At 35.9% G+C, this 72,089-nt stretch overlaps 2 long non-coding RNA genes across 3 annotated transcripts; both read right to left on the bottom strand.

Annotated features, from left to right (window-relative positions):
• Positions 1 to 25,431: 25,431 nt before the first annotated feature.
• On the bottom strand, positions 25,432 to 38,236 carry LOC126865299 (uncharacterized). Of its 2 annotated transcripts, XR_007689482.1 has the most exons (3): positions 32,762 to 38,236; positions 32,553 to 32,686; positions 25,432 to 32,192 (listed from the first exon to the last, which is right to left on the bottom strand). It is a non-coding gene; the product is annotated as an uncharacterized LOC126865299 (long non-coding RNA). The 2 variants fall into 2 exon arrangements; XR_007689481.1 differs by having other exon boundaries at positions 32,553 to 38,236.
• Positions 38,237 to 55,031: 16,795 nt separating this feature from the next.
• LOC126865302 (uncharacterized) lies at positions 55,032 to 63,672 on the bottom strand. Its single transcript, XR_007689485.1, has 2 exons — positions 59,979 to 63,672; positions 55,032 to 59,657 (listed from the first exon to the last, which is right to left on the bottom strand). It is a non-coding gene; the product is annotated as an uncharacterized LOC126865302 (long non-coding RNA).
• Positions 63,673 to 72,089: the final 8,417 nt, after the last annotated feature.

Here is a 72,089-nt window from a genome sequence, read left to right as displayed (position 1 = left end):
AAGTATTATGAGTAACCTTAAAGTGCTGATGATATTATTTGACTTGCATCAAATATATTGTCATCTATTAAACGTGTGATCGTTCAAGTAATAAAAATCAAACCAAGAAACACTAAACTATTGTAAATTCATAACGTAATCACTTTTTATTGATATTTTTATATCCTGAAATCTAATACACAAATATCATATCCAACTTACGCGTTTCACACGCGTAAAGAATCAATTTTCAATTTTTTTTATTATAGAAAAGCGTGAACACATTTGGTTTATATTCGACGATTTTTTCCAAGCGAAATGAACAAATACTGTAAAACGCAGTTTATTGCTCCTTTAGTAGATACTACGAAATACAACTAATGTTTATGTCAATTATATTAACAGTAATTACGATATGTGCTGTAATTGAGAATTACACGAACATGCTGTATCAGGATGCCGGAATAAAATATCCCTAGTGTATGTACAGCGTACATGGGTATCCGCCTATCGTTATCTAAATCCATGGAAATCGAATTTATGGTTTGGCTACCAGCCATTAAGTAATAATAATTTGTTTCAACAAACATTTGTTTATTGATTTTACGCAGTCTGTCATGAACGCTGTAATGAGCGGAAGTTTTAAATGTTGTTCATTTATTATTTGTATATTACCTGCGCTTCCAGTATCAGAATTGGTACGAATAAACGTATCATATATTATCTGCTTTTACAAACACTTTCTATTTGAAACGCTTTTACAATGAAAATTTATAAATATGGCAATTAAAAATTATAGATGTTGTCAGTTTGAAAAATGTCAATAATTTTTAACACTGTAATTTAAAATAGATCATTTAAAGCCTCAACCATGTTATTTTATACGTTTACGAGATAATTGAGCAAACCTAAATATCTAGGTAATAATAATTTTACATATTTTGCTTTAAGAACACTTTTTAAATTATTAAATTTGAAAGTTTCACATATTAATAAGAAAATTCTAATGAATAAAAATGAATACTCTAACTAATTATTACTGTATTATATTATTATGTTTATCGTATAAAAAAACTAAGTAAACCATTAAAAAGGAAATATATTAATTTTCATAATTTATTTCATTTTTTATTATTTTTATACGTAATACCTTATTATTTTCCATATTTATTTTCTCGGAAATGAATCTTCTAAGGTTAAAACAAAATAATTTAATTCTTTACGTAGTCGTGCCACATTTAATGAAAATTTATAGTAGTTAAGCGAAAAAGAAGGGAGATCGATAAATTTAAAAGTAAACCTGAGAAAAAGAGTATATATACATATATATGTGATCCGGCTACAATAGGTGTTAGTTGTGGATAAAGTATGCGTGTCGATAACCTTGATGCAGTTAATTACTATTTCTTCCTAGGTGAAGCAGCGTCTGAGTACGTAATAATGAATCAGTGAATTATAAAATGAAATGGCTCTATCGTCAATCATAAATTTTCTGCTTGTTAATTAATTTTATATGTTATGTGGGATATTTATGCAAGTGTGACAATTTTGAAAGTGGAAATAGCAACAACTCGGCAACGTTGTGTCAGCGTTTATATCGTCATCGATCCTAAAATTTATACGTTCCATAAAATTCCGGAGCGAGAGAAAGGCTATCGAAATTCATAAAGTTATAATAATAAAATTTAAAAGCAGCTTCGATTTCGCAGCATGTTGGGTTTCGCGGTTATCGCGATAAACATGCGAATTGTGCAAAAAATTTATAGCGGCATAACACTCGGCTTCATTAGTTTCCATTCGATTAAAACGACGGCCAAGAGGAATGTATGCGCTGTTCTGCAGGTTAGGTAGTCACACGTATTCGTACACGCGCATGCACGCACCGTAGAAGGCGGGCAGAGCTCGTTACCATTCATAACGTTATCTCAAATTATAAAGTATCTTGCATTTCATATCTTTGGCTCTTTCTCGTATCTCCTTAACGGCTGCCCGACAGGCTTAATCGACCGTTAATCGAACGAGCAACAGGCAAGTAACCTTAGTGGAAACGAGAATTACAGCCTGACAGTTATACGTTACTGTGTTATGTATATTTCTAGGATATTAGAAAGGCACGCATACACCGATCGACATTCGCGACTGATCCGTAAAATACCTTAGACAGCTCTTGATAACTCTGCAATGACGCTGAAATACGTGAATACATTCGGTAGAAGATATATTCCAGAAGACTAACTCAGACTCAGCGTATTACATATGTAAATTGCAGGGATAGAAATGTTTTGGAAATTTGCAACTTACCACGAAAAGAAAAAGACAAAGTCAATTAACAACAAAAGGTATGCGAACAGATAATAGATTTCTGTAACTACTAAGATTAAACGGTATGAATACAAGTACTAGTGCATTTTCTTAATTTACACTCGGACATGTTGAACATTTTTTTAACACATTTCAAATCTTACTTTTATCGTTTGACCGAAAAGTGGAAAGTATCGAGAGATCCTTTTGAAAGTTACGTCATCGATATTTTAAAGTTAATGGCTGGCATCGCAGGTTGAACGATCAAAAGTCCTGTTATAACGTGCTACGTAATCAATGTTGATGGTTGGAAGATGCGATCTTCCTGGAGAGTTTACCTAAAAGTGTGAAATTTATAATGATTATATTCTTCGGAAGAGAGAAAGAAAGGCGTGTGAAATATTTCGTATCAGTGGTTGTTGGAATCTCCTTAACGGCTGTCACATGAACCTAATTGATCGCTAATCGAGTGGATAACGGGCAACTAGTTTTAACAGAAACGAGACTTACGAGCTGACAGCTATACATACCGTAATTCTTCGCGATAATGGTGAAAAGGAGGGGTTCCAGCAAACCTTAAAGGCAGTGACAGTGGCGCTAATTGACGGGTTGCCAGTTGCAGCCGGGAACGTGAAAGTCCCCGCCGGAACCGCTGTCGCCTTTGGACTTTCTGTCTTTCGCCTCGACACTATAATTAATCTGCTGCATGTTACGATAACCACAAGAATCATTGACTGCGGGTGATTAACGTTGAAGCGTAGTAATCGAATCGATGATTGCGAACCCTTAAAACTTATTACATTCACGTACTCGTAATTAAAAGGAAGGCATTTTAACGACCAAAAAGAAATCGATGACTAATAGAACCGATATGATATTAAAATATATATAATATACGAGTTTTTTAACCTCTCGATACCAAAACGTAAAAAATAATTGTAAGACGAAATACTAACAATAAACATTAACAATTAACTTTATTATATCTTTACAATATAGGTATAGTCGGTGAAAGAGATACATATAGCGAAATATTGTAAATTCGATCAACTATCGAAGTTGAAAAAAACCTGTGAAGCTAAAGACTAAAAAATTTGATTAGAATCGCGTAATGTATGCATCCTATGTAAAGATGCATAATATTGTATACGGCGATAAATGTCATTGTATCATATGTGAAGCTTTGATTTCAAACTTTCTTATATTTCTTTTCTCAAAGTAGTTTTCAGGGCAGACTCCGTATATGTACAGTGACTTAGTGTTTTAGAATATAGATTAGTATTCGGACATCCTTTCGAACGGAATAATTTTTTTAAGATTGGACGAAACGACTTGTGTTTTCCTGGGAAGTTAGAAGAACTATTTTACTAGATGACGCGTAAAAAAATTTTGAAAATATAGCAATTGCAATTCAATGACCAAGCGCAACTTGCTACAACTTGTTTAACTGAACCTGCAATGAAAATGTAAAAAATACATTTTGCAGATTTATGTCAATTAGATATACATGCCGGAAATTTCATCGAAATCAGTTGATGCAGAAATAAGCGACAGATATGGAAAGATATTATAGCAGCTATAAGCCGCAAGTCACGATAATCTGCGATTTTTACCATTTTTAACAGTTTATAGCTCGTAAGAACGTACTGGCAAGGCTCATAATCTATTTCGATGAAATTTTCAGTATGTATATATAATAATTCTCATAAATCAACAGAACGTATCGTACAAATTTTCATCACAGGTTCAGATAAGAAATCGTAAAAATCTATTCCACGAATCCCTCGAATTTGTCATAAAACGTAAAGTCCAATTTTGGTCCAATATTACAAAGGTTATTCCATTTTAAAAGGTGTCCGAATATTAATGTGAGCGACTGTATATGTGTGCACGTATATACGTATATGTATACAGGCATGCATAAAAGTGTAAAATGCGACTGATTTATACCAAAGTTGAGTGTAATGATAATCATGCATAAAATAATAGAAACAGGGTGACGTCTCTATAACTTACGTTTCATAAAATCGTAGTCCGGGCTCGTATCTTAAACCGGACAAGGAACGAACTACGAATCTCAAAGCGTGTCTACTGTCTACATTTACTGAAATATTATCTAGATATTTGTTGAACGTCTAGACAGCGATTACATATTCGGCCGATATCACAGTGCAAGAATTAACTCTTTGGCTCATATGTAAATCCCTGGGTGATTCAGCACGAATTACGAGAATTTCGGAGAATGTACATGCGAGTTGGATCGTAGATCGTAGGCATACAAAGTTTTCTGCATACTGGTCGCTATTTTCGTACGTCGACCGAGAGAACCGAGATGGTCGACGACTCGCTTTGAGCGAGATATCGCGTTGTTGACCGCATAAATCGACGGTAGATATGGCGGTTAGTCTTGCATATACGTAGACACGAGTGAGTACAAACGGATACACCCACACGGTAGGATTTTAACACGAGTCGGCTGCCGGACAAGCGAGCATACGTATGTAGTATGTATGTATTGAAAGTAATCTACTGTCGGATTACTTTGATGGCGCAGTCAGCCTAAGCGGATCAAAGAGACTCTCTCTATCTCTCTTCCTCTCTTTCTCTCTCTCTCTCTCTCTCCTTCGTTCCTCCTTCTCTTTCCTTCTCTTTCTCTCTATTTCGCACAGAGTACCAATGCTCTGCTATAGTTCTTCTCAGTTCCTCTTGCCCACTTTATCTTTGTTAGATACTTCACGGAGACGTGTCTAATGTGCTGTCCGCATTAATACTAACCGATCCTACACGCTCTACCCTGCCTTTCATCTCATGCTGATTTAACCGTGTTGTAAAAAGAATTTACTGGATCGCGTGTATATCTAAATGTAATGTCTTCGGTAGGGGTAGCAACGAACGGAGAACGGGAAAATCCACACAACACACAACCCATCGACGAAACTAACAAAAATAGATACCGCTTCTCTGTGCCTGTCCCCTTCGTTTTATCGTTCACCGTTTCCCTTCTCGTTCCTGCTTCTCTTTACTTCTCCTTACTTCTTTTCGACAGAGACGAAGAAGAAGACGAGGACATTGAGAATTGAGAACGAAGCGACGCATTGATAGTTTGTCGAGTGAGTCACGTAGAGTGTCGTAGAACGCTGCGCGGGGTGGAACGCACGGTACGTTTATCCGGGCCCCTTTAAAGCCTCCGGCTTCCGTAGCTGATTCGACTTAGTCATTTCTCTTTTCGAAACATCTTTTATGTTTTACCCACGCGCGATTTCGAGCAGTTTTATGTGCCACAGGTGCGGATACTTACGGTGAAATTGTTTTCAGAAAATATTTTATATCGTTACTCAATGGCATTTACGTATTTATAACCCGCATGCGAACAGGGGACATCTTTCTCGAATTTACTTTATGTACGATTATACATCCCTGCGATTTGTTTGAAAAGCTTGGATTTTCCGAAACTAACCTGTATTTTTCTTACTTCCTTCGCTGCATAATCTATGTAAGATATTAAAGTCTAAAGTACTTTTTTTAAAAGCATAAACAGTGTATAATATGCTTTATAAAATCAACAATGGGCTGTAGTGACTTTTAGGAATTTTTCTTTGCGTAAATTGGTAATATTACAAGAAAGAATGAATTCCCTAATATTCCGCGTAAGTTCTTAGTTATCTTCGTTGATCGTTTCCTTCAAAGAAATTGTTCGATGTATTAATAAACAATTTACCGAATTCTATGAGAAATATTACTATGAAAAAACGGATATTTATAATCGATGAATTATATGTTACATTATTCTGTACTGTTCACTGTATCATATGCCGTAAATTACAATATACTGTCACCAGTGAATTGATATCAAATTGGTCAGGTATGACATATATCAGATTTTGTTCTCTTTTTTTAATGACATTTTTGTTACGCTATAAAATCACAGTACCTTAACTTATTCGCGTACGTATTCTGAATACGTATGTACGATCTCTGTAAGAAATCGTTTCTCTCAAATACGTTTCACTTGGTTGGTTCCTTTCGTATTAAAATTTTCATGTTAAGTACGTTGAAAGGAATTATTGCGTATGCAAGGAACCTTATAAAATGTAGATATATTAGCAAATTGTGTGAAGTATCTTGTTGAAAGTAATTATGTGAAATGCCTCGCTGTAACAAAATTCTTTAACACATTATTATACGCTATCTATGGAAAACGATGTTAGATACCTAATACGTTTTGTATAAATGAATATTTTACGCATTTACGGCGTTGGTGTCACAATGCGGCGGTTTCTTAAGAAACGTGGGAGAACGTTTAACGAATAATCAACATCGAATACAATAATACTGCGAAGAAAAATGTTTTCAGGTGACAAAGAAGAGATAATGATCATCGTTCCCACAATGACTAACGCGATTATAGGATTGTGCAAGAGTTTTATTAGTTTTGACGTGTCGCAACGAGTACATGGCTGGTTGCATAGCGTATAACGTATTCATTATCTGTGATTGTGCAGACGCGCGAAGAAATTGATTTAACCTTGTTGTTAAACGATAGTGTCTTAAATCAATTCAATTTATTGGCGATTATGGATTCAGTTATTGGTATGCAAATGCGGAGTAGATACAAGTAAAAGATTAACACGCTTGCATCTAGCCCAACTAGCTTTTGATTTATGCTTGTAATAAAGTATAAAACGTTTTCACGCCGGAAGTTTTATATACAGGCGAATATGAACACTTTTTAAATAATTACCTATCAACGTTAAATAATTGATAATTGGTGTGGATGAAACTCGGTTCGCGCTTAACGCATAAACGTTTATCATCGATGAGAGATCGAGAGATCGCTAACGTAAATCGTATAGCGAAGGACGAGTACGGACGTGTCAGGCTACGTAACGCTGGAACGTGTCCGGTTGAGCGGAAAATTAAAACGTAAAGGCTCGCGAGGAAGGAACGAGAATACAATCCTAACGTGAGCTCCATGTACATTTCGTTATCTGCATCCGGCCCATCGAATATCCGGAGGACGTCTTCCATCTCGAAGGAATATTTATCGCGCGAGGGAAGGGCGCTCTGGTAAGCTGGAAGCGCGAAGGTGAACGTGCGACGCGACGTATCGGGAGCGCGAAGAAGACAGCTGTGTGGCTGCGGTTGTGGAGAGGTTAAAAGCGGTTGTAGCATAATTGTACTCGTGCTATGAAGCGCAGTCCAGGGGTGAGATGCAACATATTGCCCCGTAGCCGACTCTTATCGACTGGGAGCAGACAGGCGGGCTGGTAGGAAGGCTGGCTGGCTGGATGGCGGGCAGATTTACGAGGACCGCTCGGATAGCGAATGATAAACGCGAGTCGAGATAGCTTTATTTATTCGCGCCGTGCCTACCATCCCTTTGCCTCACGTTCCCCTTCTTGGTCTGCTCGCCAGTTTGGCCGCTTCTCTACATTCTACACTCTACACGACGATTGTCAGAGTCGTGTCCGCGCGACGGGATTCTGCTAGGTCAAGATGCCTCTTTGACATAACGACTTTGTTTTACATGCGTTGCCAGCCGACCGTGCAACGTCGATATAATTTATGTATCTCAAGACGCGACCACCGCTCGCTGCCACACCACGCCGTACCACATCGCGCCGAGCTTTCCATCGTAGTTAAATTTTTTTCGTGTGTCATTTACTCGCCATTCGCTCGTTACCTGCAAATCCTGTAATTACCGCGTGCTGCGGCACACCGCGTTATAATGCTACGCGAGAAATCTGTGTGATCCTTTATAACGCAAAACAACCAACTGCTTTTTGATTTTCGTAGAATCTCGAGATTCCGTTGCTAATAAACCGGTAATTACTATCTTCGCCGCGATACATACTACGTATTTTCACCACTCAGGAATTTGAAACTATTATCGGGCATTGAACCACGCGTATCGTGCCAATCTACGGGCTACTATCTTATCATCAATTTTTACGTGATATTTTATAGCTCGATATGCACTTGATTTTCTAAGCAATTACCAACTTTCGCAATACTTTATTTTAATTATAAATGCCAACATTATCATCTTACTCCACATTAGAATTTTATTCCATTCCGTTCTGCATCGAGAAAATTGAAAGCGATAAGGAATAATTATAAGGAGATTTTCAGAGTCTTAAAGTATTTAACGTTTGGAACATGAATATGTACAAATACTAATAGATTATAATCTTCATATTATAATAATTGTATTAATTATAATTATAATATCAGCGGTTCATAATATATACATATAACGTATGAATAGTAATAATTAATGGTAGTGAATATAATGTACGAATAAGAGAATAATACATACGTGTGAACACATACTGTTGTATATGTACAAGATATACAACTTTTCAGCTGGGCACAATATTTTATTTCAAACTAAAGATTATCGTCTTTATACGTTCTACCTATTAATCAATTTCGTTTAACTCAATCATGACACGTAACTATTTGACATTTCTAATCGTAGGAGTATCTACTTTTCAAATCTATAAATTTTGTTCGCCGAAATCATATTAGCCCAGGTGTGTTTAGCTTCTACACGAACCTTCACGTTTCAATCCAACGAACTATTTTTTTTACACGCGACGTAATATGCGTTTTATCGAAAATACTTCCTTGAGCATAGGTTCTCCAGCAATTCTATTTGCCACCAAGCTTTGTTATTCCACGTGAACGAAATTCGCTTGGTAAATCACGACGAAGGTTGAAAATCGGATCAACTATACATACACACTGCCAGATAAAATTGCCAGCTCACTATCTCTTTACTGTTATTTTGTTCAATAAATAACTGTAAACACTGGTGAATGTGAGAAATTTAAAAAAAAGAGAAATGTTGTTTCAAAATTTACCCCCACTACTCATAAGTTCTGAAATTTTATCTTGTGTTATCACACCATATATGGTCTTTGAAGAGCTTTTTACGAATACATAAATGATTTGAAACAAAAAAATTTTTGAACACAGAAAATCGAAGGACGTAACATAGAATACCGACCGTAAGATCTTGCTTAGCCGTGGCAACTCATGAAAATTATGTATATTAATTATATTATACTAATTATATTAAATTACTCACATAATTTCTCACACATACAAGCATAGGGATTTGTAGCAATGTTTATGTCTTAATATCTTTTTATAAACTGTTTATTTACATATTAAAATTCCTTTGATTAAAATCGTACAAACATTACATAAACTGGATCACGGTTACATTGCTCTATTGTATACAACGCATTTCCTCATCCTTTGTTCAAGCGATACAATAGTTGGATATTAGAGAGTTGGATGCTATTGCAACGATAACATCTACTTATGTCCGGTTTATTTCACTATAAAAAAGATAGAAGAAATTATGTACATATATTTAATATAATTAGTATATAATTTTCATGAGCCACAACTAAGCAAGATCACACAGTCGGTATTCTATGTTACATCCTTCGATTTCGTGTGTTGAAAAATGTTGTTTCAAGTCATTTATATATTTGTAAAGAATAATATCTTTTTTTTTAATTTTTCACATCCACAATGTATGTTAGAGTCTTTGCGTATAGCTTTCATGTTAATTTTATTTTTATAATTCTTTTTTAAAAAAAAATTTTTTAATTATCAAAGTTTTACATTTTTTTAGTATTTCATATTTTATTACCTGAAATCTTCTAAACAATCATCGTTAGATCAGCCAGAGCAGATTACAGTAATTCATACTTTGTTAAAGATTTCTCATTCCTTCCTCTTTTTCCTGCTTTCAGGAAAGTACCTAATGGTAATCAGTTCTCTGATATTCCAAAAGCCAAGAATGTAAATAACCTCGTAATGTGCATTTCATTTAATTCCACTTCTGGTGTTTTACGTTAATTATTATTAATTAAAAAATAGAGTGCGAACGTAAATTTGTCCGTAAGTTTAAACTTCTTATTCTCTTGAATTATTATCACTAAAATTGTACGTTTGATACAAATCAATCTCCCATAGAAAATAAAAGCCGAAGAACCACAAACATGTCAGTCTTTAGTTGTTTCAAAGTTTCCAATTAATTAACACAGTCTTTAAGAATAAATTATAATATTCTATGCCTCGTTATCTCGTTAGATTTCTTCCACTTATTCCTTTGGATTCGATGATTCCTGCTTGATGCCGAGCTGTATGTTGACATCCCCTGAGCCACAACATCATCAATGACAACAAGTTTTCGCATCTCATAAAATAGTTGTATGCATTTTTGCTCCTCTGGTCACTCAATCATGTCGTAAAATGAAAGGTTTAAATCGACACAGGTGACTGGTTGTATTACGTGAAACTTTTGAGCACAGTGCATAAAACATAGTTATTTATTAGTGCAGAATATGTTTTTGTTACACGTCACATTTTTAAATGTTAATAACACTTCATTAATGACTAATATACGTATACAGAGTGGAGCACTTAAAACAGGCAACATAAATAAATCTCTTGCTTTTGCAAATTTTTTTGATTTTGATGCATAATCTGTTGTTAATGATCTTTTTTATAGATGGGGATATAGAGGAAATGTCAAAGTCAGCTTCATTTTTTTAACTTTCCTTGTTTACTTATTTTTTACTTATTTTCTGATGCAGCATGTTGATATAAATACAGTGACTTATGACCTGTAGTACACTCCTTGTATAAAAATATAATATATGAATATAGGTACAATTGTTAAATTATCAAAATATTACAATATAAAGAACTGATATGAATAACGCAATGTTGATAATTAGTATATGTATCCGTGAATGGAATTACAGAGTGTGTTCATTATAATTATTTATAAGATCAAAGTATATTCAAGATGATCTTTATAGCTCATGATTTTCAGGCTTATTTTTTCTGTATTCATTATGTATGTATCGTATGGTTACGTTGGTTAGCTGGTATGGTTAGGCTGTGGAATTGCATCGTTCTTTGCTATTATATTCCAAGCAACATAGTTTTGAAATATTAATAAACTTCGTAATTACTATCGATACGTTCGCAATTTACGATGTTAAAAACAACAAATTGAATAATAGTACAATTATTAATCTTAATAAATGATATGATAATGAAAAGTATACAATAACGGTAACAAATTTCGTGTTACTTATTTCAATAATATCATTTATTCAGATGACGTATATACACATGATTATGAATATTTATATAATGCGATCGACGACGAATATTGAATTAAAATTGAAATTGAAATATATCTAATTAAAATCGAATATTTATGTATAAGTTTTATCATTTTATTTTACGCAATAGTAGCTAGTCTTCGTCAGCCAACTTCAAGAAAATAGTACGAAAATTAGAATGTGAAAGTATTCGATTGTCCCGAGCGTCTTGAGACGTCTTTCTGCTGTAGGCTTTAGCGCCCGAGTTATGTATAAATACCATGAAGTGAATGTGTTGATACGCTTATATTGCCATCTTTGTAATGTAGAATTAGATAGGATAAATAGTATACTTCCTGGCGCGTTTGTTGTAATTGTAAGTGTGTAAGTAGAACTGAGTAGATTAGCGCAGTTTCTGGTCGGATAGGCTTATCCTTTCGCTTGTCCAACCTGTCTCGCGAAATGCAATCTGAAAAATCAACGGCGACGCTGGCACAAATGAAGCATGCCAGTCTTCTCTAGCTGCGCCCTTCGATTTTTTGAATTTTGCGATTGCGGTCGCGACAAACATATCTCGAAACAAACTCCGTATATGTACGAGTACTGTAATTGCTCGAGCATGTATATGTGAACGGACAGCAATCACTATGATCAATAGTCGTCCACGTGAAATTGAATTAGCTTACGTGATCTATCTTTTTATTCCTTCTCTATAAGTAGTTTTTTGTTTTACGACTAGAAAGACTTGGGTCTGGATTTAAGTTTTAGCGATGTACCGTCCGGAGAAAGAAGAGACTTTAAGCAAATTGCCATACAACAAGGCAACTACCAATGGCTTCTCAATGGTTTCAATGGATAAGATGTGCTTCATAAAATGTTGTTTGAATACACTGTTACTCGCTTGAGAAGCGTAATATAAATTGATTTCTTTTTAAATATCGTGTATGGCATAGGTCTACATATTTCATTTTGTTAGTCATAAGTTTATTTTTCTGTTTCTCTTGATCTAACAGAGACAATATCGAAGGTAGCTTTTAAATAGACGATCTTTCATTCCCTCCCTCCATAATCAATTTCGTCGTTGTAATTTTTTAAGCTTTACAATCAAGGTCCGGTCGGCTGGTCTGCTTGCATTTCCATTTTTATATTACACGTAAATACACATGTAATTTCGACCAATCGCGGGGAGACGTACTCGCGAGGAGAGTCGTCAACGGGGGTCGTAAATCCCCGTTACGATTATAACAATCGACACCACGAATTGATCGATCCCCTGATTTCCGGTGGGATAATAAGGGGTGATTGATTTGGTATAACACTGGGATTCACAGTATTATAAAGTATATATTTCCAAGCACTTAGTTACAAAAGGATTTGCGTGAAGTATGCGACTCTCGCGCTATGTGTAGATTGCCGCGTTAGGCGTTAGTTGGTAGACTGTCTCGTTAGGCGTTAGCTGGTAGACCGTCGCGTTAGGCGTTAGTTGGTAGACCGTCGCGTTAGGCGTTAGGTGATAGACAGTCGCGTTAGGCGTTAGTTAGCAGACCGTCGCGTTAGGCGTTAGGTGGTAGACTGTCTCGTTAGGCGTTAGTTAGCAGACCGTCGCGTTAGGCGTTAGTTAGCAGACTGTTTGTCGCTCTTTTGTTTAATACGGAAGAAAGCTCGGTGTGGGTGTGCCCCTGTGCCTAAAGAACGCGGATTCGTTGGTCCCACTTTCGTTAGGAAAAGTGAGGGTAACGAACCGCGGTGTCGATTGGTCATGCTGCACTACTGCTCGAAGGGATGAGCAGGGCGTCTTCTACCATCGTGGTGCGTAAATGACGGTGTGTATGAGAAAACCTAGCCTGTTTTATTACAGGGCTATTCGGGTTTTCCTAATGGGTGCATACCCGCTTTCTCCGTGTTTTAAAGGCGACTAATAAACCCAAGGACACCTATAAAACCGACTGTGTTTCGAGCATATTTTTAGGTTTTAGCAATTCTTCAAGACAATCGGATTGAAGACATATGGCTAAACAATGCAGGGAAGTGAAAGTTATGGTGGGTCCTTAGGTTTATTGAGGGTCGAAGTGCCGTTACGCAGGTCGGATGTTGTCCGGTCGCGCGGGCTGGCGTGCAGATGTTTTAGGCGTCGTAACATCCTCCCCCCGTTGAGAGGGCACCGATCAAATTTTCATTAAAGGTGGAGTTAATTGATGCAGCCGCCCGACTCCTTGTTGATTGCTGATTGTCCTTATTCTGCTTGATCGGGTTGGTTCGATGATAGGACGAGCTGTGTGGGACGTCGTTCCAAGATGCTCGCTGCCGTATGACTTGTGGTAGGCTGGCTGAGGCCGTGGTCGCCAGGATGACTTCGAAGATGCAGTCGAAAGTCCGGTGCGTTGAGGATATGTTGTCTTCCTTGCGTTCTGGATCGCCGTGGTCATCTGCATTGCCTGGCGATTTTCTATTGCGGTTCGCGAACCAGGAAGTGTCGTGAAACAGCTCGGCCCATGAAGTATCGTGAGACACCTCGTCCCAGGAGGTGTCGTTGTACAACTCGCCGATTTCACAAAGGCACGTGAAATTCATGTGTGGTGGCACAATGAAGACGTGAAGGAGGTCTACGGTGGATTGGGGGACAGGGCTCCCCCCGCTGACCCATTCGTATCGCGCCTTCTTGATGATGCTTGGTGGTTGGACCGGTGTGGTCCAGTTTTCTGCGAAAGACAGAATTAGGGACATCTTACCTTCCGTTTGGTTAGGTTTGGATCTGGAGTGGGAAGGTTTTGCATCTCGGTCCAAGATGCTCGGCTCCGTATGAGTCGTTGCCGTCCGTAGGTGCCGTAGCTGCCAGGGAAAATGGATGGCCAGGCCTAAGGGTTGTTGCGTTGAGAGCAAGTGGTCCACCTTGTAGGCTGCACTGACATCGACGAGTATGGTGTTTTGTTTCAGCCCATTCGTCGGTGTGCTCCATTTCGGCGATAATGTAGTAGGAGACGGCATGTCGGCTGGTAAGGTTTCATCCGTCTGTTGATCCAGAGACTCTTGAGCGGCTGTCTGATTCAAGGCGTCTGATGGCGTGTAATCAGATTGTTGCGATGCTGATGATGTGAGCGAGGTTGTCGTTGGGTCTCGGGTGGGTGACACGTTGTGAGTGTCACGCGATGAGGTCCGCATGTCATGCGACAAGATCGGCGTCCGAGTCGATGCGATATTCTCCGTCGGCTCGGGTTTCACGCATGAATCGCGTGTTTTTGTTGTCGACGGGGTTGGTGCTGAGATTTGTTCAAAGAGACCGAGGAACCGCATGTCAAGCTCCCGATGCTCTTGCAATAACGAAGTTAAAACCTCAGCTTCCCCCTCATCTAACCCAGCTAGCTCTTCTTGAACCGCGAGTATCCTCCTCCAAATTTCATCGAACGAGCTGCGGCAAGATATTAGGAAGATTCTGTTTGCCTTCCCAGACGCTTCGTATTCATCGAGTTCGCGCCTTATGGTTGCAAGTCGACGGACTCGGACGTCTCGTCTCCGCCGTAACGTGTTGATTGGTTCAGCTTGGGCCATATTTGATTTTGATAACAGGAACGATCTTCCTTGATCAAATGGACGTTGATCTGGGATTCGGATGATGATCGTTACGATGCGGCGTGGGCTCGTGTAGAGGCTGCGCGACGGAGGTGCTTCTCACCGATGGCGGTTCCCTTGCTCAGTTGACTAAGTGGTTGGAACTTGGATCTCACACGACACTGTATAGTCACTGGTCAGTGCACTTTTTGGTGGCACGAGATCCGGCTCGAAGGACCATGTAATTTCGACCAATCGCGGGGAGACGTACTCGCGAGGAGAGTCGTCAACGGGGGTCGTAAATCCCCGTTACGATTATAACAATCGACACCACGAATTGATCGATCCCCTGATTTCCGGTGGGATAATAAGGGGTGATTGATTTGGTATAACACTGGGATTCACAGTATTATAAAGTATATATTTCCAAGCACTTAGTTACAAAAGGATTTGCGTGAAGTATGCGACTCTCGCGCTATGTGTAGATTGCCGCGTTAGGCGTTAGTTGGTAGACTGTCTCGTTAGGCGTTAGCTGGTAGACCGTCGCGTTAGGCGTTAGTTGGTAGACCGTCGCGTTAGGCGTTAGGTGATAGACAGTCGCGTTAGGCGTTAGTTAGCAGACCGTCGCGTTAGGCGTTAGGTGGTAGACTGTCTCGTTAGGCGTTAGTTAGCAGACCGTCGCGTTAGGCGTTAGTTAGCAGACTGTTTGTCGCTCTTTTGTTTAATACGGAAGAAAGCTCGGTGTGGGTGTGCCCCTGTGCCTAAAGAACGCGGATTCGTTGGTCCCACTTTCGTTAGGAAAAGTGAGGGTAACGAACCGCGGTGTCGATTGGTCATGCTGCACTACTGCTCGAAGGGATGAGCAGGGCGTCTTCTACCATCGTGGTGCGTAAATGACGGTGTGTATGAGAAAACCTAGCCTGTTTTATTACAGGGCTATTCGGGTTTTCCTAATGGGTGCATACCCGCTTTCTCCGTGTTTTAAAGGCGACTAATAAACCCAAGGACACCTATAAAACCGACTGTGTTTCGAGCATATTTTTAGGTTTTAGCAATTCTTCAAGACAATCGGATTGAAGACATATGGCTAAACAATGCAGGGAAGTGAAAGTTATGGTGGGTCCTTAGGTTTATTGAGGGTCGAAGTGCCGTTACGCAGGTCGGATGTTGTCCGGTCGCGCGGGCTGGCGTGCAGATGTTTTAGGCGTCGTAACAACACATTATATCGATATATATTCATAACGGAGTATGATGTATTATGTACGATATGGTAAAAATGGTAAAATTAGATACTAAACGAAGAATTGATAACAGAACTGACTCATAGTATAATATTTAAAGAGTAAGAAATATTGAAAATATAACCATTAAAAGCTCTCTAAAATGCTAACTTGGTTGGTTAAGAAATACTTAACGAAGAAAATATTAATACGGTTATTGAGAAAGATAAGTTCGCAATCTATGCCGAGCAAGTCGTTACGAACAAGCCGAAAGTTTATAACGGCGTTAAGTAATTGCGGTAGGCGGAGTACGAACGCTTGGCCGTTAGTGTAAAATATCAATTCATTTATCCCCTGTTCGGCGGCGCGGTTGTTCGCAAGCAACGGTCTCTCTTATGAGAGTATAATTGCACGTAGACGCGCAAAGTGGCGTGAGCTGCGGGCCAAAGACAATCAAGATTATTATTATACCGCACACAACAGATGTGCTCCGTTTCTCAGTAATAATGCTGGTAATGGTCGTGGTAATGATAACGATAATAAACCATGGACCGTTTCTCTATATATAAGTACGGTGACGTGGAAAGATACGGGGCAAGTGATCGTTGGAAATAATTATCAATGTACCAGGTTCTCTTTTCGCTCGGTATCGGATATCGATTTATGTAAAACAGGTTTGGTATTAATCGATCAGATGTACCTCTCTGATCTATCTTTAGTTTATAAATGAAAGAGAACTGGTTCGACTGACGTATGATCATTTGCTATTTCTTCGACTAATAGTCGATGAAATTCAATTTCTCAGTACCGAGCGCTTTCATTGATCGCCCCCTATGAAGCACCATCAGATCGGTAATGTTGTTCTATCGGCGTTAAATCGTATAATTCTTGCTTCATGTACTTATTATTTCATGTTCTTACATATTATTTCTTTTTTTCTGGTTAAACATTTGGTTTAGTTAAAAAATGTTTTTTCGTATTGTCATTTATCTTTAAATTATATTTAGAAATACGATTACATTCTAATACGTATTTACTATCTTTCCTTTTAAAAACTTTTATCGGTAGCAATAAAAATGACAACATATAATATTTTTGAGACAGTCATTTAAATAACTGTTTGTTAAACGAGGGTCATGTTTAAAACATACTGTTTCGTTCCATTGTTAATTAGTGCTATAGTTTAAGGTTATTGTCGAAAGGTCGTTTACCAAGTACCTAAGTCATAGAGATATTTGTAGAATATGTAATACGTAAGTATGCATAAATATGTTATCCTGTTTGGACACGATTACAAATGATTGATATTATTTATGATAACCACCAATGATAAAAATGACTTGAGTTACTGAACTAAAATTTGCTAAAATTTATTTTACATATATGATTATACATTATGCAACGGAGTATCGGCAGCATTTTAAATTATTTAAATTTGTAAAGTTTATTCTTTGAGGACTAAAAATAAAATTATGACGAAACAACTTATTTTAATATAAGAATTTATCATTATTTAATATAAGATATAGCAAATTTAAAACATGTCCAAAATTACGTGTAAAAGTAAAATAATATCTTAGATGTCAAACAGCATGTTAACTTCAATTTATACAATTACGTATGTATTTATTTTTTAAAATAGCGATTCAATTCTTAGGATTTCAAAGTTGTTTGAAGAAGAGAATATAAAATGAGAATAAAAATTACTTTTGAATCGTTTCTGTTAAAACTCAATTTTCGCTCATAAAATAACTTCATTTATTCAAGATGTCTACTCTATAACTATTTTATCTCTGTAACTCTATAACTATAACTATTCTAAAAATATTTGTTGTTCTTTCAGAAACAGATCTAAGGATAAAAATGTGCATCATAATTCTAGTTGAAATATTTTTTACAGTCCTCGGCATAATCGATGCTAACTTGTAATTAATATAAAAGGAAATTAAATTGTTGGGATTTATTCATCTGACACAGAATATTTATACCAACAGCTACATGTGTACATCTAATTGTCGGATAAAACAAAACGGTAATCAGCGGCACTCCGATTGCATAAAATGCTGTTTCTAATCCAAAGTATAAATCTTTTAATTGAACAAAAAACGTACGGCATGTAATGAGTACTTTCAAACTACTTTAACACACCTTCAAACCAGTATACGTTGTTGATTGTTGGCGGAAATTTATGCGCTCTATTCGCCTGAGTTACGAGTAGAAAGTCGATAAGGCACATCGTGCTCACGGTACAAGAATAACCCAGCATATTTATGATATTCGTTTCAATTTTATCTAATCGGCTCCAGGGCCATTAATTATTAGTAGCTGTGAACAATTACGCTTTGCGCGCGTCTTCCTGTAACTTTCTACGATATCTCGCGCGTTCCTTCTGCTATTTCACTTAAAACATAAAACATCTTGTTGCGTAGGCCCTACTATAGGTATACATACATACGTTGTAACGTTTCGTAATTGATCAATTCAATAATCATTATCCCACTTTGTAAAATATCTATTGTGCATTTTAGCATTTCAGATTTCACTGAAATGGTTTACGTTTTTTTTACACATGCAGATATTAATTATATAATTAATCTTTCATTAAACATCTTTGTTAGGCATGGTAAAATATAATTCTTACACATATTATTCATAATTTTAACATTACATTAATTTTTAAAACAAACTCGAGAGAATTGTATTTTTAACATCATTTTCTACTTTCCATTAAACTTTTTCAAATATACATAAACAAATGAATTCCAATGAAAATATTTTTCTAATTAAATAAATAACCTATATATAATACTTTCGAGTGATTAACGATCATAAAGTTTCTTCGAAATGTTTTTACAATGAAGGTCTGCCTATGTAGGTAATCTCAAAATACAAAGCAGTTCAGCCTTTCTAATTTTCGATCTAGTCTCTCATATTTGGCACGTACTGCTTTGGAAATTTCTAAAAGATTTCCAAAACGCGGGAACGTGTTTCACGAAAACAAAATATGAATGTTGAAATACTCGCCTTGTTAATTAACCTATCGTTTCATATTTCCGCTCGCCATCTTTGTATAGTTTAAAAATGTACAACTCGATACGTGTTCAGTTTATGAACGTATCGACGGTTCCATTAATTAGACGCGATATCAGAGAAAAAGGTAAAACGTTGATTTCCCTATTTTACAAATTTTTCGTAAGAGTAAAACGGCGATAAATGTTTCAAACGTCCTATGTATTGTGTTCGGTATGAAACTTAGACATCGGATCGCGTGAATTCACAGATGTTTGGCAAACGGCTTGTAAATAATTATGACCTAATAACGCGTTCGGTGTATCACGTGAACGCGCAGTTTCGCTTTCGCGCCATTTTGACGAAAATCGACCATTGTAGTTGCCGTTGGTAACGCAAGATCATAGCCAAGTAGAAAGAGCTGACGATGAGAACGAAGGTAACAGCTTGTATAAATTTGAGAGTGTGTACCAAGCTGTATACAGACGGTAACCATTTTCTGCGGAAGCAGCCTTTCTTTGAAACGATCCTCATAAGCTCGACATAAAATAACTCCATTTTCACGGTGCCATTGCGATGCTTAGCACCTGGAGTGGAAGTCACGGCGTAAGCGCGGCAGCTCCACGTACCTTGAAAAATACACAGACGACGCTCCGTTTATGGAAATGCGTTTGGCTTATCTCATATACGCTAAACAAACTAAAAGTTGGGTGTTTCGGCTTTTTCGCTTGCCGAGGAATTCCGGAAAACGAACGTTTATATTCGACCGTCGCGTCCGTTAGATCGGCCAATTTACACAATAAAAGGCTTGCGTCCCCATTTTCATTGACCGAATTCGTTACGCTGCAACAACTTTCTAACTGATAACAAAATACTATGTTAAATTATTCGTCGTATTATTCTTGCTTAATTGGCCTCTTGTACATTCAATGAACGTTTAACATTCCCCTTTAATTATTCGCCTAACGTTACAAAGACTGGTTGTCTCTGTGGCTATGTAAAGTACAATAAAATTTTGCGTTTTTCTTTAAACTTAATGCTACATTATCATTTAAGAGATGCAGATACATGCACGAAAGATATGGGATGATTCCACCAAACTATCGCGAAAACATCAACTTAATTATCAACATCTGACACTTTGACAGCGCTTTACGCATAAGCACGTATATTGCATATTTATATGAATAGAAACTTGTAAATTTAAACAGATTTTACTTGAATTATGCATACATATACTATAGAAGACTAATATTTTGGTTAATCACATGTTTATAATTAACTGGTTCTGTGCCCTTTGGTTGGATTTCCATGAGTCACACAGAGACAAATCGGCAATTGAGAAAGGAGCGAAGGATTAGAGACGAAAGAATGAGAGCCACTGATCTTTCACGAGTTCTTTCGCAGCAAGCAAATGAAAAGTTAAGAAGGCGCGCGCGGTGCCTTGTCGTACCGCTTCGCCCGGCATAATGATTAGCAGGGGACCCGACGTGGATACACACGTAGGCCAACACAGGCACACACGTCCGATGAGAAGATCGACGAAGACGTGTTCAGTTGGTCGGGAAAGAGACGAAGCAACGTGGAACACGATCGGAAAACGACAGGGGAAGTCGGCCGGTGAAAGAGAAAGAGAGAAGAAATGAAAGGGCCAACAGAACCAAACCTATATACTGGTGTGTAGGGAAGAGAAAGAACAAATGAATAAGAGGAGAAGGAGAAAGAAAAAGAGGAAGTGAAAGAGAGGGAGAGAAAGAAAAGGAAGGGAAAGAGGGAGAGACAGATTCGCCTATCCTGTGTGCCTGTCCCGTTTGTCCGTGCACTGTCGGCGGCATGCTTCATGTCGAGCTGACAGCTCGTATCTACATTCTGCCCGCGAGAATCTTTATAAGCGTTCGTGGGCGAGTGACGAGCTCGATGACTGGCGGGCGTGACGCCTGCTGCCTTGCCTGACTCTGCCTGACTGCCTTCCTTCGTACCTCGTTACGACGTGCCACGGGGGCTGACACGAAGGGCACGGGGTAAGGAGTTACGATGCCTAGCTATTGCACGGGACAAGCCTTCGATCTGACAGTCATGAATTTCCGTCGGCTTTCATCGTCCTTTCCGTCAGCTCTCTGTTAGGAACTGCTCCACTATACCTTGATCGGCTTGTTCTACACGCTCATTTGTTTCAACTCACCCTTGTCCTCATACACGATCTCCCCAATCCTTCTCAACCTCTTTCTCCCACCCTTTTACATTCCACAGTACGTTCTACTTGCGTGCGTCCATTTTAATTAGCCATCTAAGCCTGTGCCGCTTGTTTCAAACTTCTTCGATCGTTTCCTATAATAATTATTGATACTTAACCGATAACATATTTTTAAATCTTACCAGGTAATGGAGAATATTTTGACTTACGTAAACGTTAAAATTATCAATGTGTAGTACAGTTTTTATTGGAGCAGACTACTAGTTGGATTAAGAGACGATCGATTGATCGGCAAACATTTCTCAAACTAGGTATTATTTATGTACAATATAAATATAATATATTATAATAAATGATTTATTTAAGCGGATAAATAACGAGATAAAACTAGTAATTTTCATTTACTTTCTTACAATTGTTTTTTTAGAATTGATTTGTTATATGTGTTCCTTTTCCATTTTTATCTTCTATATAGCTTTCGGATTTTTAAGGTCTTCATTTTCTGCTATTTCTTTTTAACTATATAAACATGTATATCGATACAGAATGCTGATAAATTCTTGTGAAACTTTAATTATAATTGCTTATTGTACATGCGATTTAGAAGTTTTATAACAAAACAAGTGATATTTTATGAGGCTGTAAAATGGGTAATATTTGCCTATAATATCTTTCAAATAACTAATACATTTACACTGATAAACAGTAAACTTACACGTATGTTTTTAACGCGAAACATAATCTTTTTCCTGTTCTTTATTAACAGCTGCTACGCAGACGCAAACGTAGACAATATAAATGGTGGGAAATGAGGAATTATACTGCTTAAGCAGTTCAGTCATAATTTCCAACTGATTTTCATTATCCTTGGTGTTAATTCTTTAACTGGAACCAAGACAATGTTAGATATCTTATCGCACGTAAATGTTCTTTAAGCAGTACGCAGTTATGTACGCATGTACATGAGCGAGAATACAAAGTAATCTTTCTTTGGATTATTGGAAAAGTGTTTCTAGAAATATTATAACTTGGCGGAAATGTTAATAAAACGCATAAAAATGTATATACTCCGAGAGGAAAATTTAATAACGGCGAAACACGCTCTAATAGAATACTGTCATTGAAAATTTAATCTTCTCGATCTTAGAAAAGAATTAAAGCATTTATATATTAATAATACATTTCAGTAAAAATATATTTAATCGTGAATGGAATATTTTCGATTTTTTAAATAATTCTCAGTTACTTTGATATCGTTTGCTAAATATTTTCATATATTGTGTGTGCTTTTTGTTCAATATTTGAATATTAAACTGAAATGCTTTATTTATCCGTTATATTATAAAACGTTGTAATAGGTGTAAGCCTCGGTACAATAAACGAATAAAATAGAAATACCAGATATTGGATTTTATTAGTAGATTGTTAGATATTAAATTATTTCTTAGTCTTATCCCTTTTCAACCATGACCATTTTAACGATACTAATCTATAAATAATAATAATTATTATATATATATTATATATATATAATTTGTAAATAAATTTCTATTTTTTGTTCAAGGTGTGCTTTATATTTTATTGCAGCTAAGTATTTATTTTTATATTTATATATATCTTATCTTAACTGATTTATATGCATTTGTAATGTTGCCTTAACAAAATGTATCTACAGAAAACAAGGAAAGATACATTGTTGGAAAATGTTAAAAGAATTAATTTTTTTAAATATATAACAGCGTTTTCTATAAAGGGATGTCTGATATGTATTGGTATAACAATTCCGTTATTAATTTGTTACTATTTTATATTTGAAATGTACCTATCTAATAACATTTTCGTATATAGTCTGATGTTAACTTAATATTTAACAAAATTATAATTTATTATTTTTCCTGATATAAATAATCCAAAAAGGAGTTCAATTATGCCATTAGACTATAAATGTTTGATTAACAATTGTGTTCTAGATAAACTACTCTGGAGTTGAATATCAGAGTAAACTATCCTATAAATTAAAACAAGAAGTATATATACGATATAATTATTAAAAAATTAAAGTACTTTAAAATTAAAGTTAACTATATACACGTATTACATCACATTAATTGTACACGACTAATCTTTAAGTTATTGATTTTTAATAACGCTTTTATCAAAGTTTTAGCACATGTAAATTTATAGGGGGAATTAGAAAAATGATACGTTTGGAACATATAAAAGTTAATCTACTATAAATCGCTGATCGCCGAACTGAAAAGATTTGTCCTTTATCAAGTTGGAATCGAGATTTCTCGGATTTGTATCCAACGGTTAACTGAACCGTTTATCTCGCTAACACGTGACACGATCACACTGTTCGTTTCGGGTGAATGGGGGTTTTACTGGAATCCGAACTTATTTACGAACCATTGTAACGTTACAGAACGTGACTCCACTTCCGCCAGTACAGACTTACGTGAAATTCACGTTAGTAGAACGTATTATGATAATCGACTGGTTTTTTGTTCGAACGAATAGGATTCCAATGTTCGCTCTATTGCCTCACTTTGATTGTTCTTTTGGTTTTCGAAACTTTATGACTCTCATTCACCAAGTTACCTTAAAAAATTATCTGCCACGTGTACATATGTGCTTTATTTTTATAATTCGAATTCCAAAAGCTTTAACCTCTGCTAGTTCGAGTTTGATCACTACTGCCTCTACTAGAACACGAAATACTATGTAATGTACATGTTACATGTACAATGTTTATAGGAAAACTGCAATAAGAAAAACAACTTGTGTTTCAACTTGTACCCACCATAGTGTTGACCCTTATGCCAGAATATATGTACAATGTACATACGTGCACGTACATACATGTGTACGTTATTTTCATTTGTAAAACTTCTCTTACTCGAAAAGCTCGATAAAACAAAAAAATTTAACAGCTTGAAAATTTTAGCTTTTCCTTTGAAATTCGAGTTATTGAAATTCCACTGCGTTATATTTTTGTATTCTGCGTTCAGATTCTTTACTCGATGCTTTGTAAAAAGAATATATTTTCCATTCTTTTCGCTTATATTCTTTATTTAATTTTCCCATGTGTTGCAAATACGATTATCTACGTTCGTCAAAAAAGATTTCCTCGAAATTACTGTGCAAGAAATTCAAGAAGTAAATACAATTTACTATTCTAATTTATTACTGCCAGCTATTTTCGTACGATACGTTAAACTGGTTTTTATATAAGCAACTGACGGTTTCGTCAAAAGACTCAATACAAGTTCATACAACTTTATAATTGGGGAGAGAATGTGTATAATAGTACGATATACGTATAATAGTGACATACTTATTGAATATTCGTGAGAATTGGAACTCGTTTCGTTCGAGCCAAACGTCAAAGAAGTCCTTGTGCATTAACATTCTACGGTGTGTCTTTGGACTATTAAGAGGAGCCAAAAACCAGTCTTCTGATGCATTATTCCGTTAAGTGGTTGTCACAAATTCGACCTTAATTGTAGGAATGACAAATGGCACGCCTGTGTTCGGCGTGTTTTGTGTCTTCTCGGACGTCAGCGACATTACAAAGCGTTTCACGACGTTGCCAACAGACGTTCTATATTTGAGGACTAAGAGACTTAATTAAGAGGGACGGTAGTGCATACCTTCGATTTTTAAACGTGTCCATTAGCTTTATTCGATGTCGTTTATATTTACTTTCTTGTTACGAGAACCATCCAAATTATATACAACGAACATAATTCACATCAACGATAGATAGAAATATCTCTTTTGTATTGAGTACAATTTCTGTTGTAGAAAGCAAACACTCTACGACAATATGTCGTTATTATCATTAATATTATCATTATTTTCGTTGTTCAAATTATTAGTTTAGATTATATAAATAAATTTAAAAATAATTTTTCAATATTTTTTAATTAAAGAAAAGAAATTTAAATAAATAATAAAAAGTTAATAAAGGGAATAGAGAAATTCAACACGAAAGGAAGAGAGAAAGAGAGGAAGAATAAATGTTATATACGACAAGTAAAAATACAAGTTACGAAAAGTTTATTCCAACCTAAAGTAGATTTAATATACGTACATATAGTCGTAATAGACTATAGACTATGTCTACATACATATAACAAATTTATTTCATTTTTATTTTTATTTTCGTTTTCCTTTCTATATCTATCTTACATTTTCTGAAATACTCGTAACTACCGTTAAACATTACATGCACGGTAAAGTTTGTAATAAACCTTGAAAAGCCTTAATTAGAGGAGAAATGAAAGTGTAACGTAAGCCGTAGTGGTTCGCCTTTGTCATCGAGCAAACGAGATGGGATGAATTCCGAAATCTCAGTGTCTTTGACATTCTGCCGCAACGGAAACAAACTGCAACTGAGAGCAGTGTTAGGCGTGCAACCGAGTTGAAATTAAGTTAGAAAACGCGCCTAAGTGCGGGGTAGACGCGTGGAAGATCAAAGGAACCGCATGAGTGACGGAAACCAGCTGCTAGACTATGTTCCCGACTCTCCAGATTTATACACCCATTTTCTTCCTTTCTGATGCTTCTCAAAGCACCGTTTTTCTGGCTTCTATCCTCCTTTCTATTACAGCTTACTTAGCGTCATTAAGATTATCTGTTGCTCGTTTTGCTGCATTTTTTATATGACTAAATGTGCGACTATTAAGAAAATAAAATATTACCCATTTCACACCAGGAAAGTGATGTTTTTATACCATTATGAAAGAACGAAATCAACTAGCAGTCCGACTTAATATTTATATTCACTATTTTTCTTTCTAATAACTACAAACAGTACCATGCAATTATAACGTATCTTCTTACAGCGGACATTAACGGGTATCCCTTTTCCGGATAAATTCCACAAAACTTATTAAATAGTGATTAATGAGCTGTAGTGATTAATGCAACATATATTAACTCACACCAAAGTTATAATAAGGAATATGATTTTTTCCCGAATTATATTCGCAATATTAGAAGCCTTAAATTTAAGACAAAAGTTATGTAAAAAGTACCTTTCCTCTGTCGAAGTATTCATTTAGTTCATTCTTTTGCTCAGCATCGAGTATAAGCTTGAATCTGTCCAGTTGTTTTATGGTAACATTTATAACACGGCCATTTAGATTTGAATCTTTTAAACTATCATACAATTGGGCACTATACATTATACATATTAATCTGCAGCCGCGTTTTTCGTTTTATCGCTCCTTTGTCCTATGACTGGTAATTTACCTTTTTTCATGACTTTTAACATGAAAGGAAATAATCCTAAAAGTCAAAAGACATGAATGTAAATAAATATAGCGAACGCTTTTATTTTAGGGTCGGTAAAGCTTGGTACACTTTGGTACACTTTCGCAAATATTTACCGAAAGTATAACATTTATATAAATTCTAATATTATAAAAAATACGAATACTTTTTATATCTGCCTTATATCTCACTTCGAAATGAAGAATTTAATTCTATAGACAAAATCTAATACGCTCTAGTAAATATTTCTCCATATAAAATTTATTATTCGAAACTTATCAAGGAATAACTCGAGTGACTTCGTCAATAGTGTCAATATTCGGTAGAATAGTGAGTAAATAATTCTAAAAAATGATTTGGGCCATCTATAAGTGAATCACACTGTTGTTAGAACTGTAGCTACCATATGAAGTGCGTGTATAGATGGTTGTTTAGGATTACAACACACAGAGATAACCACGGGCATGAGATACATAATGCAGCAGGTATTGTAAACCATACCACGCCCTCCTGCATACAATACGCTCTACCGATGCATTCTATTGTTGTCTTTTGGAATAAACTCAGTCAGCCACCACCTCCCTGAGGCTCTATATTATCTTCATGCGCGTAATACATATTGCATTCACGAGTCTCTCTTAGCCTGCCATTTTACTTGGTATGTTTGACAGAAGAATTTTCGAAATGACTGTGTTAACTTTGTTCTGATGTGTTCTCTTCCAAATTCACTGCTATAAATATAATATCACCTTAAAAATATTTTCGGAATTATGCACAGAAAATTCTCTTGATGCGAAGGATCATTCGCTGTTTGTTGTTGATATAGGATCTACAACATTCCTTAAAGATATTACTAATTTTACAATGCAATGTATTTGCTCGATATCAATCCTACGAAAATAACGTCCCCTTTATTCTAGCAAAGGAGCTTTCCCATTAGGGAACAGGTTGTGTCTTTCTACTTGACAGGTAAAGAAAAGACAGGATGACATAAGCCATGACAGCGGGAAGTGGCAGGCAAGGTATAATATTCGAAATCCGGCATCCAAGTATAGATCCTAGTTTCGTCGTAGGAAGTAAGAGCCCCTCGGGGAGATGTAATCCGTGATAAGCCTCGATTTGGTTGGTAGTTGCTAACAACTGCGGCATCTGTTAATCACTGGCACGTTTGGCAATGCATCTTGAACGTACTTTAAATGCTGATGAGTGGGATGATTCTTTGGCAGTTTTCCAGCAATATGTCATGTCAGTTTAAATAGAAAATTTTAGACACGTCAATTTTCCTTGTCATTTACTCGATTTAAATGTTAAAATACTTTAAAGTATGAAAATATGTAGCTACACGTATATTTTTAGATACGTTTCAAAGACTCGTAAATATCGGGTGGAGGAAATATAACAAAGATCGATCTAGAATGGCGGTCATGTTAAAGTCAGTTTGAAAAAGGAATAAATTCACCTGCTCGAAGCGGCAGGCGTGCGATGATACCATCGTCGAATGCCTGAATCACGGTATCGCGTCCGATAAAGTCGACGAAGCGGAGTGTACGAGTGGACTGTCACGCGATGTCGTATTCACGTCGCATATACGACGTTCCGCGCTAACTGGAACGAACGTTCCGGACGTCCCTGTTCGAAAGCCGCTGCGTCGTTTTCCAGTTCGTCGGCGCGTTTATGCATCCGCGTCCCACTGCGCGTGTCAGTACCAGTATTTCAAGCCGAACCATGTCCCCAAGACTTATAATTTACGAACGAGTTGAGTGAAGCGCACAGAAGTGCACAGCGCTCAACCTCTGGCGTTGATTTTGGCTTTGGCGTGTTCGCTCGTTTGCCAGAGCGTATAACGAAGCGAAATGGACGTTCCACGTGCTTCGAGCTACACATAGGAAAGGTGTTAGGATCTTGTAGAAAGATTGTGATTGTATGCGCGTTCGAAATCCAGCTATAGTCCAGCAACAGGAACAGCAACAGCAGCGGCGGCAGCAGCAGCAGTTCTGAAAGCGATGGTGGTACACCGGTACACGTCCGTGTCCGCGTGCTGGCCGCAGCCGCGGTAGTGGCACGGCGCGGCGCGGCGTGGCTACGGTGCGGCTTACCATGGCGTGGCCGTGACTCGAGAAGTGCCGCGACGTGGAATCAGGGCCATGCTTATGCAGCCCGCCGCTTCTCGGCCTGCGTAACGTTATTTATCACGGCCGCCGTAGGCGCGCAGGCGGCAACTTTGTGCCGACCTCGCCGCTCGCAGCCAGAATCGCGATACAGCCGACCAGATATAATTTTATTATACCTGCGAAGTGAGCGCAGAGGGTAGTTTATCAGCAGTCGAGTGTACCGGTTTTCTATCTCCCTCCAATTCTTCCGCGTCTCTTTCTCCCTTTTTCTCTCCCCGCTCCTCTCCTTCTTACTCTTGTTTTCTCTTTTCGTATTCTCTCGCCTTTCACCCTTCCTACCCCAACCGTTCTGTTGTATCCCTGTCCTCTTTGCGCCTCCTTCTTCCACTTCTATCTTTCTCTCTTTCTTTCTCTCTCTCTCTTTCTCTCCCCCTCTTTCTCTCCTTCCCCTTCCCGAACTTCTCTCTTTCACTTTCTCCATTTCTCTTCTGCTCACGCCGCGTCGTTTTACAGTACGCCATGCCATACCACACCGCACCATACTACGCCACGCCACGCCACGCCGTGTCAGGGAATAATATAGTGCTGGCGGGCTCTAACGGCGGTAATGTATGGCCGACACTCCGGGCAAAAGGGTACGCCAACTCGGAGGACGCCAAGGGTGAACAGGCCGAGCCACTCTGTCACGCAGTTTTCACTGAGCGCCTCTTCTTCTTCCTTCTCCTCATCCTCCACTTCCACGTCGAGAGATTACCGCCTCCGATAATTACGACGTTTGCACCCACCGGGGCCGATTTGTCTTCCACGTTTGTGGAGGGGCTGCGATTCGATGTCGAGCGCCACGCTTACTGACATTCTTCGCTGTTTCTTCTTTCCTTTAACGAATCTCCGTTTACGAGTACAAACAGGACACGCGTCATTTCCAATATTTTTTCCACGACTTATTTGCATAAAAAGTATAATTTTTTAGCGATAACGATATTTATGAAAATTTATCTTGATCTAACTTTGCGACGCAATATTCTCAATATTACTTTTTTTTACTAATACTTACGGTAACAGGAATTAGGAGAAAGTGTCGACATGTAATTTGTAAATAATATGCAAACGCAGGTGAAAGATATTAAAGATATTAAAAAGAATCGTGCATGGAACTCAAAATAATTAACTTAGCAAGTACAAAATATAAAATGCTTATCTGCATGTGTGGTTGTAAAAGCTGCTGCTGCAGCATACAGTCGAAGCAGTAATAAAATCAATGTTTATCGTAAATGCGATATCCGCACAGCCTAAGATACATCAGGAATGTGTCAATTTAAATGCTTATCTACACCTTGCACGCCAGCTCGCGACTCCAATATCACGATATAATTAATTTCATAATACATATTCCTTGGCTTTGCTCCGCTTAATTGCTCACTGTTAGCGGCGAAGCGAGAGAGTCGACGAGGCGGTACCTAGATTCAAGGGAGTAAAGGGAGAAAAAGCGAGCGGAATAACGATGATGAGGACGGAAAGAGCAAAGAGAAAGAAAGAGGGAAAATAGGTGTAGAGAAGGGAAGAAGCGAAGCGGTGTTGCGTAGGTGGAAAGCAGTTAGCAGCCTCTCGGGTTCCGCTAAGCGTTTAGCGGTAAAACTAATTACCGCAGAAGTTTCAAGGAATGCGTCTAGTATAAAATGAACGCGATTGATATCAAGCGCGCTTCTGTGTAAGTATAATTCATTAGGATTTTCGAACGTGTAGTAACACATATAGATGCACTGGTCCCGAATGAAGTTCCCGATCCTCATGAAGAGGTAGCTGTAACGTCTGTACGTTTCCTCTAGGAAAAAGAGAAGGAGGAAAAAGAGAAAGAATCACAGCGGATCTTATTCGTAATTAAACTGACGCGAATGGGGCTAATAAATTTGTGCGAGAGCATAAAACAAGTCTTGTAACTCTATCGAGGTAATTGCGGCGACCACGCCTCGTTGCCGTGGGCTGCGGTTGGCTCTCTTACACCTTTTCGCATACCGCAATTTGATATGCTATACTACAAACCGCTGTAATATCTACGGTGTACCTTGTCAAAGCGTCAGGCCACGCCAGTATCGGCGTCAGCAGTTAGACAAGGAACAGGAACAAACAATTAACGAGACACCCGTTAACCCATAACGTGTCTATTCAATGCAAATGACTTACTAATGAAAGATAAATCTTACACAGCTATCGAGACGTGCACGAAGGTGAATATTAAAGCGTGTTATCTCCCGGTTCACGCGTTTCGCGAGAAACAATCCGTGGTTTTTCTTCTTTTGTAATATCTTTAAAATTTCCCCAGCTCAACGCAACGATAACCGCGGTTGCGCTTTGATCCTTCAAACGAGCATGGAGAACAACTATCGACAACTAACGCATCTGTGCATCGATGTTTCAAAGCATCGACAAAGGCAAGCGAATCGGGGCGGTACTTTGAAACGAGTGGATTTAAAAATCAATTCTGCCGGACGACCGTGCTTGGTAATATAACGACGTTATTAAACAGTACAAAGGAACTCGCGCCACACGAGCCATTAACGTCGAGTAGACTCGGATGGACTTCCGAGGGCGCCACAGTCGCTGATGTCGCCGAACACTGTTCATTCGGTGTTTATGTGTGTCCGTAAAACTCACCGTGTGGAATATACCAAGTCGGAGGAGCTAACCGGTTCCTGGAGTCAAGATGGCCGCTGTGAAAGTAGAAGGGTGAAGAAGAAGAGGGCAGTTAGGGAAGCAAGGAGGTAGGCAGCCAAGCAGCCAGCCGAGCAGCCAGGGTGGGCACAGAGCGATCATAACTCAGGTGGCCGCGGACAAGCAGCGCTTGTTCCGTGCATTCGGAACACGGAACACACACGAGTTCGCCGACGTTCTGCACGACGTGCCTTCCATGGACGCCTGCAACACTGTTCTCTTCCCTTGTCTTCTCTTCTCTTCTCTTCTCTTCTCGTCCCTTCTGTTCCCTTCTTTTCCCTTCTTTTCCTTTCTCTTCTCTTCTCTCTTCTTCCTTTTCTATTTAGCTTTTCGTCTTTATTTCTTTCTTGACCGATCGGTTTCTCTCCTACTTCTCTGTTTCCCTTTCTTCTTCTCTGGAGCATTTGGACGTTCGTGGCGCGGACGGTGGCAGCCGCGGCACGCCACACAATCCGGCAATCTTTCTTGCGTATACTCACGTGCAAAAGTTCACCGACAACCAGAAATTGAACACATTTTTTTCGTTCACGATCAAATATTCAATAAATTTTTTGTAATAATTTACTATATTACAATAATTCATACATTCCGTGGTTTATTTTCTATTGTTTCATCTCCTACCGTGGACTATCACCTTTGTGTAAGACGCTTACATCTTGAAAATGCAACAACAATAACTCCGAACCGAAACGAAGCGAACTGAAAACTACAAGAAGATACGATCAAGTTAAATTCTTGTAAATGTAAGTAGAAGTAATTCGAATGATTCTAACTTAGTGATATATTTCCTAGTGTATATTATCATGACCGTGAAGGATGAAAATATCATCAAGGAGATAAGCACTTATACCTATAGTAGAATTAATATTTTGTGTTATGCCGATAGCGATATCATAAGATCATTACAAATAATGTCGCTAGAAACCAGGTTTTAATATAAGAAATACCAACTATCGAGCGTGTTAAAACTTTCATGTCACGATCGACCGCCTTATCACGAAAACTGTGTTACACATTCGATTTAACGCGGAGAAAGAGAAAAGTGAACGTCCGCTTTATGACATACCATTGTATATACGTGCATCAACGGGGCTTTGGTCGAGGTCGAAGATATAATGAACTTTTGTCAGCGATTGTACCAGGTCGCCCGAAGAAGAACTGGATACGTGGTCGCCAGGTCGTGTCCGTCCATCCGTCGCGCTACAAATGAAGACTTTAAATAATTTAGTCACCGGCTGTAAATCCCGTCGGGAAGCGACGTTAATCGATACATACCGCTGTGTACCGTGCCGTTATACAGCTTGGGAACATTTATGAATGCGCGCTATGAATCACGAGATAATAATATCGTACGTGTGTAAGCGTGTCTATGAATGCGTGTAAGTACGCTCGCGGATGCGCATCACCTTAAATCGCAGTCTTGCTTTGGTGTACGCCTTGAACAATTGTTGTGATATATATATATATTTCTTCAAACCGTCTAAAAATCGCCTATCCATTTTGAAAATATTTAAAAAATACTGTTTGTTCATTTCTGATTAATTGCGCCAGTAAAAATATTTTTGTAATATTATTTATAATTTGAAATTATAAATTGTAAAACTAAATGCATTTGAACAAGATGAATAGTTCGATAATTGGATCGTTTAAAAATTTTAAGACTTGCCAGTCTTTTGTGTAATTAAGCTTTCAATCAATGTCGAGGAAATGATTTATTACGACGCAGATTGTTAGCGACAATGCAGAGATCAAATAATACCATCACTAAATTTGTACGGTTGATTATAAATCCTGAGTGTGAGAATGAGGACTTCAATTGGCACAATGTTTCTTCCACAAAGTTGTCATTCTTACTTATATTTTCTTCGAAATACGAAACACTACATTATTTAAATGTCTTTTGCGCAGTCTCCGTTTTTTGTCCTTGTGGATATATTTGATGAACATCTTTCTTCCATAGTTTAAGTTGCCAAGACGGATATTTCGTTTTATAAAAACAGCTAGTAACAGTTATTAATGAGTTCTATTAAGTTAACAGTTTTATTAATTCTATATATAGATCTTCGTATACTACTTTGCTAAATGTTGGCTTATTATAGATCCCCGTTCTGCTTAAGCATTTTGAATCTTAAATATTAATTTGATCTCGTGTATTTATTAATTAATCGATAAGTGATAAATTGCGTAACTAAGGTGACTAAAACGACCGGGAGAAGATTCTATAATTAGAGATAATGAAAATACGTTATTTGTTTTTGTATTATATTTCATGTGGTTCTGTATTGCATTCTACGTGGTTGATAATAATCATCCTTCCTTACAAAAATACGATATTCGAATAGTACACTTAAACGGATGTGAACTAATTTGAGTTGGTATCGCTTTTATTTAATAGTCTCATTACGATCGTGATCGTCTTAGATTATCCGTGATCCGTTTTTGGGGCGGCTACGATGGATCGATTCATTCTCCGGGAACTCCACTAATAAATTACGATAATAGCATTAAGATAGATCGACGGATAGACGCGTAGGCGTGGAGACGTGGCGGCGGACAATATTTTAGCGTGCAGTAGCTTTATGACCAGAGGTTACGAGCCAGGAAGAGCCATAACGCCTCGTATCTCGTTGCTTCGTACCCCTACGTTCCTTACATTTGCGGGAAAGCTCAGCACGGGTGCCAATTCCTAGGAGCGTATCGGACCATAAACTGGGAACGTGATGTATGTTACCTTATACCCTCTTCTCCTGCAATCCTTCCAACATTGCTTTCACCCTAACGTTCCTCTTCTACGCTTATACTCGTCCAGCGCGTCCGCACTCTACACTCGTTACTCTTGACACGTGGTGCCATGAAATTCGTTGTATTTGCATTGATTTCTCGACAGGGACAAACCTACCTACAGAGTATCTCATGAATGCGGTTTCAATTATTTCAACGTTCCCAGTTCTTTAGCCGTAGTTTCTAGTTTTCCGTACAGACATTAGAATTCATATCCGCGTGACCAGGCACACTTTTAAAGGAATTTCTGGTCGCGAGGCACGGACGATAAATTCAAAAGTAATTAAATTCAAATATTAAATATTGAATACGTTTCACTTTATGGAAGTCGATAGATCCTCGTGAAAAGAGTGTCATTCGTTGGAGCATCAATAGAGGAACGTAACGACGCTAGTATTATTGCACGGAAACCGCAGAAAATTGGAGAAAAATAACCATTTTGGTGAATTTGTCGAAAATCTTGCTTTGTATGATTTTAAAATATGTCGTAAAGCTCAACATTTTGTACAATTTTTTCCTATACATATAATGGCAGTTGGCTTTAACTTCGGAGTTATACGTAAAAATATCTCGCTGCTCGGCCTTAGCAGTTAGTATGTAGTAATATTAATCCGGCTCCATGAGGCCTTGCGAATCCCCTTATCTTTATTAATATAAATAATGTTGGCTGGCTGTCTCACGACGCGGTGCGCAGCCGGATTAACATTATGTACTACCAATCTTATAGTTATATTTTGCATATAACTTGAAACTTATATGTATAGGAAGAAGCTGTTGAAAATGTTGAGCTTTATAGCATATTTCGAAATCATTGTAGCTCAAGAGAAAACAGTTTTTTAACAAATTCGCAAAAATGGTGTTTGTTTTTTTTTCAAATTTCTAGCGGTTTCCGTATAAAACCGCAAGTGTCGTTATACTTTTCTATCGATGCTTCAACCAATAATACCTATTGTTTCAACATAACAGATTATTGTGAGACGTGTTACGAGCTATTAGATGCCATCCAAACGGTTCTTTCTGTTTTTGTTTTATAATTGCTACATGTTTCTATTAAGATGACACTTCGATTGGGTGAATTCATAAAATCTGACGTTCAATTAGTAAGGTGTTTCGGACGGAGCAACGATACGTCTCATTATTGTCACGCGTGTGTCGTCGGACAACTTTTGTACGACCAGTAAAGTGGAACATGGCACGACAGAAAAGCGCGGACCTAAATGAATAAATTAAACTATCCGGACGGTTGTGTATCGTAAGCACAAGTCGTAACACTCAAAGGCCCAGTAATGAGAGTAAATCACGGATTTATAGCCGTCCGTCGGAGATTATACGGTAAACACGTATGCAGTTTATCGTCGGTAACTGCATTCAGCCGTCGCGAAAGCGCGCGCGCGGGCACACACACGCGTGACGCTCATATTTTTCGTCACCTAAATGCCGAAGGGAGACGTTTCAACACCGATATAATATTACCGGCCTATTCACTTTCAGCAACCTTCGCTCTGATGCAACCCCTCCAGTGCCGTAACTAACGAATCCTGCTACAAGTTTCTCAAGAACCGCAAGTTTTTCCTTTGAATAATTTAAGCAAGCGATAATTTAATCAACGTTTCATCTCAATATAACGTTGAATAAAGTTTTAAAATATTGATGACACTTTTTAATCTAATCAAGTATCCTGATATACTTTGGTTATTATTATACCTTTTATTATTCATAGCTTTTATTTATACTGCCGATAAAAATTATGAAATTGGAATATGTTGAAACGTATAAGAAAGAAAAATTTTTTTACCAATGTATTATAAATTGTAAAGGTTTTTCATTGTAGCGTATAATCGAAAATTCAGTTCGCGGTAAAAACAATGTAAAATTACGGCATGAAAAATTCTAAGAGCGACGATATTGTTTCTGATGAAGTAAAGTTTGTGGAGTTGCTACCTTGAGAATTACGGCACTGTCTCTGTCAGAGCTCTTCCTATTCCCGACGGCCGTTCGTACACGCCTATAGACTTGGATGCGGCTATAAATTAGGTTTTATGAGGGAGATAAAATGCGCGTTATTATCTAAACGGCGACGCTTTTACAGAGATCGTGGCCCACGCTATTTTTCGTGCACGTAAATGTGTATGTGCATACAGACATTTTCTTATATATATCGTGCATTCGCGCACGGAAAGGCATTCACCCTCGAATACATCGTCTACGACGAACCCTTCGTAATACGCATAGATTGACTGTCAAGTTCAGGGAATGAATAGGAAATTGGATGGAAAGGATGATAGCTCAAGACACGAAATAACATTTATCACGTAATGTTTCAGTATAAATGCAATTTTTTTTAACAAGTCGCATTTATTATAGGTATACCTACATATTTTCTTATTTTTGTCTGCATCAGAAATTAAGCGAATGTAACAAGCACATGGAAAATGGAATATTTAAAAATTTTCTATAACAATTTTTAATCTTTCGCAAGCGAGGGATTTGTACTTTTTCAACGTACAATCGTGATATAAACATTGATTTTTATGATATAACGTCATAGGTTTGCCTATTGTATGTAAAAGTAGCTTTGCACTTTGTGTATGCTGCTGAATCGTTTGATATTTAAATTGCGAAAAATGTCATGCAATCATGTAGACTATAAATAGCGATGTAACCAGTTGAATTTGACAGTGATTAATTTTCTCATTAAGATGCCTTTTGAATAAATTAACCGTTTAACGTTTTGTCACGCTGACGTCTCGCTTCGAACGCGCTTCAATGTATCTACACACACGTAAACGCTTCTCTTACCTTCGACTCGTAAATAGCGTTTTTAAATTCTATGCTAACTACGAAACTTGAGATCCTTCTATTTATATCTAAAAATTAAATGTTGCGCTTGGTCGTTTTCCACATGACGTCAGTACGTAATATTTTATAAAAACGACGTATTTGCCGATATTTTATCTTTGCCACTTAAATGCGAAGCCATCGATCGTGCTTTTTATCGATAACAGATTAACGCGAGCGGCACAGACTATAATTTGCATCAATTTTTCACGGCGTCATTTTTCCTAGATGTATTATCGGAGACAGATTACGAGTATCGATGCACGGGAGAAAAATAGAAAACAACCGTCGTGCAATTTATCTCTCCGAAACAACGATCGAAATCGATATGAAGCCGTTACGAGGATGCAAATTAATCTTCGATCGCAGCACCATGAAGGGACGCTGTCTGTTTATGCACCCAGAAAGACGAAACGCGCGACTTACGAACGCGGGACCGACATTCCCTATAATTTATAACAGTGGGTTTCGCAATAAGAGCAGTCAGAAATGACCACCCAGTGGCAGGGTAAAGGATGTTCAGTCATAACATCTGATGAAGCGAAACATTAACGAGGCGATATATCAGCCGGCTCTTATAGACGTAGCGTGGGCGGTATCTTGGACATCACCCAGAAGAACGAGCACGAAATGAAATGTGAAAGAAGTAATTTCTCGGGACTGCCATGTCTGTTCATCGAAGTGGTAAGAGACTCTTTGGCTTATTCACGACTGCCATTAAACTCTTCAAATGATGAAGGACCGCTGAAAGTATGAAATCAATAGTTCTCTGTGAGATAGCCAACGTTGACAAAATGCTGTCTAAATAATATTCTGTGTGTGTTACGCGATGCTTTGCTTCGTAATGCAATGTACACAACGATGTATGCTATTAATATTGTTTCGCAATATTTTGCAAACGATGTCCGATTTTAAACGTAATTGAAATATACATACTATTTTATACATACTGTATACGTATACATACTAACATACATACTGAAATATACTATTTGAAATTTCATCGACGTCTGTAATTAATATTAACACAGCTATTCCAGTGAAACGTCTAAAATTGATTATCGTAAGGTTGAGTAATGCGTTAAACAGTGAGATATAATTCAGAACGTTCCTGATCTATCGTTTAGAGTCTAGACCTAGATTCCTCTTCCGAGAAATATCGTGAGAACGTTTATTTGCTAATGTACTTTCAAGCACATTGGAGTGCGATTTATGTGTTTCGAACGCACATTCCTAAAGTATTAAGGAAAGACCGTAACAGACTACCCGTGAAAACATAATTCACAGATGTTACACGGACGTTTATCAATGCCTAAGAAAAATTCACATCCTCTATTCCATGAAACGAACTACTCAATACTTTACGTCCGTTATATGTCTGTCGGAACCTACCTCATCTATCATGTATAGCTATTCATAAATAATATTACCTTTCGTCGTAGATTGATGCTCAACTACTATACGCGAACTATTAACGAGCATTTGTAGTTATGCGAATTGCATATTTGATTATTAATAATTTCAAAATGTGGATAACTTGAATAGCAAATCTGGAAATGGGACGCTTCAAGTTTTCTTTGGAAGCTATTAATGATTAATGTATTTTCTAGGATTCATGTACCATGAATAAAATAACTCTTTCGTGCCTGATATACTCCATTACAGTTATATTAATAGCCCACGCATTTATCATTTTTCTAGATAATGATTCAAAAAATTTGTTACACTCATTTTTAAGACACCATTTATTCTCTGAGTCAAACAATCGTGTAAGCTTTTATACACTGCATAATATACGAGTGTATTAAAATAGAAAAGTGAAAATAAAATATCATTTATTAAATAAACATTTACATAAAATATCGCACCGAGTGCTATTCGATTCTTCAAAATTTTTTAATGTTTTTTATCAGTTACTCTACACGATGTAAACATAATCGCGATGGAATATCATAAAGGGCGATCGTATTGATAGACTTGGAGAATAACGGGATTCCGTATTAAAAATAAAAAAAGTTTGTTCGTGGCTCCATCATCCACCGCAACGAGCAGTTTCCCTTAAACACGATGCGTTACGGGAATCTAAGGCTTCCTGGGCCTTGATGTATGCTACCTATTTCGCTGACAAAAAGCAAGAAAGCTGTTCTTGAACCGGCAGTATAAATAATCGTGACTTGGCGGGTTAGCGCAATAAGTCCGCGCAGAAAAATACGAGCAGCAGCGGCGGCAGCATTGGGACGAAGCCCATTATTCATTGGCTTAAGCCAGGTTCCGAACAGCTAATGAGGCCGGAATACCGGCATGACCGTGATCATCGTAACCGGTATACCTTTCTTGACAATTGGTGACGTGCAATAAGATCGCGACTGTTGGAAGAATGCAATAAACCTTCTGTGAATGTGTTATACGATATTACAGCTACACGAAAAAGTGCAGTAATAGCATCGTGCACCAGTTTACCGATATGAAACACGCAACTAGCGATGAAAAATTTTCAGCAATTGTTATTTATTACATAAGTTCAATTCAGTAAAATTTACGAGTTTCTAAGGCAAAATGATATTTCCTTAGTTTCAACTAACTAAGATAATTTAACAACAAATTGCGAATGATTAAAGTATAATCTGGCAAATAAATAATATAAATAATCTCATTAGATATAGTGTAACATATTGTTATGTCGTACTGTTAATGTTTTGTTTTTTTAGTGCTGCTTTCTATGTCCTTACTTTATATCTCGATGCTATAACTATTGCAACTTTATGACTTTTCGATTGGTAAAATGGCAATTTGAAATTGAAATTTTTAATAATACTCAAAAATTCGTGCTTCTTAATAATCCTCAACAATAATATTTCATTATAATTTCGTACTTTATTTTATATAGATAGATATATCTACCGTTTTTCGTTGAATCGAAGAATTTAAATCGAGTACCTATATTATATTGATATATCGACATGTAATTTGCATATGAATGGTATTCATTTTTTGTTATCCTTATTTCGATTTTCTTTTCACTTATAGCTATTTTAAATGTTTCATATTTAGTTGAATGATATTTGAGCAATCAAAATTTTGGTTGCGTTATGAATATCATTAATTTTATATATAGGTATTATTGTTGCAAAGAGATTCTAAACAAATCAACCATCCGATTAACTGCAATACGTACAGCTTAAACTGAATAATCTAATCTATGATTTATGTGGTTCGAGGTTAATGAGAATTGTAATCTAGTATAATCTCAAATGACTTTGCTATCGATTCAGAATATGTAATATATACTATAAGCATACGAGTTCATGATCACATCTGTTATACAAGTATTGCAAGAAACGTTACTGTTGAAATAACGTAGAATTCCAATATAATATCGCAAATGTAATGCTGAGTTGCATTCGAAAGAAACAACAGTAGATCAATCACGAAACGAATGCTTGAATGATTGTACTATCGTAAAAACAAGCCAATTTGTTCAATTCGATCAAAGTCTATAGACTCTCTGTATGTATCTAATACTTATAAACGATTATAATTAACATATTAAAATTTATTTTTCAGTCTTTATTTTTATCATCGATTATTAATATAGATTCATTAGATTAAAAGATTCGCTATTTTTTAAAAGAGTTACACTTTGTAGAAACACTTTCTGACTGCGATCTGCAGTACTTTAATTTACTTTACTTTACTTCCTATACTTTACTTTAATTCCTTGTACTTTAATTCCTATAACTAATTTCTACAATCAAAATAAGCATTATAAAAAAATCATAAGGAGATATTTGTACTTTTTCATGAAAATATTTTGTATGTTATTTATTATATGCTGTCACGTCGTGGTTTATAAATACGTATTTTACGCGTGTATACACCAAATTTTGTAAACAACTGTGTACGTAATAATTCGTATTATGTATGTAATAATAAATGTGTGCATGTATTTCGCTGGCCATTTAGGTAGAGCAGAATATGGGATTCTGAAAATGAAAGCGACATCTCGGTAAAAATTTAACGGCTGACAGCATGGATTATATAGCGTGCTTAGCGAACGGCCAATAAAGGAAGACAATAAATCCTTCGAGAAAGATATGAGCAAGCATGACAGCGGCACTGTGTCGAGGCCCATTATTCATTGGCTTAAGCCGGACTCGAAGCAGCTAATGAGGTCGGCATACCGGCGTGTTCGCGGTGATCATAGCCGATGGACAGGCATAATAATCCGGCAGAGATTGCCGATCGGCGAAACGTCCGTCGGCGTGGCACGGTAGCCACAGATGGAACTTCGATATGGTCGTTGAGTGCGTGTCGAGACCGAGCGAGAAACCATTCCTGGAAGTAGTTAACTACGTTGTCGCGTCCTGACGCGTGTACCGATTCGTGTACGTTCTACCAGTTAAGGTCTCGGTACGCGCTTTTCATCTATCGACGTTCGATCACAGCCGCACGTCTACATATACGTCCGTCCAATTTCCTGATTCTTTTTGTCATCGTTGCGATAATTTTTAATTGTGTTGCTCACGTCGTTTACTTGCACGTACATATTTGGATCATGTTACATATGTGGAAAAAGCATTGTAATTTTTTCGTTTCCCAACTGTTATTGTTAAAAGATTAAACAGTTATCTATGGACCGTCATTTAGATTATAATTGTCTATACGTATATATTGGTTTTACTCGTACAATTATGTCGTAGTATATATGCATATAAACTTTTGTTTACAACTAACGAAAGTGTATCTGACGATGAAGATGATTGGCAACAATCGCGAAAATAAACCTTAATTACATACTAGTATTCCTTAATTACTAAGTATTATTAGTGCATCTTTTCATGCAATGTATCTATTGATTATGGAAACGATACAGACGTATTTTCGAAATTGGTCAAAAATAAGATCAAAGCATTTATAAGCAGAACAAATTCGATAATTTACTAAAGCATAAATCACATTAATCTATTACAAAAATCTACTAACTTTGTGTTGCAAAACTTTCATATTTTATAGGATATTTCAACATAAAAAGCGAATGTCTTTTATACAATTAGATACTATCTTGAAACAATTGATAAATATTGGAATTTTCTTAGAATTTGACTCAACTAGATAATATGAAGCAATACACGAATGACTGGTCTAGAAAGTTACACTAAAGAGTGTAACGAACTTTGTTTATAGTTGTCAAAAAACAGTACAAGTAAATAAGTGTAGCTTGCAGCAAGTTTTCCTTCATGAGATATAGGTACAAAAGATTTAAAAATGTTAATATTTGCGTATGTTACAAAAACATACTAGATATCTAAGTGCAGACAAACTAAGGTACATAATAATAATTTTATGCATGATCTTTTTTATTTGTTTACGAGTGCAACAGATGTACTACATTTTTTGTCGATAGCGCAGGCCTTTAGCTGTATGAATACAGGTGTGGTCAAGGACATATTATAAAATGGGTATGTAGGTAATTTTACGTTCTTGCGCAAGTTTCTAGAGAGCAAACCAGTTCGTATAAAACTGCCGGAACCAATTGCAATCTTTGAGGCAAGCTCCGATTAATTTCGATGAAACTAGTCAATATACCATAATTGCGATACAAAAGAAACTATTGGAATTGGCGGTAATAACACGATAGATAGGGACATCGTCAATTTGCATGGTTAACTAAATGCAGTAATCAATCGTTGTTCACTTTCTTTTTCTCTAGTCGGATCAACGATAAAAATCCACATTTCGATGATTATAGCTTCTTGGACTGGAAGGTGGCGTAATGAAATAAATAATGAAGTAACGCAACAACTTTACCCAATCCATCGTTATGATGTTATCTACACTTTTCCACGTAGCTCGTAAAAGTCCGTTGACTGAAATCTTTGACAAGCGATGTTTAAATCCATATGTATATGTCTAAAAATCACTGTGTAAGTAACATACAGCAACATACAAATATACATATAAGATGAAATAAATTTTAATTATACCAAAAATATGTACTGTATGTATTTAAGAAAGAGAATAATAATTACCTTACTGTACATTTTGTAAATACGTTTCAGAGGAAAGTTGTTTCCCTTTCGAACGAATCTTCGTTTTGTGTATTCGGCTGAACAGTTTTATTTTCGATGTATATACATCTTATTGTTAGTAGTACCGAATATAGAGTGGCATTCTTGATGCCAGGAAGTGTTCGGTTTCATGCATAGACTCCCGTCGCGTCGTTACGGCTTTCTGTAAGTACAACCTATAGGAAACGGAATGTAATGGAATATCAGGTTGCTTACCTTGTTACCCCCACCTTACTATTATTTGATGTCAGTTTTATGAAAATATGAAACCCATAGTTTTTCGATATCGGATTTCTGCCATTTCTACGGCATTCTCATGATATGCTATTAAATTTTCTGAAAGTATACCTAACAGTAACTTTTTATATACGCTCCTAAATATATTTTTAAATATATTTCTTCAGTTTCTTTTTAAATATATCTCTTTTAATAAACGATATTTTCGAATATGCACGTAGTGCCATAATAAGTATTCGATATACATAAATTACTGTGATTTACTAATCATTATGTTATTAGTTACGTTTTTCAAAATACTTGAATGATTAGGTGGTTTTAGACTAATACTTAAATTCATTATCTATACCAATGTTATAAAGAGAGAAGAGGTAATCGTACATATCCGAGGTAATCTCAGAAACTGCTTAACCGATTTGGACGATCCTCTCACCGTTGGAAAGTACATTTCCATCAGATGGACATAGGTAATATTATATATTATTACCCTCACTCTTTAGGAAACCAAGCAGTGAGTATAAATGCAACGTAAGTTGGAATAACGCAGCTCGATTTCCACCACTACACAATTGCGGTAAATGGTAACTTTCTAGAAATGATGCGCTCAGTGGAAAACAGCCACATGCCACATATGTGTAAATTTTCGTCTTTTGTATCATTAATTCGTTCCTGCAATGTGGTATATATCCGTCAATCTTCTAATATAATAGCATGCACGTTTCACCGAACAAAATCATATTATACTTTTTTCACGCTGAGAAGAAACAAATACGTAATGGTACCATGACACTCGGCTCTTTAGCTTTGGAGATACGTGACAGATCTTGACAGCAGCTGTCATTTACCATGTTATTCCAGTCCCGGTTAAGATAATTACGATTTCATACCGCATTTCCCGTGAAAATAATTTTTCCTTCAACTTGTTCTCCGCTAAAATTATAAAACGGTCGCTGCCTGTTTTCCACTGAGTCCCCCAAATATCTCTCAAATACCATGCAAATACCATTTAATTTCTACGGTTAACGATATTGAATCTTGAAGCACGAAGAAAAATTCTGGAGAATAGATACGAAGCATCCAAATGTCAATCAGTATAATAGATAGATTAAAAGACAATTTTCCTGCAGTATTTGAGAAAAAGAAAACAACGTTGCCGTGCAAATTGGTTTTTGGAATACATACTACCTTTTTTATAATATTAATGTACATATATCATACGTATAGACAGTATAGATTATTTAATTCATAATTATTTCGTTATGTACCTAATCAGAATTGATTCTTAATTTCGTTTTGTAAATAAAATGTTTAAAAGAAAATTTCAGTCATTCCGAAACACCTCTGCCTCAAGGTAAAAATGTTGTCAGGCCTAGCGAGGCAAAAGAAGAACGGAAGGATCGTGTGTGAAGAAACGATGTAAGCACTTCAGCGGCTCGAGTTAAAAAAGCTATGTAATATCGCCTTGAGCGACTTACTAATAAGAGATTACGAACTTCTCAGGCTTGAGCTACAGAAACAAGAATGTTTTTACGTCGGTTTATCCGAATTCGGAAATTCAGCAAACCAATACGTATTAATTCCTGTCAGTAATAAGGCTAAAAATGTAGGTTATGCAGAGGTATTATAATATCAAAAATTGAGTAGAAAGAAATATCACCTGCTTTCAATTGTACGCGGTCTGAGTCGCGGACAAGAATAAAAACGCTGATTGTTTAAAAGATATTTCAAGGTTATTATGTTTGAAACTCATCAGATGGATACATTTTGGTTCAATAATAATCTAATTTTTTAATTAATAATCTAAAATTTTATATTTGAAATTGTTCCTTTGATAAAGTTGAAAAGAATTATGTAGCTAGAATATTTGTCCGATTAATATAAAAAGTGTTATATCCATAATTGCTTAATTTTAATTCGATAGCGTTAGCTGAGATAAATATTACAATCATTAAAATATGTATCTATCTATATTATAAATACATATATGTAAATATAGCTACATATACGTAAATATATTTACATTAACGATATGTATTAACATTGAATAGTTCGAGAAAATTATCTTGACATTTGAAAAATACTTTGACAGCACAGTATTTGCATAGGTATTTAATTGCGTAATTTCGTATGTACATACCCTTCGATCGAGCGAGAGACGTATTAGCGTAGACTTGATCGCTCGACACCTCACAGTTTATGATACGATCGCATTACATATCGTCGTTTTGTTGTATTGTACGAGTCGCGTCAATTTATTTTACGTTCTCATGTAGGTTGAACAAGTTGAATGATATAAAATGACAGTGGTACATGTTTCTTCCACCTTTTACACGACGCACACATTGATCGTGTCGCCAGATATGCTCAGCTACTTTAGGAAAGCAGCTCGACTTTCTCATAACTTAATCCAGCGACGAGAGAGCATTTTTATGAACGAACAAGTTGAACGGCCGATAAGATATTGACGAAAATGTTATTAATACGCTAATATAGATTTGTGTTTATCTCCTCAAGCATTTAACGGTTTATTACAAATTATTGCCTACAATTATTCGTATGAAGAAATTTGCAAAGTAGGTATAAAAATAAATTTGCAGTGTACTTGTATCTGTGCCTGTAATAAATGTAGAGAATTTCCAGACGATACTAGTATATTTATTGCATTCTTTTCGTAGCTCTAATAAAACGTTTTGTCGTATACATATAAATAGAACATAACAATAAGCGTAATTGAAATGAGATAATTTAGTAAAGACATAAATTTACTCGAATGGCAGGTGTATAATCGTGGCGCGGTATGCGGACTATCATGGTATAAAATATAAATGAACCGCTTCGGAAACGAATAAGCAGTGACCGTCTGACCGTCTTGGCCAGTTTTCACTAAGGGGCTGAAACGTGTCAACGTGTCTAGGATAAAAGACGAATGTCCCAGGAAGGTTCTCATTAGTAGACCACAGTGGGGCGCCACGGATCTTCCTTGCTATTTCCAGTTTTCCACTTTTCCGCTCACCGTTCATCACCGATTCTACATAAATTCTGGGGAAGAGGATTCTCCAGGTGCTCGGTCGTGTCAAGGGACTTCACCAACCCGCCTACACCAACGCCTACCAACTAATCTTTGCATTCATTCGGACAAAGGTCATGACTAATGATCTTAGTATACTGGCACAATAAGATTTACTTCTCTTTTTGTACCCTTCTGTGCTGTGCCAGCTGAATAACGTTACTAATTTCTTTCCCAACTTTGTCACCTGGTGGAAAAGATCGTCCAAACTTTGCCTATTCCGGAAATTCATCTCAACCGGAATACTAACAATGCCATTTTCAATGCAGTAAAATAAATTTGAAATTAGGAAAACTAAACAAAATTATTCACGATTATAAAATTCAGTTAAAATAAAATTTGATGTTTATATTTATATTAAATAATAGTTATTAATTGTGTATTTCAATCTTTAATAACTTATTAGTTTTATCTATTTTCATCCATTCTTGATTTGTTAAAAGCTCACCTTTTTCAAATATTTTCCATGTGTTTTATATAACAAATTAAAATTTTACAAGACTTAAATTTACTTAATGCACTTACTTATAATTAGTCAAAGAAGTGATTAAAATATTCTTATAAAGAATATACGAGATATTCAATTCATAATTAACTACTAATATTTCGTTGCAAAAAAAAATAATATAATTAATTGTTAGGTAGTTTTGTTCTATATAAGTAATAGGTATTTTAGTAAAATGTTTTAATTATTTATCTGATGTTTATATGTATATTGTTTTGACAATCGTTGTTCTATATTTACTGTTGAGCTATGTATGTATTTATTTTTAACTACCGTTTCCTTATTAAATCAAAGGTAACTCTGAATTTTTAGTAAAAGTGAATTACAATTATGGTATTATAAAATATTTGGTATTATAAAATATCTTCTCTTAATTTACTTAGATTAGTGTTATTCAATAGTAGATTTATAAATTGCTTCGTCTTTTATATGATACAATGTAATTCTTTGTCGATTCGTTTGTATTGAAACATCGATGTAAGCAAGTCATGTTTTACATAAAATCTAAAGACGTTTTATGAATAATATTGATTAACATCTTTTAGAATCGACATTGACGCACGACAGAATTTGATTTATTTCTTTCTCAGGCCCTTCTACCTTGACGGTATCTTCCAGAATAGTACATGGTGCTAATTTCTTCTGGATCTTGGTCGTTGTTCGAAAGGAACCGGAGCGTGCTGGACAGGCTGTATTCTTGTCGATGATTGCTGGGCGGGCTGGTCAGACAGGTCATAAATTTCTGTCTTGAAAATTGTAATATATTCTACCAGCCCTTGATGACTTTTATTGTATGCCAGCGTTGTGGTTAATGTTTTTCATGGATGATCGAGACAAGTAGTATCTATAATGTAACACGTTTCCGCCTCTCTCTCTTGACCAAATTGAGAAAAGAGTGTTTTGTCTCTACGTGTCATTATTTAAGATTTCGACATAGGTAGTGTTATGTTAAAATATCTTTCGTTGCAGAGATTTGATTAATTATCTCTTCTATAACTAAAATATCGCTTTATCTGTTATATGAAGTTTTTACTATACATACTTGCAAGTTACAAGTATTTAATAATTTTCTATATATAAGCTAAAGGAAAAAAATATTTCAGATTATATAAAGGAGCATATAGCGAAATTGGAAACGTTTTATATTATTGAAGATCTTTTTCATAAACTTAGACATCATTTTCTACAACTGGTTACATAAATGTAGAAGCCCGTTAACTTGTTTTGCAAAAAGAAGTTTCCTTGCGCATAATTTACAGGCCAAGAAAGGAATTCGTTAATTAAAAAAGAAATTTATATTGCCTGTCATTATTGTTTTCATCCTACTTTATTGCTATGATAATTTCTTTAGATAAAAAATTCAATTTTAATTTCTAGTTAATTAGTTAGTCTTTACTTTAGTTAAAAGAATACATTAATTAATTGTTGGATGGACATAATGTTGGAGCAATACATTTTGTCGAATTCCTGTGCAAACGAGTTGCGATGTAAAAGAATTATAACTTATATGAAGTTTTATCTACAAAGTAATTACTGGATCGCGTAGCAGTAACGAATGACTCACGATTATGTTTTCCTTCGGTCGTTCAAGTTCTTTGGAAGGCGAAATGGAGCGGTTGGAGCGAGGTACGTAGGTTGGGGCAAAGCAAAGTAGTACAATCTGCGAGACTGCCACTTGGTCGTAACAGATACGCCAGGAAATAAATGTCTGTATAAAGGAGTTGGCAAGTTCCTCGGATGATATCAAGATGCCGCCGGCTAATACAGCTTGCGCGAGACAAGGGTGAGGAAGCGTTTCACCAAGGACATACCCCTTTGTCCTGCACCTTTCTTTTTCTCTACGATGTATCTCGATATCAAAAGAATTTTGGCTTTATCTCCGCGCTTTTATCCACTAGGGAAACGATATACTATATCCAATAAAGAGAAATTATATTCTGTCTGAAGTGGGACTTCTGCCCGAATACGGGAATAGCTTGGCTTCCATTTTCCTTTAAATATGTTCCTCGTATAGCTTGCGAAAACCCGTATACCTAATCTTTTCCGAGCTACATACCAGCAACCCCAACCTAAATTGATCACCTTGAGCACCTCAGTTGATTTTGAGTATAGGAAAAAAAATTTGAAATTTTTTAATAATTTAAAATATTTAATAAATTAATTACCTTCATTGAAATACATAAACATGGTGTTACTGTGTATATTAAATTGGTATGATCTCTCGTATATTGTTCATAAACATTGAAATGTTTCGTATCTACTACTAATAACAGTACAAAACATCATTCAGTATTGCGATCTTTCAAGAAGAGATTTGTAATCAGAAATCGTTATAATAACGAAGAAACAATTGAAATATTCTTAATTTGCGGTGATTGTATTCAAGTGATCAAATCACGTTGTTCATCCTGTATAGATACAGATATCTAACCGTCATTTTAATAAATTCTCGATTGATATAACTAAATACATATTAGGTCGTCCGAAAAGTTTCTTCCGTTTTATAAGGAAATAATGGACGCACAACATTTTCGTTTCATATTATTTTATCGAATTACGTATGATCCATTTTGTTCTATCAAGATAAATATTACAACGTTCGACAGATTAGGTTCCATGTTTGTATAAAGGTGCGTTGTTGTAAAAGAAAGAAGTTCTCGGAATATCTAATACATAGTTTGCCTCTTATAATCTTAAAGCTATTTAAGATTATTACCTTCTTCTAGTATTAAAAGTTTGAAGCTATTTATTTAATTGTATATTCATAATTTATAATTTATAATTTATATTTATTATATTATATTTATATATAAATATATTTATAATTTAATTGTATATTCTATATTTATTTTCGTGTTTTGAGAAAAATGCTTTGCTAAAAAATTTAAGAAATGAGATGTTAAAAAGGTGCCAATTTTGTATATCTCTCGGCACATAAAATTCGAATGAGGCATTATTCTATGGTCGTACAGAATCAGTAACGCATAACTTTTTAACTCGTATGTCGTGAGGAAGTTATAAAAAATGTAGATGAAGTTGGTCGTAGTTCGGTAGACGAGTTGCACCTTTCTGACTTTAAATGATCATAATTTCGGAATGAATGCGTGGGATACAAAAATTCCAATTCTATTTTATAAAAAAATGTCGATACTTATGTAATATGTAAAAACATATTGCTCATATTGTTAACCAATAAGAATAAATCGTTACAAATTAAAAGGAGGTATTACAATGCTAATATTCCATGAAATATGTTTGTTATTATACTATAACTTGCTTTTGAATCAAACTGGAATGTAATGAATCATCGCATATGAGGAATCGTTGTTATATTTCATCCCTCACTTCTTCAGATGATAGTTTTCCAATTCAATCGGCGTTAGCAATAAAGCACGCGATGTATACGTATCGCATAGCGATTGTATCAATCGCTAACGTGCAGCGTGCATTTTTTACACTTCAGACGATTCTGTTAGTTTAAATTGCAAACGGTTGCCGCCGATGCACTCAAGCGTCTTTTTCTCGTTCGATGCTGCTGCGATCATATGTCATTCTTTGTCCTCCGGTTAAAAACAACGATGACAGACATATTATCGCAGCGGGATCACTCACGAAAAACACTAGAGTGCATCGGCGGTAAACGTTTGCAATTTAAATCAACAGAATCGTTTGAAGCCTAAAAAATACACGCTGCGCGTAAACGATTGTATCATATACATACTTTACATACGTATTTTATCGTTAACGCTGATTTCGTTGCAAAACTATCATCTGAAGAAGAGAAAAATGAAATATAATAACAATTCTCCATATGCGATGCATTCCATCTTGATTTAGAAGTAAGTTATAGAATAAGAAACATACATCATGGAATATTTGCATCGTAACTTTTAATAATTAACCTTACTTTAATTTATCGTGTTTCATTGTTATTAATTAACAATAATATACCCTTTATAAGATACCCTTTTATAAGACAGCGTTCGAATTTTTGTATTTCATGCACTCATTTCGAAATTACGATTATTTCAAGTCAGAAAATTTCAATTCGTCTTCCGGAATATTGTCAACTTCATTTACATTTTTTTATAACCTCTTATCACATTTGACTTAAAAAATTGTGCGTTTCTGATTCTACGGGACGTATAGTATAACGATTCATTCGAATTTTAGCATTTTTAACATTTTCCTTTCATCGGGTAACATTCGAACAAATGTTCTTGGTTGTATTAGTTCTCGTGTATCGATACAGTCGCTTGTTCTCGGTAGTATTAGTACTCGGTAGTATTGCCTATCATCCTTATGAACTATTTGAACGACACATCTATGTATCTATTTTCTCTTTTCGTAATGTTTCCATGGGTCTTTTATTCTTCTTGATACACTGGCGTTAGTTTTTTGCGCAGTGTACGCACCATTAACTAACTCGTGCTGAAATAGAATCGTAAAGATACTAAAAGGGTGCGTTTTGTGACTCGATTTATCATTCTATCAAAAATGATAAACATCTCAGAAACGAAAGTTAAACAAATAAAATCCTGTGTTTTCTAACAAACATTTCGTTATTTTATTGTGTAGCTTAGTTCTTTATTACATACAAGTTATTTCTTGTATTTTGTTATTACAGCCATGTTTATTATTATATTAAAATCATACACATGTATCTTACTTTCACTCAAGATTTTCTCACATGTATGTTTGCCGTAACATAAAAATTTAAGACTATCTCTACGTACATACCACAAGTGAAAGTTCTATATAGATTTGGCGGCATCGTACAACCCATGCAACCGTTATTTTTAAAAAAGTTCCACGCCGCTTTGTCTTGAAATATACGTTTTTCAAGTGAAGTAGCTAATGCCCACCTACCTTCTCCTAATTGTTTGACAGAGCGTATGAGGGAAGCCGACACCGGACAGGGTGACCATGATTCGTGACCACCTGTCCATGATGGACTTCCCTTCGAAGGAGGGCGCGTGTAGTGGCACAGTGTATGGTGTGTTCCCTATGGGTAGTACACTATTTGTTAATGCTCATATGATGATCGTGTGGCCTCTATACAAACATGTCAAGTTGTCGCGGTGTAGTAACTCCATTCGTTGGCCATAAACAGTTGGCTGCTCGGTCAGTGTTGCGTGTCACGGTGCTGTCGCTATTTAACCTTCTATCAGATGCGACTTTCGCGCCATTCATGTAACACTCGCATTACCAGCACCTGCTGAGGCCAGTTTCAGTGGCTGTTTCGGTCGCATTTTAGTTACATAATGGCAAGTTACTTTACGTGGCCGCGAAACAACAAGCTATCCGGCCGATTAACGCTAAATTATACTCTTTAGCTGCAAACTCTTGAGCATCCTTTTAAAATTACTTGCTTTTACCGTCCGTTTAACGTTTTCTACGTAGACGCTTCCACTTAAGTGCCAACGCACTATGCGCTTTTTAACAGGTTACACCTGTTGAGAAATAAATGAACAGCGGTTCTGCTATCTTAAACTAGCTTTTGTTTATGACGAAATATCTAATCTTAGTGCATGTACAATCAGCGAATAATTCATTTTTTCTTTTAAAGGAGATATGAGCTTTTGTTTTTGTTAACAATATGCGACCGTGTCAGTTTCTTTATGCTTTTTTGTAGTAATTTCGATCTTGTATAACCAGACGGAGAGGGAAGAGATTTAAATTTTTACTTCTAATTAAATAATATAATTTTTGCCTGTCATTTTCTTGTCCAGCATGGCAATCATAAAAATAGAAACAAAAACTAAATTTTGTAGCCATTGTAAAAATAGACAAAAACAATTAATCAACATTTAATTAATATTTCGGTATTTTAAATTGCTGTTACTCAGTAAAAGGTTAAAGGTCTTTTAGCAACAAGCTAATATCTCATTAAGGAAAAGTATTTACATATATGGTTCTGAAAAGTTCTTATACATTCCAAGATAATTGAAAATATTCTTAAATTTTTTTCTCCTCATTTAAAAAATCGATCCCGCATTTGTGAAGCTTTTATGTACACTCATGCAGTACGGACTATGAAATTGACTTCTACAGTTTAGAAAGGTCACTTTCGACAAATCATCGTGACAACGGTTTATTAATATTCCAAATTAGAATAGCTTGTCATGATTCACGGAACTAGGCTTTTGTACGAGCCTGAGAAGAGTTCCGGGGACACTCACAGCATAAATAACGATATCTCCCTTGGTCCGTATTCAGCTGCTGCTCCCTAACCAATAGGTGCCGCCTCCTATCATCAAAAGTGACTGACAAGCACTCCATCAGCATTATATTTCGTAAATATAACGAGATTAGGTCGCATTGTGACGGGACTCGGAGTTAATTTACATTCTAATCTCTACACGCTACTGTCGCATCTTCTTTCTTCTTTCAGCAAATTCAAGTGCTTCGAAAACTGCTTGCAGGCCACTCTACGTCTGGACTTCGTCTTTAACTTGTAGATATTAACTAGTATCTCGATGAGAGTGGACTAACAGATTTTTCTTTTTGACAAAAATGATATTCATGGAAATGAGATGAACCAGTACAGAAGTTTTCGGTTATAGTTTGGTTCACTGAATAATACATGAAATATGCGGAGAAGACACAGAACGTGTTCCATGAATTGTATTTTGTATAATAAGACGTCAAATTAGTTTTGTATATCTGAACGATTTATCGCGTTATGCAATTTTGAACATTTACATTACAATACAACTACATCACAAGCTTAATAAAAAAAAATTGTATTTCCTTATTTCCTTCATTTATGTTATTTGCTTTATGAATATTACATTAGATGTTTAGGAAATACTCAGAACCAACTAAAGTCGTATAGATCATCATTTAATGAAGAATTCGAAGATAAGCATTTATAGCCAAACATATTTTATTTTTTATTATTAAATTTTGTTTTAATTACTTAAAAATACGAACTAAGAGAAGTATAAAATGCAATAAGTCGCTCCTAAAATAATTTAGCTGCATGATATACCTGTACTTACATAGCATAGATCATTATTTGTATTTTTGTGTTTACAAGAAGAGTAAGATTTATTTGTATCACTTATATCCATTATTTGGAACGAATTAAATAATGAAAAGAAAATATATCTATAGTATATATGTACATAAAATAAAATAAACAAGAAATAAAAATAGGTTAGGTATCTACTTTCAATTTTCCAAGCAGAATATAAAAAAATCAGAAAAGTAAAAAAGAATATATACATAAATATCAACACGTATCCATGAAATACATTAATAAACTATATTGATTATATTCTAATAGAATTCAAATTTTTCATACGAAAATTATTTCAAATATCGTTAAATAGAAATAAATAAACGAATTATACATATCTATACCAGTACTAGTAAATATATACATTGTATGTATAAATATAAGTAATATAAGTATATAATTAAATATATATATATATTTTATATATATATATATATATATATATATATATATATATATATATATATATATATATAAGAAAATAAAAGGAAATTAAATAGAAATAATAGAATGATTATTAAAGTTAATGGTTTAAGTTCTTTAAATATACAATGAGTGGTTATATACAATACATAGTGACAGGAATTCATCTTGCGAACATGTTCCATGCAGACTCTGTTTCTTCTCATTGATAGGGAACAATATGGACACGATGGAGTAGATGTGAGCAAGGGAAAACGAAAGCGCGCGTCAGATGGAATTAGGCATGCTTCAACAGATTAACGGAGCTGGCTTGACGCGATGGTGGAGAGCTACGGTTCAAGCTCTAGTCGGATTGAATTAGTCGAACGAAGGTAATGTTTGCGAACCATAGCAGTCAAACACATTTTGCTAATCTTGCTGATTGTTCGGATGCAATCGATAAAATCGTAATGATATTTTAGTCAAATAAAATCATTTAAATCTTGAAATTATTGTTTGCCCGTATAAGCAGATATGTATTTCACAAGATAATTATATATTTTTATTATTTTATTTGTGAATTATATATGATGAAAATTTTAGGGGAAAATTGATTAAAATACTACCTTTTGAAAAATGTAATCTTCGAATAATGGTACATATAATTGTTCATTATTCGTTACAAAGTTATACTTATACAAGAAACAATTTGTCAGTACCAAATCTATAATGTTGACAATATAAGATAATTTGTAAATATAACAAGTATAGAGCAATGTGTTTTCAATCAAAAAAAAAACATCCGGTTATAATACGCATACATATAACGTGTCCGGTTTAACCGAGAACAGTTAAATACATATCTCAAGAAATACGAATCATATAAAAAAAAAATATTTCAGACAAGAATTGTATGATACTGAGGTGCACGTACTATGTAAGTATACCCTTGTTTATTTGACCTTACGATCACCTAGAAATGGGTTGTGAAGGCCGTATTAAATTTAACAAATAGAAACCTACTTTTTTATTACATATCCTTGTATGTAGTTGATATCGAGACGTTTTCAAAACTGCGAACTCGTGTCTCTCGCATCACCCATGATCAGCGTATGACCTTTCAAATTCGACATGTCGACGGCATTAGCATCGTTCGATGTACACCACAGGGTCACATAAACACGTTTTTCATAATGTTATCACTGGTATGGCGTTGCTGGAACACAAGGTCGCAATTTTCTAATGTTACCAAAAATGTCGGTCAGTTCCGAGCATTTACTTTTAGATAGTTGCCTGTATTGCTCTGTCGAATTCGTAAGTTCGCAGCGGAAGGAGATATGGATATGTATGTGTACACTATTTTAAAAATCATCAGCCTTCAAATTTACAATAGATTTTCTCTTTTTGATGATATCTATGACACGCAATACATTATTTTGAACATACAGATAGATATATGTATCTATAAGTATAGGTTAAAGTTATAAGACGTGTGTAATTATTCTAAACAATTTCGCCTGAATATTCATGCATAATGACGTGTAAAGTATAATACTAAAGAATTAAAGAACGAAAGAATTGAAGAAATAGCAAGTAGAACTTAAAACGACATACGTATGTATAGTTTATATAACGTTCTATCTGCAATGAATATTTTACACTACATCTTTTATATAACAGTTTAACGATCTGCTATTAGGATTTAAATAAATTATCAATTGGTCGATGAAAAAAAGAGTCATAAAACCTTAGCTCACTTTACATGTGAATGATTTGATGGAAAAAAAACTAGAAGATTTATTCGTAAGAAGGAAGTGCCGCTTTAGAAGAATAAATTCATATGCAAAGGAATCCGCACACAGCAGAGGTCATGATGAATATGTGTCTATATCAAACTATCAGCGGCGTCTTAGCGGAGGGTGCTGGCATCGTTATGGGTACGACGTTGACGGACGGCTCTCTTACGCACAGTTGACGGGAAACACAAATTGTGGGCGCAGCTGCGCCGATAGTAATCAAGAAACACGGTAGGTAGCGGAGTAGAGTGGCCGGATAATAATTCTCTCTCTGTCCGTGGAAGCGTGTACACACACGCCCTGGGTTATAGACTAGGAAGAGATGTGCGGCGAACATACAGGAAGGAACGGTATAGAGGAAGAAAGAGAAAGCAACATGGAGAGATCAAGCGAGAGAGACAAGTTCGAAGGGAAGGGAAGGAGGGATAGAACAGGACAGGGTTGGTGGCACTTCACAGGAAAACGATGTTGATCCAGGTCGATACCTGTCATCCGTTGGGCGATGCACTGTCGAGATTGCTCCTAGTTCAGGACCCGTCTCGCTTTACATTGATATTCGTGTGTCCCCCTGTTCTGTCTGTATATTGGCATACAATGAACGCCGAGTATAGTTTGCTATTTAGTGACGACAGCCGCAGTACGATATCCAGCTTGAAAAGGTGCAAACCTTTAGGTTAAATGGACAAACTCGTGCTTACAAAATCTATTCGAACGTCGTGGCGTGCATAAAACATTTTTGAAAGAGATATGGTTACAACTGGCTGGCTACGTTAAGCTAGAAAGTTTGAATATTGATTAAGAAATAATACTAGATTCGATGAAATTTTATCGACGATTTCAAGAATTTATTATTTTTCCTTGATCTTTGTTCTTTTCTCTTTTCTATCTCACATGTAGAGTCTATAGTTTATAATCAATTCTTAATTCCAATCGATATTTGATTTTCAAATACGTATAATATAATATACAACATAATGTAACATTTATGTGCAAATACGTAATTATCGAGGTAAATAAATTTTCTGTTAGATATAGATACATGTACGTATGAGTTGAAATACACCTGTTAAACGTACATTTTTTAATATGCTTACGCTAAAATATGTATACTGGTATGACTTTCCTACTGCTTGCTTTTCACGAAAACTTTAGCATTACTTGTTTACATAGTCACAAACTATGTAAAATCATTGATATTCTAATGCAACACACGATAATGTATATAACGTTATTTATATTTTCAACTGACATTTTACCAGAAATTTACTAAGCGTATTACTAAGTACGTCTATTCTGATTTCTTCTATGATTCCTTCTTTACGATTTCCTCTATTGATTATAATTTCATGAAATTATGTACACTTCGTGGCTAAGAGTTAAGCAAATAGTAAAATTATGCTGCAGTACCGTGAAATCGCGTTTATAGCTACAATTTTACTTAATATATGTACATACGTACGTCACATTAGAAATACATATTCCGTTAGTCCGTATTCCAAACACATTCTAGATCAAATGATAAAACACAAATGCGTAAAAAGCATCGAATACAAAGTTGATTCCATTACCATAAAGAGGATTTCAGTATGAAGTGGAAATGTAGTATTTTCAGAATCAACATACAAGCACAATGGAAAAACTTTAGAAAATAAAGCTAAGCTAAGTTTAAGTTTTCATCATAATATGAATCAAGCATCGAAGCTTGTCTCTATTTTTATTACATTTTTTATAATATAAGAATACTTTCAAACAGAATAAGTTATTTAAAAATTAGAATGGAACGTTATTTTATAATTAATGTTAAAACATGCAAATTGCCCTTCCACAGTTGTACCGTAAGTGATGCCAATGTCGTAGCAAAATAATGCAATACGGTTTATAATATGAATGCTCGATCCTGTGATTGAAAGGTATATCGAACTCCCAGTTTCTTTTTTACGTTGAAACTCGAAGAAGTTGCGTAAGTAAGATTAACTAAGATCATATTACATGGCTACCAATATGTTGCACGTTGAACATAAGCTTCTTTGCGATGTAATACCGCCTTAACAGTTAGTGAATATATCGGTGGTAACGTAGCGATTACATCTCTCCTTGTGTCACCGTTTAGGTGTGGCAAATTGACCGCTGACATGTAATAGCGTGATTAACAGAAATTAGTTTTTTGTCATCGCGTTGAGTTATCTCTGAACCGTTCGAAGTCAAACACAAATATGCGTTAAAGACACTTCAAACAGCATGATATAATGATAATTGACACAACGTCAACAAAGAGACAATGTCTGATACTTTCTGAATACTTTTGTGAAATTACGTATATATGTATTACATAATTAGTAATATGTAATTATACATATACATATACACCACACACACATATATATATACGAACTTATTAGTAGTAACAATGACGATAAATTTATATCGTTTAATAATTCAGTAATTGGGCAACGTCTTTATGTTCCAAAGAGCATGTTGTAGCTTTTAAAGTGTTAAATGTTTTATAATGTAACGAATGTAATTTTTAGTTCGAATAGTATATAATAAAGTACATAAATATTAATATTAAATAGCTGAATATGTATTGTTGCATACATGGTACAAATTAAAATCCAGATAATGACGATTTTCCTTACATTTTTTAAGTGTGTATTATGTTGAACGATGTTACTAATATTTTAAGCAGTATGTTGCTTACAATTAATTCCAGTGATAAATAAAATCGGCATATTCACGAATTTCGTTCGTGGCATTACGTTAGCAGATGCACAATAGCAAAAGATCCGCATATATATAATAGTGGATACGAACGTTCTAGCGTTCGTTTTGCAAGGCAGGAGAAAAAAGTGGCCGAAAGACAGTTTAAAATTTACCGCCGATGGATAGAAAAGCGGTCCCGTGGCGGACTGTCAGCTGTTTTTCGAATTCTGTCAATTCTTGTCAGTTGCACCGACCAGTTTAGCATAAAAATGCTGTTTGGTAGATGGTCGGCTTTCGAAGGCTTTGGCCGACACGGTACAAACGTATCGTATATCAAAGCAGGCGGCCATGGCCAGGGAAAATAAGAAAGTTTTTGTTCTTTTTATGGAGCTACGGTCGCCGTGGGCGGTGTCTGATATACGATCGGAGTTCAGCATTTTGTTGACGAAAAAGCTACTACCTTGGCTCTGATTTTTCTACCAGGAGTACGAGTAACATAAATATTGCCATTTTGTAAAACAGCTTTCATAAAACTTCGAGCATTGCAAACATTTGTACGATTCATGGAATAGTATCGTGTATTAATTATTTTAGAAATTGTAGAAACTTGTAGCAGAAACACACATAAATACGTATACGCGGAGTATAGGAAACTAAACTGACATTTTTTCATTTTCTATATAACCAACAGCAGGAAAAATTAATTTCACTCATATATTCGCATGTGGTACATATTATATATATGTGTGTATCCTGAAAGTATAAAAATAATAAAAGGTGTTAATTTTATAGAGGATTACCGATTGGAAGTATTGATTAATTAAAAAATAATCACCCGATATATATTACCGTAATTAAATACACGTTAAAAGGTTGTGCAGTTTGTGTAAAGGTTTTATTGTCACATCAGTGAACTTTATCTTATTCTAAATTATTAATTATGCTTTCCATTAAATGGAATATACAATATGCTTTTACGATCAGTTATTTATTGATGACTGTTATTGAAATGGTTATCATGTAAAATGTTCAAAATTCGTTAAACCATCTTGAAATCGATACACATATACGTACATAGCATAGGGAGAACGCAAATTCCTTGGTATACCAGTTTGGGCCTATTCCCGAGATGCCTATTTAACTACTGTAGTTAACGTAATATGACATCCGCCACGGCAAGCGATTACGGAGAACACGCGATGCAAATTTACGGTATTATCGTAATAAACAGGTTATAAAGGTTGATAGCTTCCTCGTGTATTGAAATTATACCGCAGCAGTAAGGTTTCTGCATGTACACTGCCACTATGTAAACGTGTATTTTATATCCTCATGTACGTAGCATACTTTTTTACCTGTAAGAATGTGTAAATTTCTGTATATGTGGTTAGATATGTAGATGTATACGTATATAGAGGAGTGCGTTATTAAGAATGTTAACGTATGTTCGTGACGGGTTGTCAGGAACCCTCTTATCCGGCTGAACTCGCTTCGGCTGGTAGATATAAATATGCAATAGCGCTTGTCATGCGCAGCGCCTAATAATTGAATGTATAATAAAGAAGGCGTCGCTCGGTGTCATGCTGACAGACAGGCTACAGAGAGGCTACGAGCGAGAGGAGCACGCAGACAGACGTCAACTGTCAATTTTATTTGCTTCTTTCGCTGATGCTCCGTTTTGCAATCTTTCGCGATTCGTCTCGACGATTGCTGCATCTGGAATCAGTGTTATCGGCATCTACCGATATCGTATACTCTTCATTAGAATACCTACGGCTCTTTTGACTCAATTTTTTCACTGTCCGGTATCGATGAATTAAGTCTAATTTTTGTATCGTTTTATTTTATTTAGATTTAACGATTTCATTTAAATTTTAAATGATTCATAATACGTAAAAGATATGTTATTACATTTTGTAGAAAAATACTGATAAAATGTAATAATTCTGAATTCTTAAGCAAATAAGTTTTGATTAAATCTGTTTACACAGCTAAATCCATCATTTGAAGATACATTCTCTGTCATACTTTCTATCATCAATAACTTTAATGATGATCTTCAACGCTTGAATAAAATTGATGATTGTCATTTCAAGGTAATTCTTACATGATGGTAATCTATCGAAGTGTTACGTCATCATCGATTTTGATGACTTTTGGATATGTTGTACAAATTAATATTGTGAACAACTTTTTCCTACACGTATAACTGGCAGGTATGCTTAATTTCTGAGATATTCGCGCAAAACTGCCAGTGCTAACACACTGAATTCTGTCTATAATTTTGCGTTTGTGTTAGTAGTATTGGTTGTCGACGGCCTTACGACGCGACGTGGCGGTCGGATTACATGACACTTAACCCAAACTAAGTTCGTATCTTTATGTAAACTATAAGCAAAACATAAGAATTAGGTTTGGGTTAGTCGTCATTTAATCCGGCCGCCGTTAGGCGGGCGGCAACCAATTCTAACACATATGTTACTACGGACGCACAATTACGAATTTATTGTGGTGGTATCGACAATTTTTTGCAAATATCTCGAGAACTAAGCGAGAGCGCCGGTTATACAATATTTATAGGAAAAAATTGTTCAAAATATCGATTTCTACAACACATCAAAAAGGTATCTAAATCGGTGAGGACATAATACATCGATAGGTTCACCAAAATATTACAGAATATTGGATAAAACATCAGTATCTGCGACGGTGTTGAATATACTCATAACTTATGCTTCCTGTTTGTCGTTAGTAAATCAATCACTATTCGTAATCTGTAAAGATAAACGTACGTATCTATGATAAAAACGTATACCGGAAATAATTTTAGGGAACTTAGACCAATATATTTATCCTTTCCTTCAAGATTTTCATGAATGACGGTGGCCCATTGATAAAAATATCACTGAAATGCCACTGGTGGACGATGGTATACGCAACGTGCGGAAAGAGGGCTGTAAACGGCCGATTCGATATCCATTCGAGACTGAGAGTGCCCTTCACTTCTCTGACAGCTAGGCAAACACTGAACTGACGTTTAGAATAGCTCTTATTTATTCTAACCTGTTTATTTAGGCTGCCGGGATCGCATTACCTGAGAGGCTTTGAGTGGCAGGGAGAGAAGACTACCGTTGTCAGCACTGAACTCATTGTCACGCGTCAGCTCATCTAACTACAATATCAACATGTGCTACCGCATATGAATATGTGTCTATCAATTTAATTGAAAGGCAATTGTCTTGGCGACCGTCTTTTTCTTGTTTTATTAACGTTTTCATCTAATTTCATGGCTAGATTTCAACAAACAGCTTATATATTTTAGCTTTATCACGAGCTAGCGTTTTTTATTTCAAATGAAATTCATTGAAAATGTTCATATTCAACTTGAAGGTTGTTTAGTTTAGGGTTAAATAATAATTAAGTCCTGCTATACAATATCCATATTGCTATAGTATATAGTATATCCATGTTCAATTTTATGAATCTCCTAAATCATTTCTTCGTTACTTTTTACTTGTTTCAGTTATTCTATGTTATAATAATTATATAACAGTACTTTTATGTCAAAAGTTGACCAATTGCAACTGAAATCTTTACCAATGTTGGAAATAGTACGATAGGATTTATTCATTTTTATTTATTTTTTTACTTAGGAATTCATACTTTTCTTGTATTTCTATTAATTTAATATCTACTGTTTTAAATGAACGTTAAACAAATTTAGTTACTGTTATAATAACTATGCATGTATGATAGATACTTTGCGTTCGGAATATTTTTTTAGTGGCACTGCCAACTATTCGAAGCAATAAATATTTACAATTTGAAGATAAGTTTTGACTGCTACCATTATGGCGATATCCTCCTCAAGTAGTTAATATTTTTGAACTGCTTTTTGCTTCTGTTCAATTTTAAGTTTTTACATCGTTTAGCGATATGTGTATACCTATATTTAAAGTCGAAAATATGTGTACATGCGGCAATACTATAATACATAGTATTCGATTATATTTTATCTAGAATAATTATATATAGTAATTCGTATAAATAGACGCATTGAAAACAGAACACAAGAATTTCAAAGAATATGCCTAAATGTACCAACAGATCAAAATTCTTGGAATTACTTTCACATTTTATAATTTCTTGGTATTAATATAATATAACGTTTGTTTTGTTTTTATCTATTAATATACGTTGATACAAATTAAGTATTATATCACAATATAAATATAAACAAATTTTTGTATTACAATATTGTCTAAAGTTCACGTTTAATGGTAAAATAGTAGTAATATCGTTCACAGTATTTGTATTTCATATAACGCGTAGATTTGATTTCAGAAAGATGTTAATACTACTTGTATAAGCATATAAGATTTAAGATTTAAGCTTATAGCACACGCATTAATTTTTATAGTTATGTATGCAAATATTTCCGAAATTTGTTACTATGACGGTAATTTGATAGAACCGATAAGTTAGAATTAGCAAGTATCATGTAATTTTATAATTCAACCATATTTTTCGCTTTATGCCAATTAAGCTGAATTCTTAAGTACTGACCAAGTTAAACGCATCGCAACGTATCTCATTAGCTTTATGTACAACGTAGTTTATATATCTTTATGTAATCGTAACTTCTTGCTACATATTAATAATATCGGCAAAGTAGTAGCTTTTGCGTTATTTGCAAGCAAATGTTTTTAGAACACCCGGTGTCCTGGATACGAACTGGAAGCGTAATGTATTATACCAGCTAGGCAGGTATATTACAGAGAGCCGCAGTTATGCGCGACGGGCTATGATTGATGACAAGTCGTTGCCTGTTATGAATATAATATCGATCAATCACGCTATTTATCGGACGAATGCATAGACCCATTCTATCGTCCTATGCTTGCCTACCAACCTATCTATATCTATTTCGACTTGACCCGTTTCCATCGAAATTCAAACACATTTTTCATTGCATGCATTAACGAATAACGTGCATACAACTTTCTGGCATTAACTAGTAATTGCTGAAAGAAATCGTTAATCAAATGTAAATCAATATGGACTAGAATTCCTTTAATATCATTAACATCGCCTTAGAAGCTCTGCCATAGAGTAGTTATAATGTGTCGCAATATTTTCTACAATTTATAGCAGTTCAAATTATTCATTTGTATTTATGAAATGCAAAAGATACAACAAATTCAAGGATATCGAATAACTTTAGCGAATTAGATAAGCATTTTATATAGGTGTTTGACCACTTTTTGGTTACGTAATGTGTAGCATATAAATGAACTGTATAGTTACGTATGTATGTATAGACTTAATACATACTTGATCGATGTTTTTCAAGTTTATTATCTTACGGAACACGGAAACGTTTGATATTAAAAGAGTATGATTTATTTTCGCTATACGAGGGTAAAAATTGATATTTTTTAATAAGTAACAAAGAAAAATAATTCTTTTTCTCAGGATAGAGTACGCTTGAAATATCAAGAAATAACAAAAAAATCTTTCTCATTAACGTCAAATATTGCCGAACAAGGTGACAGATAAATGACACTTAATAAGAAGCGAAAGCTCGTTAAGCTCTTGATAATGGGATGATTATTTCTTGCTTCTTCAGTCTTTCGAGTACAGCCGGTCTCGTTCCGAGTACCTTCAGTGCTTTGTGGAGCACGCCGTGTTTGAACGAAAAAGGAGGTAACATCCTCGAAGAAGGCGTGGCTCTGAACCGTGCTAACGACTCTCGCAACGCAAAATCGTCCCCCTGTGCTCGAAGCGCCATCTTGAGAACTCAACGTGATGTTAAACGAACTGCGCTTCAACGCGGTGCTATGAAACAAGAAGTTAATGACAAGGAATGCAGGAAAATTCATTGATCATTTATCATTTATTAGTTATCATTTATCAGTTATCATGCATGAGGTGCGATTAAATTTTAGGATTCCTCATAGAACTGTAAACAAAGATATTTGTTGAAATTCTTGAAATGGTGCCATTCTTCGTCATACAGAAATCATTTACTTACTTTCCGGCGGAGATATTGAATTCGCGATGAAAAAACTTGTTTACAATATTTCGACCATTTAACAGTGACAAATTTATACGTATCTATAACATTCTATGATTATATAATAGCATTAGTTTCATAGAGATAAGTTAAACGCAATAATAAGAGTATACTAATAGTATACTAGTTAATAAAAGTCGGAAAGTCTACATTGGTTCATGATAAATACCGGATGTTTCTCAAGTAGAGAGGCACAAGCCCCATAATTTCTATTTCCAGTACTCTTATTTCCCAATCTACATTCACCGAGAGACAAACAAAAGGGCCAGGTTTTCTTTGAAAGGGCAAGGATTTAAAGCGGGATATTCAAAAACATCGGTCCGACCGTGCGATATCTGATCATCGTTTCCGCACGCTGTCTCCTTCATGGGACTGTATTCGACTATCGGGAGCTTATATACATTTTTTGGCTAACAAAAGGTCGTTAAAAATCCGTTAGATACGGCTGTCAGATAGGCGCGGCTCTAGTGTGCGGTTACGGGAGAAGCTCTCAAGTTGAGCTCTTTGTGCGTGATTTGAATGCAATCGGAGGGATGCCGTACGGTCGCCAGGGCGAAGGGAGAGGGGAAAAGTAGGGGATTGCTGGGGGAGGGGTTAGCGGTGCTAATCTCCGATCAGTGTCGAGAGCGTAACACGATCCGACACGACGTGACGTGATCCAGACTCGATAGCCAGCGAATACAACCCTGCAGCAGCCTTGTGCATGGTGTCGAGAAGGGCAAAGCTGCCGAGGCTTTACAAAGCATACTGCGCTAAAATCGACACAGACAGCTCTACGTGACGTATCTTCCTAAATTCAACTACTTATTGTATAGTAGCATCGACCAGCCTTAATGGTGCGACAAGATTAATATGTATCCTGGATTAGAAATTTAGACGGCTATAATGGAATTGATCCGGTATATACGTTATCTCTTTTGCATAATAACTAAGTTTCAAATCTAACGCTCGGCGTTAATTTGCGAAATCCTAGTAACGCGCGCGCTACTTTGAGCGTGAACAGTCAAATAGATGCGTCGGTGTTGCTACAAAAGCTCGTTTAGTATCTACAAGCGCGTATAAAATTGCGTGGCTCGCATGAAAGGAGAATGTTGACAATAGCGCGTATAAGCTACAGATGCGATTGCCAAGCCAACGTTTTGGAAATACGCGCACGGCGTTCGTTGTACTTGGAGCGTCAAGAGTCGCGCCACCCTTGCGTGCAGCCAAGCGCTTGTAATACAAACTCCAATGTAGTATGTAGTACCCACACGATGCTGTCACAAGTGCTCACACGTCATTGTGACATTGTGAGCGCCCACAGGAGTGTGAGGAACCAGTTGTCGAGAGCAACAGCTGCTCGACCCGTAACCCACATACATCACCGCACGTCATTGTTCACCGCGTGCATTATTCGAAACAGGTATGGGGACGCACCTTGGCATTACGTCACTAGGAGACACTAGACCAGTTAATGGGTATACGTCATCCTACTTGAGGAATGGTCAATGATATTACTCAATCGCGTGTGAAGTTAGTACTGTGAGAAACCTTTCAAAAGAAAATATCTATGTACGTACTTATTTCATTCGCTTTTATTTCTTCGCTGTAAATACGAACATTCTGTTTTATAACATGTTTCTAGAGGGAATATACGCTATATCATACGGTGCGCGTTATATCTTGCATGTTGAAAACTTGAACTTTATGTTCTTCATGATTAGATACTTGGATCACGTACATTACACCTTTTAAAGAGAGATTGCCGCTTACCATAATTCACTGTAATTAGCAGGGATCCATTAGCCACATATATGTAAGTTTATACTTATTGACATGGAAACGTAGATATATGTGGAATGTAAAACGTCATACTGCTTAAATTTGAATTGGTAATCATCGGTAGATTTCTGTTGCAAGAAAGATGTCCGTTGAATTCTGTTTTTCTTTAAATGATTAATAGAAGTTCAACGTCAATATACATACACATACACGCGCGCGCGCACACACACAGTAAATATAATGTATATAGTAAAATAAATATAATGGTAATATTAAATGAGTAATACTTAAGATACGTATGTTAAATAATTGATTTTACGTCTCTAAGAATGAATCCTAAGCAGTTGTCACAAAAGCTGTCAAGGATGCAGACATATTTATAGAGGCTGAAACAAATGCGTACATGTTTGATGGATTGTCAAAGTAGCGATAGATAAGCGTATTTCCATTTTCTTGGACGGGCAACGATGTCTTGTGCAATTTCAATATAAAACTGTGAATAATGCATGCCGAGAGATTTTAAGCCGCCGACATCGTCATGCAGCTCACATCCTCTTGCGATGTACAACTAAGATAGATGAAACGCGGTAAGTTTGAATAATGAGCACTTGTAACGATAATATGTTTGCTCTAAACGCTTTCTAGCGTTTGGTGCGTCGAGTCGAATTGTTCCATTAGCTAGTAGAAAATCCAATAATCTGGAATAATTCATTAAGTCAAATCGGCTGATTTTCTAATCAGTTACATTAATGAAACTCATCTATCATTCAACAACTGATAACGTTCTACGGCGATAGATATTTCTAGATATTACGTCGTTTGTCTAATAGTACCTAATGCTTTAAAACATTTATGTACAGACTAATGAATTTTTTTTATTATTTTTAATTAAGCTAGTAATAATTTAAATGTTTTTGATTTAAAAGATATAAACTGACTGTTATATATTTCAAGCGTACCATTTTAATATTGGCAATGTTTTGTAAAAATATTAATTTGTAAGTTGGCAGACCTTGGAATTATCATTTATTTCCGGAACGTGTACAAAGTTCCGATTCTGCTTATTTCGAAGGATTTTCTTATTATGTATAGGTATTGCGATCAAATCTTCGACTTTATTTGACATTTAAAAGAATATTTAGGTCGTAGATGCATATGTATATCGGTAATTAAGTAATATTTTTATTGGAAAATACGCAGATCGAGAGTAAGTAAGTCGAGAATAGAATTTGTAAAAGATGAAATATTTCGAGATTGTCGTGGTTTAGCGTGTGCATGCTTCGAAGATTTTCAGAGGATAAGCAAAGTGAATATTCCATGCACCGTTTCGCGAAAGTAGCCGGCAGCTTATACTAAATATTGAGAGGATAGTCAACAGAGAGACGGAACAAGCACAATGGGTTCGCGCCTTCCTAATCCTATGGAATCTGGCCATATGTAAGGATTACGTTGGTCCGACTCAACATGGTCGCGTTGTCGCGCTAAAGCCGCGGACCAGCCATTAGCCACTGACGCGCACTGGGTAGCCAGGTCCGCAAGCTTAGAGACGCTATCAGCAATGGCTTAGTTGGCTTTCTTTCTATCTCATCTCGTGATCCGACTAGGTGGTACTCGGTCGTAGTTACAACACGGTGTACCCTCGCCACGTTGCCCGAAAGATGTAACGAGCTGATAGTTATCTTCATCGTACTTGGTTGAAAGCGATAGGACAGATCCGAATGAGGATAGCTAGGTAGGTAGACTGCTCTTCAGGCAAGGTAAGATGGTACCATGGAATAGCGTTCAAGTAATAACAAATGCTGTGCACGATTTCACGTCCGTATTCGTTATGAAGGATCTTTGGAAAATCTACTTCTCGCGGTAGAGGAAATCATTTCGCCATTTTATACGATTTAAGTTGTAATTTTCTCAGTATACGTACATAAGTATCAGAAAGTAATAAAGAAAATTTTTCTAAAAATTTGTGATATATTGTTCAGTTTGTGAAATATTGTTGTTCAAATGAGAATGTTCGTGATGTTCGTCTTCGTAAAATTTATTGCTCGTGCGGATTTAATATTGGGAATATTGGAAACATACAGTTCAAAAGTTACAGGCGAATATTAAGATTTTCTGTTGATATCTGTTTCGTTACACATTGTCACTTATATAATTATATGTACGTACAATCTACAAATGTAGATACAAACATATATCGATTAGATAGTATGTGTTCCTTTTCTTGTCTTGGTGGTTGAAGGTCAATTTGAAACGGTAAAGGTAAATTGCTGTAAGATTCAGCATGCTAAGAGGCGAAGTAGCACGTATATATATATATATATATATATATATATATATATATATATATATATATATATATATATATATATACGTTAATTTGATTTTCTTCGGTGCATTTCGGGGTTGCTAGCTCCACCTATATATTCGAGGTCGCGACGTCGAGCGTTACGTGTCTGCGGAAGACGGGATCGGGCAATTTATCAATCCACAAGCGAGAGAACGACTTCTGGCCGGGCGGGTAATTTAACAAGATTGATGCGAAGCCGACATGCCACAGTTTCGCAGCTCGCGAGAAGGGGTCGGTTGGTGTTGGTGATGTCGGCGGTATGGGGTGACGTCGGAGGGCTCTGAGAGGATGAGAGAGGTAAAACTAGACGTGTGAGCGACTGGTTATTAGGAAGCCTCATCACGCAGACCGGTACAGAATCACGCAGAACATTAAAACAATGCCGGGAGTGATGGAGGTTGCTAACATCACCGTGTCTACTAGTTTCACCACCGTGTAACATAGAATTTGACAAACATTAGTACAATTGAGTTCGTCGATTGTAATCAGTTTTTCAAAGATATTCAGCTCTCTAGTTATTTTAATTATCAAATTTAAAGCTAGCTTATTCGTTACATCTTAAAGTTAATTTATCCGTTAACATGAAAATATCTACTTAGTGCTTTCTTTGTTTTATTCGCTATAGTAAAATACTGTGCTATTTCGAGGAAAACTTTGAATCGATGAAAATTGAAAATTGAAATTTTATACAACATTGCGATAATGTAAGTACCTAAAAACGTGTTTGTTATGGATATGTAAAATATATTAAGTCAACTAATTAATACCTCTTGCATAGAATTCTCGATCCTTAAACTTAAATTAATTTGTTATTGCAAATGTTCGGCCATTTAATTGGTTGATCTTGAAGTGAAATATTCTCAAAATGAAAACTTAGTGCATCTTAGTGCATTCAGTGCCTGTCTTGGGGGCGAATTGTGTGAAAGTACAGAAATATATTATTGAACTTTCTTTATGAGATTTATTTGCTTGTAATTTATATCTTAATATCTGTTGGTATCTGATAATATAGCTTAAATAGTTAAATTAATTATATACCTAACAAATTTTTCACGATGTAATTTACATTGGTATTTTTATATTTTATTACTTTTGGTAGAAGGAGGCGATCGCTTTTGTGTCCCTCTCCTTCTCTAAATCCATCACTGAGTGCATTATACTTTCTTTACAAATATGTTAAAAAAGGTGTATTTCTATTATTGTCAATTGATAAAGAAAACTTTCTTTTCCACATAACTTAAAAGAAATTCGATCTCGAAAGGGTTAGATAATTTATATTTGTAAAATTAGCAAAGTAGCGTACCGTGTAAATAGTAAGTATTTGGGGGAGATCGTTTATTTTTAACAATTCTCCAACAACTATTTGTGAGTTTGCATAATCGGTAATGACGGTTAACCGTGATCTTTCATCTAGAACGTTCCTCCAATTATTCACATACGCGCAGGGATGATCCAACAAGGCGTGAAGGGCAGTAGCAAGTACAAGAGGGAAGCAATATTAATTGGCTCGTTCATAGCGATGTGGGCGGCCGTAAGTGTCAGATTCTCCGACAACTTTCCGTTAGGGTTAGGTGCTGTAAGGGTTGCAGGGGTAATCTGACAGGCGACACGTCCGGTGCCAATAAATCACCGCTATTTTACTACTTCGCACTATGCAATCCCCTTTTTTAAATCATTTTTAGGTTTACGTAAACTTAAATATAAACATAATCGATACATTTATCAATAAAAGTGTGACAAGTTTTATCGTCTAGTACTCTATTGCATGTATATACGATTATTAATTCATATTAATTGATATATATTATATATATGTCGGAGGCAGGTTGGCACTTGGGCATTCGACGAACCTTTACTTACTTTACCGTCGCGAACGTAGCCAATCTCTATCAGTACGAATGTGGACACTACCAGAGGCTACGAGTAATGGTAATAGGCTGGTCGGGATGATGGTGACAGCCAATTCAGGTTCGACAATGAATCCACGGTCCACGGGAGGACTCGTATCAACGTGCTACTCGATTCGGGTAACTTCCCAATAACTCAATCGTCCAACGACACACTAACTAACTGACTAACTCTAACTCTCACTCTGACTCCTTCAATCCAAAAGAGGCTGCCCTTATATACTCCTGTCCCCGCTTCTCAGGTTAATCTTTGTTTTAGGGAGAGCCATATAATCATTTCATACCTCTGTCAGGTACATGTCCCTCCCGTAACCGTGGCTACATCCGGTGACCTGCCATGTCACTTCGAGCCCAAACCCATCGTCATAAAGTCAGATTGAAACATTAAGACTATTTCTTATTTTTATTACTTAAGGGCGGCTATAGTAAAAGTCTGGACTAGTGTATTGGGGTTTGTCCCAACATTCCGGACGAGAAATCCCGCTGTCTTTCCTTCTCCGACATATACAATTAATGTAAACATAAGAAATTGTTCGGAAAACTTATAAATTCATAAATATTTACTACATATAAACATGAACCAATGAAAACTTTTTCTCTTTAGTTATACCTACTTAAGATTTGAGGTTTGAAAACAATCTCATTGTGATAAATAAATAATAACTTATTTTTAAAGTATGAGTTACGTAAGTGTGAGTTATTAATTTCCTAATTTTATTATATAGATACATAACTAATATTCAATTTTCAAGAACCAAGTGACTTATTTTGACAAGTTCATTCGCAAATAATGGTAAATTCTAAGATAAATGATAGAAATAACGTTTATAATATCACAGATGAGGTACAGGTAGTTGATGGTAATACCGTTATCTCTTTATAACTATTTTTGGAAAGCTGCTTGAAATTTATGCGGAGTAAGCATTACATCATTACACAAGTAAAGTGCAAGCGTTGATAGGTTATCTGGAATATTTTCGTTTGTTAAATTGAACTTTCTCCGTGCAACGGCATAAAGAGAACGCATAAAGGAGGTTCGGAAACAGTTGTGCAAAGAGGTGCATCGCTACTGTAGCTACATCTTAAACGTATTC

This window comes from Bombus huntii, chromosome 4, assembly GCF_024542735.1.
Source record: "Bombus huntii isolate Logan2020A chromosome 4, iyBomHunt1.1, whole genome shotgun sequence".
In the NCBI taxonomy this organism is placed as follows: Eukaryota; Metazoa; Arthropoda; class Insecta; order Hymenoptera; family Apidae; genus Bombus; species Bombus huntii.
This window is presented reverse-complemented; position numbering and strand designations above follow the sequence as displayed.